Below are 72,089 nucleotides of genomic sequence, written 5' to 3'. Positions count from 1 at the left end.
ACCCTCAATGAGGCGATGCACCCTTTACAGGGGCCTTCGGGACGTGTTTAGCCTTGAACTGACACTTGCCGCCTATCCGATATACATTTACAGATTAAACGTTTTCGCCTCCCCCCCCTCCCTCCTAATAATAGTTTACTTGTTAATAGTTTTAAATATTGTTATACGTTTGGAAGAAATAGAATAAATCGCAAGTATTGTATCTTCAAACAAAGCTGCAGCAAACATCATGTAGTATGTGCTTTGTGGGGAGCTCATCCCCAAGCACACCTTTAACGAGGCGATGCACCCTTTACAGGGGCCTTCGTGATGAGTTTCGCCTTCAACTGGCACTTGCTGCCTACCCGATATACATTCATTTACATATTGAACGTTTTTCGCCTACCCCCCCCCCCCCACCCTCACACACACACACACACACACACACCTTATTCTCCTTATCTCTCACTTTTCCAAAAGACCGCAGTTGGGTTCGTTGGGAACTGATTTATTGAATCGATCAATTATCTCATCATTCGTTTGCTTCTGTATACATACCGTAACCCTACATGAGGTTATAGAAGAAAGATATATAAGTCCAGACACAAATGTTAATAGTCAGCAGCGCACGAGGTAGCATGAAAGCGTAATGAAGGTTGCATTACTATTATATCAGCACCACATTTCAGAATATTCTTTCGTTTTTCAGTGTCAGTGCACAAGCAAATGTAGGAGATGAGTTCCTATTTTATACAGTGCGCTGGAGGAATTGCAAGTCAGGGAGCGCGTTATTACCATATGTAACTGTAGAGTGATTTAGAAATCCACTACGAGCCTTCGAAAGCGCATTACTGTGCTATAGCCACATGTTCTTCTTGTTTCCTCGGTTGCCCTCCACTTCGCGTGCTTGTAAACACCCGGTTAACTCCCATGGCAAACAAACATCCTGTTACTCCGACTAGTACTGCTCTTATTACTGCTACCGCCGCACTTACGCGTGACCGAGAGCACCAGCTAGCAATGTAAAAAATACCGCAGCAAAGCCAGTTGTAAGCACAGGTTCAGTATCAGTAACCGGTCTTTTCTCAGATGCTCTCCCTCGCACGATAAAGCGTGGTGCGAGACAGCTAAGTTTTTTGCAGCCGGTCTCCTAATATCGGCGAACCGCTGAAGCAGTCCGTTACGACTCAGAGTCTGTGCCGCTGTAGGGGTTGCCGCACCAGTGGCCTCAGAGCCTGCCCTTTGCGCCTATGGGGTTAGCTTCGGGCTGGCAGTAGCGGTTCCGATATTTCGGGCAAGCTGTCGCCACTGAGGTGGACTTCCAACTTTTAGCCACCTAGAAGAAAGTAGACGAGATCAAACTCCTGAGATTTCGGTAGGGAGAATGTGCAGCATATGCGTTGGCCTTCTGAAAAGAATTAGGCGTTTTTGCAGTTAGACATGCACTAAACAACTAAGTTACTTTTCTCAATGGGTGGCTATACTCTCACCGCCGAAGGTTGGCGGCAAGGACCTGTCTGTTGATCAAGTTTTTGATATGAGTTGAATAAACAGGCCTTATTCCACACAAATTTGAATAAGGAAAAACTAAATTTTCTGCATGGAGTTCTCCTTAAATACACTAAATAGGACGCAGAGAAGCCCAGCATGTTTTTTTTTTATTTGGCGCGATTAAACTGCGAAATATCTTATTCATTCTAGCAGTAGACAAACTTCAAGTTGCCATCATAGGTGTGTTTTTGATTTCAATATACTGTTATAAGGTTCAAGTAAAGCTTTCAGTGAACACTTACTCTCCGCATGAATTGCATGATGGTTCCGGCGAGTCATTTGCGGCTGACATAATATTCTCGGTCATTTACTAACAAATAAAAGAGAAGTCAGAGATTCTTGCACCCTAAAATCACTTCCGCCTTTCCATTTTGCATAATGAGAAATCAAAGCTTTGTAATCGCTTCCAATTCGCCATTGAAGTGTCATGTGCCAGAGTAAGTAAATGAATAACGACTAAGAAAATAAACTATGAGTGCGGCAAAGTACACCTCAGAGAGGGGAAACTGTACGCTAATGAGGGTCCTCAATGGCGGTTCATAAACAGGTGCCATCAACCCTGTCTCGCTATGCCCTTAAAGATAGAGCATGTGGCTTAAGTGCAAACTTATGTGGGTGTCGACAAATACACTTTATTACATTTACATTACATTTTATTATTTTGTTTTATAATTTATACAGCTTGACAACCTGAGGTAAGTATAACATAACAATATTGAGTTTCAACGCGCCTTCCCACCTGCTGTGCGTATTTACGCGCTCGCAGGAAGCGATCCAATCTTTAATACCTGATCGGCGGTGCCGCTGTGGAGGGGGGATCACGTTGGCGCGTGGGCCCTGCGCAGATGATAAAAGGCACTGGGGTCGGTAGCATTTGACCCGACGTCGTCACTGTAGAGGTTCCTGGTGCTGGTAACTTGCGGGTGCGAAGTTCCAAGTTGATCTCGCGGCTATAGGGTCCGAACCTCCACCAGCTGTATGGAGGTTGAGAGGGGGGAGAGAGTAGTTCCAGTGGCTGATGGTCCGAGTGCGCAGCTCACTGTTGTTGTTGTTCTCCTCTAATTTGATGGTACATACCCACACAGGGGGATCGGTCAAGAATTGAGGTGCAGATATATTAAATTTTGAGTTGTATAATTACATCGCAAAAAAACAAAAAACAAATAATTGCTAGGGAATGGAGAAGAAAGTAAATCATGGAAAACCAAAATAAAAAGGATAAGTAATAACGCACGAATTGGAAGAATACTGAGATTTATATTTACAGATTAAAAAATTCAAACGTTTTGATTTTATTAAAAAGTTTTGAATGGCGTTAAACACAGACCTGTGTTGCCACCCAAGCATGGTGGCACCGAACGAGAATAAGATCTGGCTGCTCAAATTCAGACCCAGCTGTTGCAACGGCTTCTCCAAATACCGTTTTCTCATCATGGTAAAACAGCGGTAAAATAGCAAGAAAATAGAAGAAACTGTGTTAAACCCAACACACAATCTCGGCTTCTGCCTCCTCTTTCTTCTTGTCACACTAAGCTACCACTGCATAGTTTTCGTCACTGCATATGTAAAACTTGCGGCGTTCTTTTGTAAATTAAATTTAAGCTTATATTAGATGCAATTCAATTGCTCTTTTATGCCAATCAATTGCTTGCTTTATTTATCCCGAGAAATGCTCGCGCAGTCACCGTGCATATGAGGTCCCATTGGACTGCACAGGAAGAGAAAATATTTCGAGAATACGTGCTCAAATTACTTTCAGCCTGTTTATTATCGCTGTCGCTGAAGCGAAAATTGCATAAATTGTGTGAGTTTTGGAAGAAGCCCAACTGCGTAAGATGTACAATGCTGCACAAAAACGTTCATATGAACACAAATAGACACACAGAAAGCACGCACGTAAGCAATATTTAGGCCGCTTTGCTATAAATGTTTTCACTCCCGCCTTGCTGTATTTCCAGGAACAATGAGAAATAAAAAAAATCAAAAATATTACAATACAAATTAAAAAAAAAGATAAATATAAGCATTCTATGACTGAGAGTTTTCGCTCAGTTATAAAATACATATATTTATCTTTGGCAGTGGCGTAACACAGCTTAGCGAAGTTATACAAAGCGAAAGCAGTTGTAGCCATACATGTGATCGAATCATTTCTTTGTTCTGGTTTTCGTCACTTCGTAAGCCTCTCTTCTCGCTCTTCGGGAGTTTGTATCGCCCATTTAACTTTCTCAGCTCCACGCTTCGTACGTGCCGCTTCTTCACACCGAACGATGTCGGCAGGATGAGTAGATTATGCTTGTAAGTGAGCCTAGCAAGCGCTCTAACTAAGCGTCGTTGCCTTATCCATGGCATAGCACTACAGACTGAACGCAATTCTCAGAGTAAATATACGCCTTCTCAAGGGAGCGGCTGCTTCACGGCTTATATCCGCGCTGCTGCGCAATAGCTGAAGAGCGTCGTGCATGCGTAGTTAGGCGCATAGCTAAGATATGACGTCAAGCGCTGCGCTCCGCGGAGACTGGAGATATGTACCGGCACGAATGAAGTTTGCCAGGTGTGTGAAGAAGAATAAGCAGGAGTGCGATGTAGAAACATAAACGAAACAGAAGCAATAGTAGCTTCCTTACGGTAAGAAGCAGAAGAAGAATGGAGCAACGCCCGCTCCGTGCACCACACGTGCGGACAAGAAGAAGTGGGCAACGAGCATGCCTCGCGCCGCTAATCACGCTGCTAAATGTCGGCTGAAACTCAAACGCCGCGTACGTGATATGCGCCGCAGCTAGCCAAGTGAAGCTTTCGCTTCAAAATAATGTGATTCCAACAAAACAAATATGCAATTCAACAGATGGAAGAATAAATAAGGCACAAATAAGTCGCAAAAGTTAGTCACACAGATGGATCCCGATATACATTTTAGCCCTTTTATGGAAAATTAAATATGCAAGTCAGCATGCTATTGTTCGCGCTATAAGCCCAATCTTTTTTTAGCAAGTCAGGCGCGAGGATTTTTCATAAAGCTGTATATTTTTCTTTTCTGCATTCGCTTTGAAACGCTTCTCTTCTCCAACTTTTGCAGCATAATTTACGATTTTTATTTATTTCTCTTTGTTACCATGCCTGTCCCAGCCGCTTGAACTCGGCAGCTATTTTGGCGCATTGTTGTTCTGGAAGAAGGTGCCTCCGGCGTAAACACGAGCTCCAGGCGGAAAACACGACTTGCGATAAGTTGCCCGCAGCAAGAAGCTAAGTGAGTGCGGTCTTTCTTCAAGACTCCAAAATCGAGAGCACATTTTTTTGCGCAGCAAAAACGTGAAGTACGACGCGAACAAGGACACAGAAAAATACCCGTCATGGCTATGGATATGTTTTTTGACTAAACCTATGTCATTTGCAGATGTCATGTTAGGCGATGTTTAAGTCATACTCTTAGACAGGACAAAGGGGCCAACAAATACAGCAAATCAGGTGAAGCACAAAGAAATGATTCTGTTGAAGGACAACAAAATCAGCATCATTTGAAAGATATGTTTTGCTCATAAAGGTGCTCGGACCGAATAAAAAAAAAAACGTTTCTTTTTCTTCACGGCGTAGTTCATTCATTGCAACGGCGTTATATGATATGGTGCGGTATCGTACGCTGGTCCGTCCGTAATGGGTTATCCGGACCTGTGAAACTTACCTATGCATTAAATAGTAATCTGCGCTTTCTCCATATTTAATTATTTTAAATATGATCAAAAACCCACTCAGGGCTATGACTTTAGGAGTGAGAGAGAGAAAGAGAGAGAGGGGGGGTTTGATGGTGAGGATTTTTATACACCTAGGATTAAGATAAAATTCAGAATGAAAGACTCACAAAAGAGATAAATAGGCAGAAATTTTCAGGAAATAGTTAATTGATGTGAGTTAACACTACAGCTTATTCCACTGTTTAAAGCCGACGGGTCAGTTCCAGAAATTAGTCCTTCATAGGTATTTCAAAGAAGGATCATTTAGTTACGAAAGTCAGGCTAATTCGGGTGGAGAAACAGGTAAGTAAAAGTGCAAAACTAAATTTTGAAATATTGCAGTGAAAATGAAAAGGAATGATCTGACACCTAATCTTCTAGTTCGCGAAAGCCGTGAAATGCTTAAAATGTGTTGATGATTCGCGCTTCTGCATCTTTGGCCTTTGTGGGTTTTCCAGGGCTCCATTCTTGAATTCAATTTTGTTTCAGAATTGCACGGCTCGCTTAAAGCCTCAGAGCGTATTGGACCTTTATAACAATATCACATGAGCACATTTCGGAGAAATTTATCCGGTGAATGTCTTAAATAAACGTTCAAAATATTTAGAAGGATAAAGGAATATTACAGTTCAAGCCTAACAGGAGTTTCTGCATGCCTGAAGAAAATAGTGCAATACAGTCGTGTAGAGTGTTCTTTAAAATAGTTTCAACGGGTGCAGCAAACCCTGTCCAAACCATTGTAAAGGGTCGAGAACGCTTTCTCAGGTTGACGAAAAACGTAAACCAAGTAAATGTCAGTGATAAGCTTAAAATGTTGCCTTTTATCATATCTCCTTTGCTAAATGGCAAACTGATTATGAAATAAGTTGATTGCTGTGCTTTAAAGTGCCGAACGATATTAGTATGTTGACTGCGGTGAAGAATTTGGCATTTTTATTATTCAAAGAGAACAATTTTCACAACCTTTAAAAAAGGACAAGCACAAAGATAGACAAAGATAGAAAAGAAATTATCATCTCTTTTTCGCGCTGTGAAACTTTTCCTTTATTCAGGATGCATCAAATAACCCAACAGTTTGTTTTACTTGACATTAATGCAATGTGAATATAGTTGTAAAAAGCACTGCGATCACAGGATTACTAAGGGCGATTGATATGCGCTATCGCGATAGCAGTCAAATGCTCCGGTATTCTTTTCGCTGGATTTATAAACCAGTTTCTAAAAAGAAATACTAAAAAGTGCGGTGGGGAAACCTCCCATGTTATGATTTTATTATTTCTCGTGCTTTCATTATTATTCGCATTAAAATTCATAAAGATTTTGCATGGCACCTTACGACCGCAATCACGGCTGCGAATACTGGATCATTCTTATTAGAATCAGATATAGTGCTACTGACATGATAAAAGTAGCGAACGGCTCTGGGCAAGCATGTTAAGGTGAGTTGTTAGCACTGGTTTGAAAATACCAACCTCTATGTATCACAAAGAAATGTTCAAATCATTCTTGGTTATACAAGCAGCAAGATCAGTTCGCGCAGGCATCGCATCTTGGTCTTTCGAATAGTGCGCTTACTAGGAGCGAAACTTTCCCAACGCAACTAGACAGGCTTACACCCCAAAAGGCAGCCTATTCTGTTAATGCACATAGTTGAGAGTAAAAGAAAAGCAATCAGCCGGCAATCAGCTGTACCGAATATACTGTTTCGCTGATCAGGGCTCTTGTTTCTTCTATTCTGTGGTTTGTAAGAATGCAACAGGATGGGTCTTTTTCCTTGATCAACTTCAGGCGGAGGGCTGCCGTAGTTGTGACTTCCGTTTACAATCAAGATATGGTGTGCTCATTGCTTGTATAGAAAAGAATTAGTAACATTCCAGTCGATCATTCTCTGATTCACAATATGACTCAAGAATGTCACACTGCGCCTGAATAATATTATTCCGGTTTCAGTTCACATTCATGAGGTGTCAGCAGTCAGCATAGAGTTTTCGTTCAAACCTCCTTTGTTTCTTAGAATATCATCCCAGCACTAGAACCCTGAGCAATGGGGAGAAGGCTCATTGTGCTAATTTTTTTTTTCGCAGCTGATTTCAATGAAAAGAAAGCAGTAATAAAGACAACTTGAATCGAGTGGTCATGGGCAAGCCATGTTCAAATTGATTACGAATCAAATAATTAACAGTAGCCTTTCTGTCATGGGAATAAGGTCCTGCATTTGCAATCAAAATATATTTGATTCTTTAGGATATAGTCCGTTAGATTTCCGAAGCAGAGTTCTTGCTACGCGGAAAGTGCGAATAAAAAAAACTTTGTCTATCGACAACTGCTCAACACAAATGAACAAACCCGGAGACGAGGAACCACTGATTCGGACTTTGAACAGGTGAGCGATTTGATAAGCTTGTACTTAGCACCACTGTGTGTCTGGTCTTCGTCAGTTTGGCTTTCGTTGCTTCTAGTCCACACGAATAAACAACTAGGACAGTCGCTTACACTAGTAAAAACTATATGAACACAACACATGGAGATAACAAGATGTTTCAGCATTCCTTTTTTTGGTGCAGTATCTTTTGATATCGAGTCGCATGGTCATTACTGTATACTCAAGACTCCAGCATCGTATCTGACGTTTTTTAACTATAGTGCCCATCTGATGCACTGCCTATTATTTTATGTCGAAAACAGTGCTGTTAATAAGGTACATCGATGACACGGGCTGCGTTGTTACCCTGATTAAAGTAATCTTAAAAGAGCACTAAAAATATGGTACTGAAAAGCATGTATCGATATACAGAAGGTGACAGTTTTTGTCGTGATTACTTTCAAGTAAGGCTTAGCTTTGCGAGTTTCACAAAGCTTTTTGTGCGTGCTCCGAACATGGAAGAAAATCAGATAAAGAAAGGCTCTTAGTAACATCTCGAACCAATCTTTGATAACTCTGTAAGTATTGAAAGAACAGCTGGAGAGCATACTACCTTATTCTAGTTTGTCAGCGTGTCTCTTTAGGGCCTGCTGTGTCGTTCTAGTATGTCACTGAGCAAGTCGTGCTTATCAAGAAACGATGAAACACCATATCAACTAGGCAAACTTTATTGAAGAGGGTGAGAGTGCAACCTATGAAAGGCAATACTTGGAAACAATTAGTTTCATGATGTTGTAAAATGAACCGTGTATGAAACGTTTTCGCAGACTCTTCCGCTTTTGAAAATGCAATTAATGGCTCACTCGTCTAAATTCGGCAATTGTAGAAAAAAACAACGAAAAAATGGCTAAAACGTATTTTCCTACCATCACTTGGCGCTTCAGAACAGGCCATGACTAAGTAGCTACGCTAACCGTAGCTTTTTACCACTTCTTGATAACGGCTGAAAAGCTGGCGACAGATGGTATATATAGTGCTGTATTGATTTGCCCTTCGAAAGAGAGTGACCCACATTGTATCAAGGAGAAAGCTGAATCATCGCTGCTCTGTCAGCCGCCGGCTGCTGCCTTTCTGTCGTCAGCAGAAAAGCCTCATCATTTTCCCCTCAGCATACCCGGTAATTTGTTGTTGTCAACGGCCGTTATGTGCTTTCTGCCAAGGCGCCCCGATAATAATGACCGCAGAGGCACAAGGAATTTCACTCTTTGGTGGATGTATTCATATTTTTGTATGTAGGATTAAAGTAAAGGAATAGTTGACGAATGCTTTCTTACCTTTTATTGTGCATACAATGGCGAACGCTTCTAGTTGCGCAGTAAAAGCAGAGGGTACTAAGCAAAACAACAAAGGATTGTTTTTAGAGCTGAATAAGGTTTTTCGGCGGAGAGACATTGCACGCTAGCCTTTTTCAGGGCTTGACAGCTCCAATTGTGCACTGATAGTGATTAATTTCTGGCGACTCGGCTTGATAGATTGAACGTCACGGAGGACAAAGGGAGGTTTCTCACGCCTCGCAAGCCGCCTTTTCCCCCGGCTGTTTATGAACTAAATATAAATATTTCTTATGGTTTACCCTTTCAGAAAGTAAGCAAAATTACGCCACCAGTGTGCTTTGAATGAACAGTGTGCTAATGATTCTTCTTCCCAGCCACCCCGCCGGGGTGACGCAGTGGTGAAGGCGCTCAACTACTGTGCCCAAGGACGCGGGATCTAATCCCGGCCTCGGCGGCCGCTTTCATGGAGGCGAAAAGCAAGGCGCCCGTGTGCTGTGCGATGTCAGTGCACGTTAAAGAACAACAGGGGGTCAAAATTTCCGGAGTCCTCCACTACGGCGTCTCTCATAGCCTCAGTCGCTTTCGGACGTTAAACCCTACAAACCAAACCAAACCATCTTCTTCCCAGCCTCTCAATAGTTTTCTCGGGAGCACGTTTATGCGCTAGTGAAGTACAACGTAAATTATTTATAACAACTTCACTGCACATGATAGCTTTACGAAAAGCCGGCAAGAAAATCAGCAAGTGAGCATTTAAACATATCAGCATCAGTTAAAAGGTTTGGAGTTGGAGCCTCTGCACGAATGTCGCTCTTACATCGAAACGCTAGATCAATATACAGCATTGGTATGAAAAACGCAACTCGGGAAAGCGAATAATACTATCATTCTTTGAAATATCACGAATCTATGGCAATAGCATCCACAGATCTCACATGATCTCGTCAAAAAACGCGTACCACTGGAAGTCAGGCTTTTCAGTTGATTTTAGCTGGAAAACAAGTCTGATCGATGAGATGACTCGTGAAGCTGGCACATTCTATCGAAATAAATCGAACTTTAGGAAGCGGAAGGCCGCATGCGGACCACGGTCCGTGTATTTTTTTTTTTTTTTGACCACGGTGCAAGGTTACCTATTATTTGCGAAGCAATTTCATTTAATTCACGACTTACCTTGCTACAGCGCCAATTGCTCTCTGCAATATTGCTCGTTACGAAAAGGAAAAAAAAATAGGTGGACTTCTAGCTGAAATACTGCAGAAGCAGTTGCGTCCAGGCGAGCAAAATGGTTATTAGCGGAATGTAACGGATCTGATTATTTTCGCGAATGCTTTGTTTATATATTTTTTGGCACTTTCAAAGCTTGAAAAACAGGTGGTCTTGTGATTTTGAGTGACGAGAAAGAACACACAAAAATAACGCATGCCATTTCAACAAAACTATTTTTATTACACCTTACCCCGAAGTTTCACGCGCCTATCTCAACGTATTTCACATGAAATACGTGCCTATATATTGCTCCTGTATCGCTCCCAATTATTTTATGAGTCTTTGGTCACCTGTCACACTTCTGGATGTTGCATCTATAAAGGAAGCAGGCGTTCGACCCTTTTTATCAACATAACGACAATAAGATCTCCCTTGCTTCCAGTATAACAGCGTTTGCATCAATAATGAAAGCAATGCTTAATCCTTTACTAGCAGAAAACCCACTCCAGATTTCACAAAATTGTAGCTATTACCGTGTGAAAAGATTGAGTTGCAGATGGAGCAGTTTGAAACGCTTCGTTTTAGCGTATCAAGCTTTTTGACAAATGGCCCAGCGTCCTTAAATATTCTTCTCTATTAACTAAATCTAAAGTTGGGTAAGCACAGAATGAAGTTTACGACAGTGCAGAGGGGGGTAAATTCTTTATTTAATGGACGCGAAGCTTTAAAGGAACAATATGGGTCCCTGCAAGGGTTTGTTGTTTCATTCAGAATATGTTTGTTGAACAGTGAGCATTTCTGCGTGCATAGCGAGTCAACCTCACGTTTATGTATCACATGCTTTTAACGCCTAATCATGCACGGCCATCAATTATGCCAGTTTTATGTTGTTTTTTTTTTTGTTTTTTTTATTTAAACTGCTAATTCTAAGAGCAAGCAGCCATAAAGAAATTCTCGAAAGGTTATCGACCGAAATCCTGTCGTAATAAATAAAATTCCGTCGTTTTATAGTACTAATTTACACTATGTTGCTTAAAAAAAATAGCCATGATACAGTCACCAAGCGAGTATTCGTATTTTTGATCACCGGGCCGAAATGGCTTGAAGCGGCAACATAGGCACCAAATTTTTATTCCTAATAGCAGCGGCTCTTCTTTTCCACCGTAACGTGTCTGCAAATACGTTCGAGGTTTTGTATAGGCGAGCTCAGGCTCTCTGTTGCAGCGAAATGTCCGATGAAGTTATGATTCAAAGAAGATGAGGCTTTAAAATACATCCGTTCATAGAGAAACTCAACTGCTAACTTTTTTTCGGGTCCTACATTTACTCTGTTCGTATGGAGGCTACATGCTTCCATTGAATTTTTTGGAGCCTTCTCATAGGACTTTATACGCACGCTCTAAGCTGCTTTCGTTCTTATCTCAGGGTGCTTCCTCGCGTAGTGTGCAGGCGTGCGCACTGACTAGTTGGCCCTCGGCAAACTGTAACATTAATATTTTCATAAGGAACTGTTAATTACTTTATCCTCTCCTCGAGTTTCAAGTTTTATCATTGGGGCCAGCTTCCACTGGGCTAGCAAGATCTATTGCACGGTGTTATTTTTACGTAGCACCAAATTGTGATAAAAAACAAAGAACCGCCATGTTGACACACAGATCCGCGAAGGATGACCTAAAAAGGAATATAGGAGGACAGCTGCCAGAAGTAACCGGTGAAAGCTCCGGAAAGTGAGACGGAAATCTAAAAACTCGGAGGCCCACGCTATTTACCCGCATGATTTCCAGGAAGTGCAGGAAAAACACCAGGCCGGAAGCCTAAAAGTCGTGACCCGGAGGCACTTACAGTGTCTAGTGTCACTCATTATAGACAGAGCTTTCGAACGAAGCATGCTCTAAGGGCATGATGTGGTGTTATCAGTTTTCGTACATTCTGCTGAGATATATTTTCATGTGTCTAAAGTGACGAAATCGAGGACACATTATATAGCTTCGGCTACGTAAACAAGGTTAGGTTACCAGAGAGCCAGTAAGTATCTCCGCCTTCAATTTTTCTTCCTCTCCGTGAGCAAGCTAATCACACATCGTGTTTTGGAAATGGGGACCGCGTAGCAACGACAGAAAATTGGGCAAGTTATTGCTGATGGATGGAAAGCCGATATGCATAATGATTTCGCTATTTGCCATCCGAGAGCTGCGGCGGACGCTGTGTTATTAGGTCGTCCTCATTGTTTATGCTTGCCTGGACATTATTGTCTAAGCCTGCAGAGAAAACAATCCTGCCGCAGTGCGGTCAATAAATAAACCTCCTCCGCAGCCGGTAATATGAGGTCTCAGAAAAGCAGGTAAGATGTAAGAACAGAACGTACGGAGGCAATGGGCGTGCGCAGTATGTATGAATGCAAAATAAAAAAACGGGGTCATGTCGTTACTTAGAGCAGACTGCCTGGTTTTTCTTTGTTGTGATGAAACATTCCGAAAATATGCTCAGAGAGTACTGGTGTGATTCGTTATTTCGAAAGGAGGTTTGGTTTGGTTTGGTTCAGTGTGCTTAACACCCCAAAGCAACTCACTCTGTAAGGGACGCCGTTGCGGAAGGCTGACGAATTTTGACCGCCTCGGCCGCACTGATATCGCGCAATACGCGGACGCATTGCTTTATGATCAAAACTTTCACGAAGGCTATATAGTGCAGCATTGCCTTGACAATACGTAAGACATTCACGAAATTATAAATGAAATAAGAGACAAGAACACTCAAGCTAGACGCAACAGCTGACCGCTCCACTCCGCCGCTACGGCGGTATCATATATCAAGTAGAACACGCAATGCAACTTAAAAAAAATTACAAACAAGAGGTGAAACCGCCACTGAAGTAATAGGCCAAAGGGGGTTATTTAGCGAATTTGTTTTCATTGAAAACCCTGTTTTTACTTCCTGGGTCAGCATTTATTTTTCTTTCTTTAGCGTGATCAGAAGAACTAAAAATTTCATTTCCTTATCTCTGAGAATGATTGATGGAGTTTTTGCGTAATAAATGTTCCTGGAACTTCTAAAAAACATTTATAATGCATCCCGAGTGAGTCCATCTTCAGAGCGTACCCAGATGAAAGATCGATGACGCATTCGAAAGCATTGCTTGCATATTTGACAAAGAACGGCCATATTTCTCGATTCCGTTGTCAACTAGCACGTGTTTTGACGTTCCTATAGTCTTTCGCTGACGGACTTTATAATCCAACTTGGTGGGAAAGTGGGATATGATGTAAATCTCCACTCAAACGAATTATAAAAGAAAACTCGTGGGTAAATGGAACTGGACAATATCACCACAGGACGTTGCGCTGAAGACTGAGGTTCAGCCTCATGTCTTTTTGAATTTTGAATTAACGCACCTATACCTCCTTGCAACAGGGAAAACCTTTTAAACATGTTTCAACCGTTGATAAGGGTACAATCTCTTTCGAAGAACGCACCGTTGTCTGGTATAGAAAGCGCGACTATCAGCCGGTGTGTGGATAGTTGAGCAGATGAAGTAATGTTTCAGAGAAGCCGCTTGAAAAGTAATAACGAGGGCAGTTGTAACATAATAGTAAGAAGACGTGAACCATTGCGACATGATTTCTTCTGGCGCCGCTTTTCTTTGTACCCGTTGCATTCCTGCGATCTTGGGCAATGAAGTTCAAATTTCTCTAAAATGGTGCTCGCCTTCTCTTCCCGTTCTTTTGTTGGCTCGCGACCAAGCAAATGATATTAAGAGAAACTTTTGAAAACTCGGCATAAGAGAAGCGCAGCCAAGGCATGCGAATGGCAAGCTTAATAGACACCCTGTTGATGTGTTTTGTGCTGTATAGCACGGAATCTATGCAAGTTCGCCAGTTTCCGCACAGACCGACAGAATAAAATAGAAAGGCGTATTACCCGTCAACTGTCATCGCCAGCAGAATCATTCCGGCTACGAGAAAGGCAATTGTGGAGTTTATCTTTCTAACGGCCACTGTTAGCGTAAGCAAATAGTCCTCTTTGTAGGTAGGCAGTGAAAATGACATGCATAATCGGTCTCGCAAAGGAGTCGCTCATTTGCATGGCCGTGAATTGCCTCTGGATGCAAGAATGTTTCAGGAAGGACGCGAGGTAGAACGAGTTTTAGTCTTTCTGATATGCGCGTTTAGTGTTCAAGACTACGCTGTTTGCAGGCTCTTCAAGACAAATCCCACAAGATGTGCGCATTTCTGTTGGCAACACTAGAGCATTTTTTTGTAGAATAAAGTATAGATACTACGCAATAGAGCGCAGTTGCTTTGTAGAAAAAAAAAAGAAAGTAACGTATACGCCTGTGACACGTTCTCTTTGATTCAATTTTTTTTTAGTTTTCTACGACAGACGTATGCAGGAAAGGTGTAGTAACGCGCCCAGGTTTAATATTGGCGTGAACGCAACATTAATCTGTACAGGAAACAATAAAATGAAGCCCACCTAATTTGCAATAGGCGATAAAACCAGCACGTGCAAGCCCTTCATATTAAAGTTCAGTTTTGTTTTGGAGAAGGGAAACTCTGCTGATGGTTTTGCCATGAGGTCATAGTTCAAGTGGTGCCCTTCTGCGGAGTCTGCCGTTGTGATATCGAATGATGACTGTGGCGGCCGCATTTACGTGCGTGGGGACAAAATGAAAAAAAAAAAAAAAAATGAGCCTGGGGGTTGTGTATTGTTAGTAGCAGGTAAATAAACCAGGCTAGTAGAAATAATATGCTGTCCTTCAGTACAGCTTCTCTCAGGCAGCTTACACTTTCGGGGTTATTAATATTCGCTTAACAGGGCAGATGATGAGAAGGAGAGAACTGAGCCACTATTCATAACAGAATCACTTGACCATTGTCGAGGGATCTCAAAGAATTGAACAAAAATGAAAATAGTGGATCAAGGCTCTGACGCTGCGTTTTGAAACTTCCTGCCTGTTTTGTACTTGCGTTGTAAATAAGAAATAAAATACGCCATTCAATTAAAGCATATTTTACAACATTTCGTATCATCTAAAATATTTTCCCTTTATCTCTTAGGCTGCAAAATATTTAGTTTTGCTTGGTGACGACAAATTAATACAATTGTTTTTCCGCCTGCTGGAACCTTTGTGGCATCAATGGGGCGCAGAGTGTTTTTGTCACTAACTGAGACGCGAGTAAATTTGACAATAGTCGGATACAAGACAAGAAGGAAGAGGCAAATGGCGATCAGATGAAGCTCCATTCATGGTCGTCCACTGAGTGCCATGATGTCATGCCTGATCCGCCAATCCGCCCGGGTACACTAAAATCTGCCGGTTCTTTGCGACACGTCAAGCTTCCAAATTTAATAGGAATATGGTAATTGCTACATATGCAGTGCCGCAAAGCGGCATTGGCTGCAGTTTTCTCTTTGCGTGGCACCCGCCGCTTCAGTCTTGAGTTGTACCTGACTACAGAGCAGGAGACTGACATCCACGCGTAAGGCTATGAAATGGCTCGATGTGCGCATAACGGCGCAGGTAATAGAGCCATACCTTCACAAAACCATTGAACGACTGTATTATGCTTAGTGCCGAAAAACAGAAATGCTTATACGGCCACACTTTCTGTGGAATACGCCTTGTTTGTAGCGTTTTCTCAAAAAACGGAGTCCATGTCTTAATTTCACAACAGTAAACAATATATTTATCAAGAGTTAACAGTTCATTTGGTCATTGTGTGCTGATAAAAAGCGACAAAAAAAGCCTATTTTTGCGTGGCACTCATCAAAATCTTCCTTTGCTCGGCGGGTATTAAAGGTAATGCGAGACTGACCAACGCTTAGTTGTCATTGTTCTTAAAGCGGATTGCCCTCAATCATAACATGAGCAGTTTTTAATTTGAACGATCTTCTTGCGAATTTCTCAATCGTACTTTTCGCCTACCACATAACGCAGTACTCCGTTAACGTCGTTGTTTTCTGTTAAATTTTAAAACACGCCAGAAACTCACGCCACGTGATTGTGACGTATTCAGTTCAGTTAGTTATATTTACTGAACCAGATTCTTGACTGTCAAATGGGTTTGCTACACATCGCTGGCGTAATAAAAGGGCAGACTTTAATGAGCATAGAATAGCTAGGTAAATGGTAATGCTGCTTGGTCTGCAAGAACCCGCATAACAACAAATCTGGTTTATTTATTTCAATGATAAACGTTTAGGTTCATTCTTAGACATATTTTATTTATTTATTATTTTTTTTTTTCACAATTTGTGTTTCGTAATGTTATCATAGAACGCCGATTGTGGAAATAGAGCCTCTTTAAAGCTGTGATGTTATATAAAGTAGCATGCTTTTCGATCCGTTGCCTTATTGTCCCCAGGACCATTACTTGCCCCGCTTTATAGTACGCTGCGAGGGAAACTGCTTTTCGCCTCCTCGTTCTGCCACAAAATAAATATAAACGTTAACGCCTTTTCCTTCCCTTCTGAATATTTTAACTCTCTTTCTCTCTCTTATTTGAGAATCCGAGAAGAATCAGTTGCGATTGATTAAAAGTCTCTTTTGCATAGTCGGGCACACTTCTTGTCGATTAGCACATGACAGAAAATATTCGTTTTCTTTTTTTTTTTTTTTTGCCTACACAATCTTCTTCAAAATTTCAAAGGTGTCTGCTACATGATGCGATTAAAAACCATTAATACTCTCATATACAAAATTTCAAGTAACGTCCAGTGTCCCGCTCACTACGCTGAAGTGTGTCTATAGTGAAGACCCATTTTAAAGACTTTACTCCAAGCTGTTGAGAGTGAGAGGCCATTCGCCCTTTGAAGTGCGCACTATTTTGGGAGGCTGTAATGGTGGCGACAAGTGGCGTTAAACGTCTGAGACTAATGTGGAGAGTTGCTTTACCATATTTTCCTATTATAAACATGATGCCAGGAAGAAACTGCATTTTGATCTTTTGCGGTCATAGGTTTAGTGGGCAAGCGTGATAAGGAGTACGTAACTTTTTTACTGCGGATAAACACTTCCCGCCTATATGCTGTATAAAATGGCTTTTTCGATAAAATGACATCACACAGCTGAGATGCACACATTTCGAAACAGTCCATTCCTTATGTGGGATGTTTCTGCAGTTCAGGGTTTAGAACTCTGCTAGAAGGCGTAGAAATACCATTGTCGCATTACCAGCCACATACACAAAACGTTTCATAGGAGAGGCAGCTTTAATTGGCATTGGAAGTTGGCCAAATATCTTGTTTGAACGTGTTCTTTAGTCGAGGGTCGTCGGAGAGCCGCGCTGACGAAACACATCTAAAGTGTTCTCTGGTTTCAGTGGTTAATTTTGTTATCATAGCCTAACTTCGAAACAAAAACTTACGTATGTCGCCGAACTTTCTTAATCCTTGCTTAGCGTTATATTATGACACATATACATACCCCTAATCAAAGCCTTCAAACGATGCCAGAACCTTTGCTGGCAAGATGTCGTCGCATAATAATAAACAATGGCTGGTGATCAGTGCCTTAAACATAAATAACCTGTAATGTAGAATGCTGGGATTGTTTTGTCTGCGCATTTTACGTGTTTCGGGCCTCTATAGAAAGGAGTATATCCGAAAAGAATTGAAACACGAGCGAAAGAACCACGTTTCTTTCTGTGTAGGTAAACTGGGGCCGCCTGGTTTGCCTTTGGTTGCATTGTATTTAACGACCCAAAGTGATTCAAACTACGAGGAACGCCATAGCAGAGGCTTCCGGAAATTTTGGCCATCTTAGGTTCTTTAACTTTCACTGACATTGCACTGTGCAGTTGGGCGACACGGAAATAATATTTATTACTACTTAAGTCTTACTCTTCATAAATACCTTCTAAAAAATAAACTGCGACAATGATGGCATGGCGCTGAGTGAAAATACTACACCTCAAACCAGGGCTTTTCCGCAGTTCTCTTGGACCACAGCGCAAGGCACTCGTGTACTATGCGAAGCCCGTGCGCGTTAAAGAACCACAGGTCGTCGAAATTAACCGAAGCTTTCCATTACGGCTTCCGCATAGCCTGAGTCGTCTAGGGGCCTGATACCCCTCATAACCATAAATTATATTTGACCCTGACCACACCACTACAATCTTTGCCTTTTCATAGGTATTTCGTCATTTACCGTATATTAAAAGGACACCTTGAGTTCATTGTGTGTTTTTGCTTTAAAAGGACGAATGAGGCGGATGTAATGATGCATCCCTGCATTAGTGTTCTTGCGCCCGGCAAATTATTTGCACTTACTTACCACACTGAAAGGTTTGAAATATGCTAAAGACAAGTATATTCTTCCACTTAAAAAGGTATAGAGAGCTTTATAGGAAATTTTTGTTAGCTATTGAGGTCAACAAAACATGCAACGCTTAGCAAGACAGCGGTAATTGTCAAAATACTAGTTTCCCATTAAAGTAATATATAGACAAAACACACCAAGGTGGTCAGAACTTCATCTTTATTATCGGCTATATTCTTACACAGCGACCTTAGACGAGGTCAATACACAGACTGGCGTGTATTCCACTGCAGAGGAGTTTGAAAACGTTGAAAGCTACCTTCTCTCTTCCCGAAGAGAAGTGGAGGAGGCAGCACAGCCAACCAGCAGGCCATTTACTTTGCTCCTACCCAGTAATGAGCGGTCATTCAAGAACCCACTCAGTGAGTCTTGACGCGGAGGCGCCAGCTAACGCTCGACCAATACGAACTCGACGACCGCCATGACATCGACGTATCGAGCGACTTATCGATCTGGCGATAATGAATTGCGTGCATTTATTGCTAGAACTCCAGGATCAGACCACCAGAGCAATTGAGTGTCGCACAGTTCCAATCATCTAATCAGAACGGATGGCTCGGAGAAATGAGAGCCAGAAGCCACATCAAAACTCAACAGATTAGGTATTTTTTGTGTGTACTCTTTCGAACGTCTTACTTACAAACAAGAAAAATCTAATAAGAAGAGTAACCCCCCCTCCCCACCTTCCAGAATTTCACCCGGCTGTCTCCCTGAAGCATAACGAAGCGCTGCATGCCTTCGGAGGATTCCCTTCGTTTGCGACTTCTTTTTGAGTCTTCGTCAGCATTTCAAGAGCCTGAGCAATAACGAGTAATGATGTGCAAAGAAGCATGCAAAGAAAATGTGTGTGTGCGTAAGGAGTGGAGGGGGGGGATTTCTTTCAATAGGGCTGCCCGTGTGGCTACCGATTTTATCACCCGCGGAGATCGAACTTGACTGTAAGCAATGTTTCGTCGAGATCCCGAATAGGAGGACTAAAAGCGAGTTCAGGAGTACTTTATGCGCCATTGGACGTCTGGCGACTTAGTGAGCAGTGTTTCTACAATACTAAACGTGGCTACAGCGTAGCTAATACACACCGTTATGTTCATTTTTATTTTCAAAATTGCGCTCCTAGATTTTCGGCCCTGCATTATTCTCTTCTTTTTCTTCTAACCTGGCAGCTTGGCGAAATCAATTGCCTTGGATCTCCACTACGAAGGACGAAAACGGTCTTCTTTCGTTTTGCATTCTATTTGTTCTCTCTTCATTCTTTTTTTTTTTTGTGTTGGCTTGGATTGGGGCCAGTTCACTGAGGAACCAGATTAAGGAAAACCATTTCAAGCCAAACAAGGGCTTGTTCATATACAGCCACAACTGTAAGGGTCCTAAATAACACGACGACAAAGAGTGGGCTCCTATCAACCACTCTCATCATAGTCTGCTTTTATAGGCACCCTGCGCATCTAACTCCGGAGCGACATGCGCACCACTCGCGGCGGCGAGTGCATCCCTATCATGAAGGATAGAGCAGACGACGGCGCCAGCAGTGCTGTGCCGTGCTGTGCGCATCATCACAATTGAGCTTTGCGCCCCTTTCTCGATCACAAATGCCGCATTAAAACAGCCGGACATACTGCCGTGTTGTAGGCTGTGGCAATACTTACATGAATTCGCCTGCTCAAACAAAATTTTACGGGTTCCAATCGGGGCATTGGGAGGCGCAGCGACCGCACCGTTGGATTCGCTTGTTCGTCGCGAAAAGTAAGTTCAAGAGCCATTTTTATTATTTTTACAGGCGTCAGGCTGTAGAATTAGGTACTTACTGAAGTTTTAAAATGCGCAGAAAGGATGTTTCTTGGCATCTGTCGTGCATGCTGCGCGTAAATGCCGTTGGAGAAAGGCACCGTAGATCGTTCACTGCATGTGCGCAGCAGAGTATGCTGTCTATTTGTATATTTGTATGTTTACCTGTATTTGTATCTTTGTATGTATGTATGTTTACCTCTGCAGCGAAGATAGCATGGATTGGGTGCCTTCGGCGAAATCTAAGATATGCAGCTGCCTTTTTGTGGGAAATGCAAAATTGATCGAAGAAGGGCACCCGTCCTAGGACCGAAGTATTTTCCCCTCAGTCTAAAAAAATGCGAAATTCTCTCAAAGCACGGAGCAGTCTAAGGCGGGCGTAACACAAACGAGCAGAGACCGTAGCACGGCTGCCTTACACTGCGAGACATTCCAACTCAAGAATTGTTTGGAAAAAAAGAACATTGTGCTGGACACAGAGCCGCGCGGAGACAGGAGACTCTTGCTGGAATCATAGTAGGCGCAAAAAAAAAACAAACAAACAAGCCTGTACCCAGGATCCCTCCACAACCCAGCAATCACCTTAGGCCAAAGGCCGAAGGAATGCCGGAATAATGAAGCATAAGGCATTGTGGGGTACAATAGGTATGAGGTTTTGAGGGGTATTTGGAAAGGAATTATGGTGCCCGGACTTACTTTCGGAAATACGGTTTTGTGCCTAAAATCAGTGGTACAGTCGACATTAGAAATAAATCAGAGATCCGTTGGACGATTAGCACTAGGTGCCCACGGCAAAACTACAAATGAGGCGGTACAGGGAGATATGGGCTGGGCACCTTTCGAAGTACGGGAAGCTCGGAGTAAAATATATGAGGAACGCCTGAGGAAATTGGGCAGTAACAGATAGGCAGCTAAAGTATTTAAATACCTGTACTTAAAAAACATTGACTCACAATGGAGGAAAAGAACTAGGAAACTAACTAGTAAGTATGCTAGTCACAAGGACGGAGAAATAAAGAGCATCAAGCAACAGGCTAAAAGCACAGAAGGTAAAAATTGGATAAGTTTGATGGAAAAGAAACAGAGTGTGGAATTATACCGAAAGTGGAAAATGCAGATCAGGAAGGAAGATTTCTTTGATAACTCAAGAGGCAGTGCCCTACTTTTTGAAGCTAGATCAGGGTACCTTAGAACACGCAGCTACAAAAAGAAATTTAACAATGGAGATGACGCATGTGCTGTATGTGGTAACTCCGGTGAAACAATTGACCATATTATACTCGAATGTAATGGTATCCATCCCGAAGTTGATGCAGGCGCAATCACTGTTCCTGAAGCTCTGGGGTTTAGAGATACCAGTGGCCGGGTGATTAACCGGCGGTGGAAACTAGCAAAAAACGACTGGAAGATTGGTGGCTTGAAAGCAGAGAAGTGACATAATGTTAGTAATGTAGAAACAAATTTTTAAAAAAATTTAATAAATAGAATGATGGTTTAGGTAACTAATAATAAACCAATAATTAGGATATTGGGAGAAAAATGAGCATGATAGCTACTGCTACCACCCCGTTTCAAAGGGCACGCTCCTATATTCCATCCATCCATCCATGGTGGCAGCGCCTAGCGGGTGCAGGGTGCCTATACGGATGCCAGTTTTCAGTTTGCTGAGACTTGTCCAAAGGGTGAGGACTTGCATACAGCGCCAATACAATGATGCGAAGGAGAATCTTTTGGCACAAGATCAAAGACGAAAGCATGACGCTATTGAGAGATATGAAATACGTCTCAGGGAAGTGAGAGTGAGGGGAGAACTCAAGAGTGATAAAGCGTGCAGAGAACAGAAAGCGTTAACCTCAAGAATATCCTAAGAAAGCACGAGCAAGGTAGCAATGAAGAGTGTGCATGGCGCAACTCTGCGGTTATGCCATTTTAAATCTGGCTGTACTACAAAGTGGAAACTTGGCATCAAGGTCATAAGGCCCGGCTGGTATCGTCTCTCTTGGTGCTCACTTTAGCTATCCTTATTACTGTATCTTCGCGAGGCTCTGCTGTATAAACGGGAACTGGTTAAGACGCGTTTAAAAGAGGCTAAATATGATGTTAGTTTTTTTTATTATTAGTTTTCCCCTTGCATCTACGTCGTTGAAACGTTTTAAATGATCAAAGAGAACAATAACGTGTGGCGTAGACAGCTTGTCGTGCATGTAAAAACATGCACAGGGGAAAGAAATTCTTTTTTTTTCCTTCTCTTGAATCGCTTTTTTTTTTTTGCACTTAATCTTCTAGAAGCCTGCAGCAGCAGCTCGCCAGCTCGAGCTGTATAGAATGTTATAAAATTGTAGCGATGGCAAGAAAAATAGGCAAATTCATCAAGGGGCTGTATGACGTATACTTGACGCTGGACGTCTACGATGCATCACTGGGTACCTTCAGACTCATCCGTTACTGACGTCACCTCTCATCAGACAATGCAATACATATATTTCGTGTAAATATATGCACAGCAGGCGGACCTCAATATGACAAACGTTTTCCCGAGTTGCGAGTCAAAATCGTGAAGAAACCGTTCGTCGTAAAGTGTTCTGGTGTCGTAGGATCTCTCATTGCATATATCATGCACTTAGTAGGCAAGTTGGAGGCTATGGATTCCAGATGACAACGCATATACCGTGAAATAACTGTATGTTTTGAAGGTAGGGAATTTCTGTGGTAGTTGTTTCATAAAACATCCAGCGAGTCAATACAGCCGCAGGACAAGAATGATGACTGACACACACACACAACACACACATGCACAAGCGCGCACGCGCAAACACACACACGCACATAAGCACGCACACACACACACACACACTATAACACTCACTCACACTCACTCACACACACACACACACACACACACACTCACACACACACACACACTCACACTCACACTCACTCACACTCACACTCACACTCACACTCACGCACACGCACACGCACACGCACGCACACACACACACACACACACACACACACACACACACACACACACACACACACACACACACACACACACACACACACACACACACACACACACACACACACACACACACACACACACACACACACACACACACACACACACACACACACACACACACACACACACACACACACACACACACACACACACACACACACACACACACACACACACACACACACACACACACACACACACACACACACACACACACACACACACACACACACACACACACACACACACACACACACACACACACACACACACACACACACACACACACACACACACACACACACACACACACACACACACACACACACACACACACACACACACACACACACACACACACACACACACACACACACACACACACACACACACACACACACACACACACACACACACACACACACACACACACACACACACACACACACACACACACACACACACACACACACACACACACACACACACACACACACACACACACACACACACACACACACACACACACACACACACACACACACACACACACACACACACACACACACACACACACACACACACACACACACACACACACACACACACACACACACACACACACACACACACACACACACACACACACACACACACACACACACACACACACACACACACACACACACACACACACACACACACACACACACACACACACACACACACACACACACACACACACACACACACACACACACACACACACACACACACACACACACACACACACACACACACACACACACACACACACACACACACACACACACACACACACACACACACACACACACACACACACACACACACACACACACACACACACACACACACACACACACACACACACACACACACACACACACACACACACACACACACACACACACACACACACACACACACACACACACACACACACACACACACACACACACACACACACACACACACACACACACACACACACACACACACACACACACACACACACACACACACACACACACACACACACACACACACACACACACACACACACACACACACACACACACACACACACACACACACACACACACACACACACACACACACACACACACACACACACACACACACACACACACACACACACACACACACACACACACACACACACACACACACACACACACACACACACACACACACACACACACACACACACACACACACACACACACACACACACACACACACACACACACACACACACACACACACACACACACACACACACACACACACACACACACACACACACACACACACACACACACACACAAGAGGCGTCAGCGAGATTCCGCGAGATATGTCCGCAAGGCATCGTAATGGGTTCTGACGTCAACATAATTTCCTCCGCAAGGACATCGCGATAGGTCCTGACGTCGAATCCAACGAAAATAATGAAATTATGACGAGTACACAAACGCGAAAGGTAGAGGAAGAGAAGGGGTAGACAGTAGAAGAACAGAAGTAGAAAAGACTTTCGCCATTAAGCGCTTAAGCGAAACTAAGTGCAATCCTGAATTTTTTTACGTTTCAATTCCGTATAGATCTTTCGTTTCAGTTTAATTAAATACACGGTGATCAGTTTGTCATGATCAATCTAGTGTAATCATACAGCTATGGTCAGCTGGCACTGAACAGTTATACTGCGATCAGCATAGTGCGGAGATTTACATGTCAGAGTCCATCTTTCAGTTTAACGTTTTCAAATTGGCATACACATGTCTTAAAGAATGCGTCGAAAGCTTCCACAACCATTGCAGAGCCGGAAAAGTTATTCCAAGCAGTTTTCTCGTCAGAAATGAAAGATAAATTATGTCTTTAAATTGCACCATCTGATTGGTTTCGTTTATTTATGGGTTTTAACATCCGAAAGCGACTCGGACTATGAGAGACGCCGCCGTTGAGGAATCTGGAAATTTCGGTTACCTGAGGTTGTTTAATGTGCACTGACATAGCATGGCAAAGGCCCAAAATGTGCTGGGTGTACCGCAATATGCTATCCCAATGATAGAATGAGCTTCAAAAACAGGAGGAGGTAGCCGAATTGCCGACATTATATTGTGAACGTCAAACAATTAACCAGAACAATCAAAGTACCTTTCCCACAAGGTAAGTTTAATATCGCACTAGGATGAAGACAATGCAGCCGGGAGTACGAGATAGAAAGACAAAGAACTACCGGGGTCACTAGTAAAGCTAAGGCCAGCTAAAACGTCCGGTAATGCAGTCCGGCCGCATGACGGGGCCACGAGACTGATTAGGAATGCGACAATGTAATTTCTCTTTATATGAACACGGAAATTCACACTGACAGGTCAATAAACAATAATTTTTTCTTGTTCACGTAAGGCCTCTATTAAAAGTTATTACGAAAGTTACATTGCACTCCACAACGACTAAAGTTTTCCCAACTTGGAATCACAACCGTCCTAACTATACCATTCATGCCACAAATCCAACTCTTTCGTTGCTTCTGCCGGCTTGTTACGGAGGTTACCGCGGGGTCGTTTTCTTGTAGGCGGAGAAATAAAGGGGAGAAAAGAAAGGGGGAAGAGGGTTGTGAAGACTCAAGGCGGGTCCTCAATCTAGTCGATTTGGATTGGAAAACATTTATTTTGTCAAAATGCAGATGCCAGTATCTATCATGATTTTGCTGTATTTGTTGACTTTTTATCTTACATAGACGTTCTGATATTTTTAAAGCCAGGATGCATGCGTTTGGTCACAGATTACAATGCTAAAGCGAAGAAGTCCTTTTTTGTCAACTGTCACAGTGGTCTCGCCAATTTGGCGGCTACTTTATATATATGGTGCTATGGTTGGTACCATACCCCCTTTGCGGTGCACTGCAAATACTAAGACGCGAGAAACAAACAAATGCCCAGATGAGCATCATAGCGTTGGAGTTTTGAAAAGAAGATAAGTACAAGTCGACGCGAGAAATTTTAGAACCCTGGGTGATCAAAGTTTCTGGTAAACAATGTGTTAATACGCCTTCTGTGTACTTATTGAAGAAAGAAATGAAATTCCTGCGCTTACTGGCAGGACAGTGAAGGAAGTTGGCTGTAGTTAGATGAAACGAAGACAAAAGTTCACGGCTGCAAAAACGATTCAGTTGTCAGTGCAGCATCGTACTGTCTGTGCATGTTTGATCTGTTTACCTGCGTTTGTGATTATGGTCCGTGGCTATTAGTTTTTTTGTTTGTTTTTTTTTGCGTGCAAAAAGTGTGCGTCTCTTCCACTCTTTTAACGTTGAGTGAATGCATGCATATGGTTTTCAGAGTAACACTTCCGTTATGAAGCTCGTTCGCCTTGGAATTCACCGTTTCTAGAACTGACATTAGGTTTTCAATTAAGGCGTTGTGGGTCTTTTCATTTATTTTGTTCAATCGTATACACCAAACTCTCTGCCAGAACACGTACTTCGGAAACTGGAACCAATTTAAGCGGTATCTACTTCTCTGGTATCCTTCAATTTTATGAAACCCATATTAAATCTTTGTTCATAGCTGCTTTGGAGCTTGAGGAACGTTACAGAGAACTCTGAAGGAGAACGTTCAGCTCTAGCAACTGAGACAAAATGAGCATAGAAGGTTGATATCACAGCAATTTATACATGTCTCCCACAACTCTCACCTACGTAGTGCAGCATCGTCTTAAAAAGTGTGATCAGCAGTGGTGGCGCAGGGGTTAGGGCACTCAACTGCTGTACCGAAGGATGCGGTATCGAACCCCGACCGCGGAGGTGGCTTTTCGATGGAGGCGAAAAGCAATGCGATTTTGTACTGTGTGATATCAGTGCGCGTCAAAGAACCCCGGGTGGCCGAAATTTCCGGAGCCCCCCACAACGTCGCCTCTCATAGCTGAATCGCATTGGGATGTAAAACCTAATTATACGATACCAAACCAAACTGAAAAAGTGTCACATTGACGCTTCATATCAAGATGCCACCCCTTATCATCACTGCATCTAATGTCATTGTATTAGCTGGGTCTCTTTTTATTTGAGAGCCATGCATGTTTTTGCCGTGCACAAGTCCTAGCAACCATAATGTTGCTCCGAGATATTGAGCAGCATCTTTCGCGGCAGTAAGGAGTGACATATTCGTGCTACCTCAAATGTTTGTGCTCTAAGCGGTCCTTGAATTATTAATCCATCTGTGACTCTGATCTAATAATGCGGCTTTCAAGGGGTCTACGATAGTTATACGCATTCATCACTCATGAAGGGAATCTCGCTGCGTTGTGAAACTACTTGAACAGCATGCTTGCAGTCGGTTAAAATCATATAAAAGAAAAACAAGGATAATATTTATTGTCTACCAAGCATGTAATCGAAAAACGGGAGGGTTGATATATAAGGGTATAAGGAAACAATGAAACAAAAAAAAATGGAAACTGCGATATTCGTCAACGAAGGAGGATATAACGTTCACGAAAGTAGTATAAAAAGAAAGAAAAAAGCAGAAAGCGGAAAGGAAAAAAAAAGAGAAGAGAGCACCTTGTCAGATTGTGTTGATACTAATAGATCTCGCATGCATGATAAGAAAAATAGCAGAACTTATACCCTCGATAGGACCAATTACAGACAACAATTTTTGACATGTTTCCCCTCTCAGCGGCAACGCTGTGACAGATTGCTATTTTTGATCAGGCCTTGAGAGGTGGAATGTTTGCCGCATATATCACAAAAAAGCATACATAATTTTGAAGGCTGTCTCTTGAATATCTTGTTGCTTATTTACCAGATAGCAGCCTTAAGATGATCGCATCGCGTTACGATCGCATCACGTTTGAAGGCCTAGTTGAGACTTTGCTAAGAAGCGATAAGAGTTGCCTGCATTCTGTCCAGCCTTAGGAGTTCAATTACTGGAGTGATGGATTAGCCGTTCACTGCACACACACTTATCTGATTTTTTTTTTTTTTGCCCTTCCGAAGGAAACCGCGCAAAAGATGAAGTTTAGTCTGGCAGGCCTTCAGAATATCTCTTGAAATTTTTATTACTTTGAGCATTTTATCAGTTTCATTTTCGTGCTTATCCCTGCGAAACACAGTAGCTAAACAACTCACTACAAAATGATTTTCGAGACGCGCGCTAGTCATTTTAACTAAAACTTAGCTTTGTGCAAAAATTGCACCCAGATGTTTATCGGCGCGATGACACTTTGCTTCGAAGCCGCTAACGAAAAAGTTAGATATTAATTATTCTTCAAAGGTAATACCGTTTTGGGAAAAAAAAAAGCATACTAGTCCACACGACTGCCAGCACCTCCAAGTTTGTGTCACTGGGCTCGGAGGTACACATTAGTAAATCCGTTCTTAGATTATATTCAGCACCCAGTATATTCTACACTGATGAAATGAGGAATCCCCTGTTATAATACCTATTATCAGGAGAATGGATTCAGAATGCTTCGAGATCCAAGTTCAGTGGGGAGAGCTTTGGATAGTGATTGTGTCTATTTCTGCTAAATAAATGAATGCTGCAATTTCTGCAACTTTAAAGAATCTTCTACCACATAGTGTTACTGATTATAAATATATAAAAAAAACTGTAACGAAGGCGATTGTTTTTTTCGATTTTTTCAGATTGCAGGTAGAATATTATAGCCGACGTCACTGTCGGTTATGCGTAGTGCGTGAGCATGGCATGTTTCAGCAAGTAGTCGGAACTGCTTAAATGTTTCGTCGTGCGTTCTCTTGCGTGGTTCATTGATCGCACGACATACTTACTACGCTCCGCTTTTTCCGAAGCCATAGAAGTATGCGTTTCTTCGCCCGTCTTGCTCGCAACAAGGGTCGTTGGTTTGAATCTCCCCCATTTTAAATTCTCATTTACGCGAAATGAACTGTATTACGAAGTTAAATTGCTTAAAGCATGCGGGGGTTCTTAACTCTCCTCAATTTGAATTGCATTTAGGTTTCAATCAAAATATTACGTCGTCTTGAACAAAGGTGTTGGGGGGGTACTTGCAAGTTCCCGCGAGCAGTCATGTGGCTGTGGCCTAACCGGATTTCTCAAGGCCATTTTTAATGCGAATGAAATACTTCACTAGTTAAATAAAAAACCAGGAGGTATGCGGTTCATCAGTGGTTCATCAGTGGCGTGAAGCCACACAAATTTGTATACACACCGTCGAAAATTATTGCAGGCCTTGCAAATATGTAGCTATAATATTGGCGATTTCCTTTATTTTAACACGAAAAGAAAAGTGGCAGGAATTACAATTTTAACACCCTGCAGCACCAGATGCCCTAAACGAGCATTGTGGAGTCACCGACACCAGAAGGCAGGGCTCGTCAATAACCGGACTTCAAAGACGGAATAGTCCGCCGTATGAAGTATGAATAGGAGTGGCAAACAAGCAAAAAACTGAAAGCAGCAGCCGGAAACTTTTATCCTCCTTAGCCTCATCATTGGGGCCTTTGTGCTCATGGAGAGGAAACGTAATTTTCTTGTGTAGTCGATTCCGCGTTGTGCTGTTGAATTCATGGGCCTCTACTTTTTATTTTTGTTTTAGGAGAAATAACACCCAAGATAACACGAATACAAATAGAGCACTTTTAGTGGGCCTCTTAAGATGGTTACATTGTTTTTATGACGGAAACTATTTGTTTTTTTTCTGTTTTACAAAGAAAAAGATAAGGATAAACCGGAAAACTGGACTATTGCTTACCTTCAAGGACCCTGTTTCCGGAACTACGATATGAAAGTTAACGAAGTGTTCGGACTGATGCTGCAGCTGCTGCCACTTGCGAAGAATAAAACAAAAATACTTACCGCGACACTTTATTCTGGCAGAATCCTCAATCACGTCGAAAATGATAGTGCTATCGGAAGCTTCCTTTAAATCAAAATAATATGCTGTGGAAGTGTCAACGACCTATACGCCGCTGAAGCATAGCAAAAAAGAATTCGAATTAGACTGCCCTGTGATAGTTTCACGAAACCTTGTTCACAACCATCTGCAATTACATCAATGGCATTCGCAATGCCAGAACATCAGAATAAAAATACACGCAGCCAGTGAAAGAAGAGTGCACGTGTTCGGGCACATAGAATTGAACAATGTTCACGAACTGTTACCGACGAGCCCTGTACAAATCTAGAAAGCTGTGCCATCCCCAACTATCACAAGTATTGCCTTGAAAGTAGAAGCGGCGATGAAAGAGCGTGAGTTCTGAGGACAAAGAAGCGTTAGCCGACGAAAGCGGACAAGAACAATCTACCAAAACAAGCCAATAAGGTATGATCACTGTAAAAAAGAGCTGCGAAGAAAGAGGGTAGATGGAAAGTTAATCAAGACCATTCGTGTCCCACGCGGCGCCAACACTTTTCCCATTGTTTCAATTCCCGTTTGGATTCCTGGGAAAACGGTGCCTGGATCGAGCGCTTCATCAGTTCTTGATTTTCGTGTTCTCTCGGAACACTGCACTTTCTCTGGAACTGTTTTTTCTCAATTAGACATTTACTTTTCCTTTACTGGTCGCAGTTCTACTCCTCGCCGTGTCAACAGTCATTTCATAGCATGTGGAAACAAAATCAACCAGTCGACACGGACAGATCGGCTATAAAAAGAAAATGAAGATGAAGCTGAAGCTGACTACGAAGTTGAATGCTCCGAAGAACTCTCTCGTCGCTCCGTATCTTGAATTGTTTGTAATGAGAAGGCGACAGGAAAGCGGCTGAATAAAGCCAGCCTCTACTTGAATGAGCTGTACTATTCGTGGGTTACCGGAAAGTATGGATTAATAGCGCACGGCACGGAACGACATATTATGGTATGGTATTGTAAGGTCAATGTATTGTATGGTATGGTAGGGAAGAATAAAGCATGGCACTGTAAGGTATTATATATTAGCTTCAACGTTTCAAAGCAGCATTGGTTATGTGGAGCGGCTAAAGCTAGCTGCGGATTGATTCCGACCAGATTGGGTTTTTTAGGGAGCTCTGACATCAGTCTCTAATGGGGTGTCATGTGTTCCTTCGTGTGTCGTATATGAAGATTCAATTTTCAAAGTAGCATTATGGAGTATGATATAGCCACAGTGGTGATATCTTGATTTGTTGGTGATATGAGCATTTCTTAAATATTCGCTTTCATCTCGATCTACTAGCAGGTTTCAGAACAATTTTTTTCGAAAATGTAGAACACGGAATGGACATGCGAAACATAATTCATCTCACATGCCAGGTCGTATACGATGAAATGTAACTATAGAAAAACACGCTTAGCAAGCTGTTTCCTCATTAAATCCGCAAATGATAATTATCGCAATGAAGATGACGACGCAGCGCACCAGGCAAGCATTGCAACCAAATATTATAATACGGTAGCGACCCCGCCGCCGTGAGTGACACGCGCCTCCTCCTATTTGTGCAAGAAGTTAGCTTCCTTTTCACAGCACGCAGACATTTTTTTTTTTTTAGGGCGAAACGGAAACAAACAGGTGAAGTTGAATTTGTTTTCGCTTCTTTTTGGGTCACCTAAATAAGTAGCTGCGCAATACTTTTGAGGGAGTGCGTCAGTATGGTTCACTAAAAAAAGCACGAGCAAGAAATATCGCCTACACATCCTACAGCGCTCACGTCATGCAGGATGTGCCATAGAATAATAAAATGCGGAGCAGGAAGGTTGAAAAGCTCCTGTGCGTTACTGAGTTGATATACAAGAACGAGCGAAGCAAGCTAAAACAGTGTACTTACTGGTAGCAGCGTGCTAGCTTGGTCAGCCCTACAAAACTACCTACTTCTTACCTTTTTTCAGCACTGCAAGTTTATTTAAATGTAGTACGTCACTTTGCTTTAGAGCGGATATTTGTGATTCGGTTTCTAAAACAAGAGCTCGTTTGCATAGCGGGGTGCTGCAGGACGGCGCATTGATTCGTGTTTGCGAACGACTAGTGAAGATGCGGTGGTAAGCCAGGATGGTTGGTGCGTATTCGAGTGCAAGAAGTGCAACTTTGTGGAGCGCGATGCACTCGATGCCCTGCCGTTCAATTCTCCTGTTGGAAGGAGAAATGATGGGAGAATCAAGAGCTCTCATTTCACTGAATACATTTTAGAACCATGGATATTGTTACGGACGAGCAATGAAGAATAGGCGGGCAGTGGCGCGGGCAGAACCGCTCGCGCTAGGCCCGCTAACATTTTCATTAAACGTCAGCTCACGGTTATCGAACATCTTCCCTCTGTCCTCTGTTCTGTTTTCATCGGCTTGCCACCCCGTAACATTTGGTTAAAGTTGCGAGGTACTTCATCACCCCCTCATTCTGGTCCGGAGCTTCGGCGCCCTGCGTCCTCTAGTGTCGTCGGCGAAAGGTTAGGAGGCATCATATGGCTGGTCCCCAGCCTGCTGGACCCAACAAGGCCTTCCCGTTCCTCCACCCCGGCCCCGAGCACAAGACAGGATGAAAGAGAGACTGACCCGAGACCCACACAAGACCACAAGATACAAGAAGAGACCCGAACTACCATATGTGACCCCACTGACCAAATGTGCCGACCAAAGACCCCACCACCTAAGACAAAGCTACACTTGAAAACATCCTCCCCTGCCTATGCCATGAGGTGCGTGCCTTGGCCTCCTCCATCGAGTCGTGGCAACGTGTGGCCCGAGAGTGTCCTGGACCAAGGTTCATCGGGAATCATTGTGCCGGCAAGCCGTTCTATTCTTCTTCTTTTTCTTCAAGCCTTCAGACACGTCCATCATCATGCCATGGAATCATCAACATCGGTAAACTTCCTTGTCCACGATGGGGACGATCGCTCGGTGGCCCCGGATCACGTTACGGATGAGCAAGAAAGAAGAGGCGAGCAGTAGCGCGGGCAGGAGCGCTCGCGCTAGGCCCTCTAACATTTTCATTAAACGTCATCTCACGGTCATCGAACAACTTCTCTCTGTCCTCTGTTCTGTTTTCATTGGCGTGCCGCCCTGTAACAATATTATTCCATGTGCGCAAAACTGGCACCCAACACAGAGACCAAGCAATACAACAGCGTCCTCAGGCGCAAACAGTTATGCGATTTCTCTAAAGTAAGTGAGGTTTAGAGGTCAAGAACAGAGGTATCATTTGGCAATTGGTAAATGAATGAATGTAAGAATGCAGCGGCAAATGTTGGCGAGAGTTATCACATACCTACTGCATGATGCCACTAGCTTAAGTGTTCTATATTAAGCCAGAGTGCTTCCCTGTTTTATCAATATTTTTTTAGGTCCGGAGCCATTATACTGAGCACATACCAGTAGTCGCATGGCTAAAATTCGTTCAAGGCGAACAATCGACTTTTCTGGGAAAGAAAGATAGTAAAACACAAAGATAAGAAAAACGTGGACTGCGACAAGAAAAAGAAGGCAAACAGTTTGGGGTGGTAAATTCTGAGATGCTATTACCGACAAAAAAATCAGAAATAAGAGAATGAATTCATAGATTATAAATGAGATTCATGCGCCATATACGTGAGAGCGCTACTTATCTACACGATGCCACGTAATAGCGCTATCACCTGTGTTATCCACCTAGTCAGTACCTAGCCACGTCACTTGCCATTCTACCGCCTGCCATAAGTGTGATAATGATATCCCGAGACAACAAACGGAATTGAACCGGTCCCGGTCGGTTCGACTCCGGTCTTCAAATTTTCATATGAAAGAAGCTGGTTGATTTGACTGCTTGATTTGGCAGCCACTCCCAACTCGGATATGCCTTCTGCTCTCGAGCCATTACACAACCGGTCGTTCACTCAGCGCCCATTCATGTTCCCTTCCAACTGTAACCTTCCATAACTATCTCGTTATTTTTCGACGCTATGGAACTTCCGTCGGTCGATGTCGCCAGACAATTGCTCTCTTGGCACAGCTGGGGATATAATACTCTCGTTGGAAAAGCCTGCCAAAGGTATATGCTGGGTGATTTTTCAATGCATCTAGGCTTTTCTGACAGCTACGCTGCCGGCGGGCAACGTTTTATAGACATCGAGATTGTAACAAACTCGCGATGAAACAAAACAAAACATTACGCCTTATTGCTGTCGTCCCAGTTCCGGCACTAAGCAGCTTCGGGCTTCCGAATCATGTTATTGCTAACATAAGTGTCGTCTTACATGTAATCCTCCATGTCCTGGCTATCCAGGTCCTATCTTTTGTATTCTAGTTTTTTTTATCCCCCTAGCGAGCGATTGCAGCTCGGAAGCGAAGGTGTTCGATGAGAGGATTCGAAGATGTGAGCGGTCGGAGTAGCGAAACAAAAAAAAAAAGAAAAAGAAAGTGACAAATGTTGTGACTCCGGCAACCAATATTGTACCCTGCGGAAGCGTCCAATTTTCGACTGTTCATGTACAGTTAAAGATTTCCCGACAATTTTTGGTGTGGGCACGACAAGTCGCTTTTGAACGTAGGTCAATTCAATTTTTAAATTTCAATTTTCTAATCGCGCAAAACTAATTTTTGGTGGGCCAACGTCATTAACCTATCCGTCTCTGACCTTTATGCACCGTAAGGACGTACTGCGATAATGGTTTGCCTAATTCCATTGTGCAAGGAGGAAGTTGATGAAGATGACTACATGTCATTCACGGAGCCAGAGATTACAGTAAAACAAGTGGGGTGATTGGTAGCGGGTATCGCCAGAACTTTGCTAATTTGCTTCAAAAAAGAAAAAAAAATGCCTGTGTTCGAATTGGCTGTGTTCCGGCAGGTTGTTTTTCCCCCTGAGCGCGGTGGAAGTTCAGGAATCGCACATGATTCGTGGCTAGGTTTCACCCAGCGTGGATGATGCTGCAGCTAACGTTTCGGTGAGGCAAGGGCGATGATGGATGGGCTCGTCGCCCTTGGAAAGCTCGAAGTCAGTGTAGTTAAGCTAAATTTGATTTCGACGCTGAGAGACAGGGCGACAAAGGTGCGGTATCCAACGAAAGCCTCCCAGCAGTGATAACGGCGCCGGCGACAATGCACAGTGGGCGGACGTTCCGCTTTCATAACTGCTGCCTCGGACGAAGTTCGTGCTAGGAAGCCGATGCTTCAACGAGACCATTTGAAACGTAGGAAGAATCAGCGCGAAGCAGCCTCTACTGACCAGGTACCAGCTCAGGGCGTTTGTATAATTTCGTTTTTGCATAGTGTATGTTTTTTTTTTGTTGTTGTTGGGAATGTTTATAATTAAGAAAGAATATCGCGGGCTTTGCATTCAGAAAAAAAATCTCATTTCAATAACTCGACGAACTTATTCGATCAAGTATGAGTCAAGGCAGCTTCAAAGTGCACAAAATTGAGTGATCGCAGATTCAGTTTTTTTTTTTTTTTTGTATTGGGTCAAGGACGTCTTTGTTTAATGCTTGCTGTCAATTTTATAGAGGTGAAATGCTTGAGCAGACATGCTGCCTGTCGGCTCGTTTCTGGGAGCTTCCATAATGTGTTGATGGAGAGTGGACGTAATCCTAAAAGCAAGGCTACTGCAAAGATACAACAGCACCTTTGAGAAACATTAAAGTAAACGAATGGGGAAGAGAAACTAGACACCGATTTTCGTACTGTGCTAGCTTCTCTGCAGCGCTTTCTTTCTTTTTTCAAGAATGTGTCTTAGCAACGTGTGCCGTTTTGGAGAAAAAGCTTAAAAGAAAAGAATTAGGCAAGCACTACCGGGCTTCCAATCTGGTAAAGACACAGTGTGTAAAACGAGCACGTAGAGAGAAGATAGGTAACAATGACAAAAATAAAAATGAAGGCATGCTGGAAGCACAGCCTTCATGTTCAAATTCCTAATGCAGCTAAATTCCACTTTCCAAGTTGCCGGTTTCCTTGGACGCACCTATATGCAGTGTCTGCGACACAAGCACTCTTTCCGAGTCCAAGAAGTTTGAGAAGTGTGCAATAATGTAATTAAGGATGTATGTTCAAGACAAGAAACTAAGTCGAGCGCTACCTCAAGGGTGTGCGAATATGGCGCCGTTACATTTGTCCGTAATGGAAAAAAGCGGTTATTTCCGCTGTCCGATTTATTCTTCGCATTTAGCCAGTCAGAGCCACAAAAGGCAATTAGTGGACACATGCAGATAGAAATAAAACATGGAAAGGAAGTATGGCGACTTCTCATTACTACGTTGTGAAAAGAAGTGGCTGGCAAGGAACACAGGGGAAATTGCATGCGTACCGCAGGTGCCTTAATTTGCGAGTTAGACAGCGTCGAAAATATGGCAAGACAGATGCGTTACACGTGCCGTTCTAACGGCACACTAAACGAAGCGCGGATGTCCTCATTAACATAACGCACCTGTGTAGTTAACAAAGCAGCCACTTTATTTGCGAGGACAGTTCCCGTGACGATGGGACGGAACGCTGGAATTCTCTTGAGGTTTCAGCCCCCCCCCCATGAAGGGCACTCTAAAAATAAAAGCACTGTAGTCGCGCTTATACCCTCCTTGTCTGCAATTGTTTTTTAGTGCACTTTCATTGCGGACACATTGTTGACAATTTTCAGACAAGCATTACTCGAAGGAGCAGGCCCCAATTTCAGTGGCAGCAATAGAATCGCTCCTTATGAATTAAAAAAAAAAAAGAGAGAGAAATCGACTGTTATTTTTTTTTATTCTTTGCCTTAGTTTTGCCACATTTTAGGCCTAATTTATATCCATTTTTGTTCTATAATGTTCATTTTAAGCGACGTTGTATAAATACAAATTCCGAAATTTCGCGTTTTCTGCTCATTGCACATTGGAGCGTTTGTTCATTATTTAAGGGAGTAATGACTGATCAGACTCAGTCCCAAGCCATAAAACTGGGCTAAAAAGAAAGGTACGGGGCTGTCACGGAATTTTTGTGCTCGAAGAAAATTGTTTATTGTGCTATATCTTTAGCTTAAATTATGGTATGGAGCCCGCAGCTCGCACGTTTTATAAATTTAATGTCTTAGTTTTGCGAAATGTGCATCGTTGCAGTAGGCAAAGAATTCAGTTTTTTTGGCGCCACTATTCATTGCATGAAGCTCCCAAAGTTTATTGGGTGTTAATAAAGCATTGGCTGCGGACTGTGTAATGGGTGTGAAATATTTACTATAAGATATATATATGACCACAAAAGGTCAGTCCTGTCGAGAATCAACCGAGTGCGGAATATATGCCTAAAATTACAGCTCTTCTCTTTAGCCTTTAAATACACCCTAGGAAATAAGAAAATACCATTCAATGTCATGTTTAAAACGCAACCGCATTACAGTTTGGCACATCTTGAAATATTGATGGTACTCTGAACCATATTTCTATCAGCGCATCATTTACAACATTTCTAAGGTACAAATAGGCATCTGCGTATCCTGCTCACTCGGTATGTAATTCATGAAGTGCCTCAAGGAATTCCACCACTAATTTTAGAACATAAGTTTTTCTGAGGTATCAAGGAGGCTTCTGTGGCACAACTAGTGGGCAGTACCCATTTTGTCTCAATTACGGTTGCGTGTACACGGTGGTGAACTCATTAGTGCGGACATGCGAGCAGGTGATCGCTCTATTTATAGCAGCACAGCGTCCGACACGTTCTCACACTGAAGCAAGTGACAATCCATAGAAAACCCGTATCGAGGTCCGCTGCCTTTCCCACTTTGCTTCGATATTGCACCTGAAATTAAGCGACACGCTTCGAGAGGCAACATAGCAACGAATACATAAAGCAAGGACATATGACAACCTGCTAGATTACGTGCGACAAGAACAAAGAGATATAGCCAGACAGTGTGAATTTGTAGGCACAATGTGATATATTTTAATTCCTTTAAAACGGAAGCATACGTTTAATCGTTTAGAATATATGTTATAGAAATATCACGAAGGAGAAAGCTGCTTTATAACAGTGCTACCATAAGCCACTCAAAAGGGCGTGTTGTCGGGCTAGTTTGTTCTGCATGATATAGCGCGAAAATCTCGAACACGCATACGACTAAATACAAGCGCTTGATATCGTCGCATTCATCGTCTTAGGCCACGTTTATGCGCTAACGTCCTTTATATCATGGGCTGATCTTTGTTACGCTTATTAAAGGTAATTATCCCGAGTATTAATATTAACGCGACCAGTACCTTGAGTACCAAATACAGTATGAAACGAGCCCAGTTATTACACAAAATAAGTCACTTGTTATCATAGCTTACAAATGAAACCTTTTACGGCCGTTTTAAAATTGTCAATGCTGGTCAAGCTAGTATACAACGCAGGTAAGTTGTTCCAGTGTTTGGTTGTCTTGAGAAGAAATGAATATGAATTACGATGCCGGTATGAGAAATATTAACCTTTTGGCGGAGGAGCGATAATGTATGGTGGCAGTTGAACCCAAAGAGAACGCAAGTTTGGTTTGGCTTTGTGGAGTTTAACGTCCCAAAGTGACTCAGGCTATGAGAGAAGCCGTAGTGGGGGACTCCGGAAATTTCGACCACCTGGGATTTTTTAACGTGCACTGACATCGCACCGATGAAACACCGTATACTCTATGGAAAAGACATCGGCGAGGTATTTTTCCCTGGATGGAAAACGGTCACAGATGAATCGGGATCAGCAATTTTGTATTGCTTCAAGAGATTGTTTGAGATTGACATTCATGCATGGCGTCCCAAACTGATAATCCATGTACAAGCTGTGAACGAATGTAAGTTTTGTATAATAGCAGTCTTAGTGATTGGCAGTTTTCTTTCAGCTCATATCCTCTAACCATCAGTTTGCAAGACACCCTTCGATTTATTTTGGTGCTAGTGCAACGCACGTGGCGAAATACAGTTATATCGAATTACGTCACTATGGAATTGCACAAGGAGGTTGTGCATGTAGCGCAAGCTGAGTTCTGATTATGAACGGTAGAGGCTTCTCTTCTAGGATCATATTGCGCATGACGAGATCCCAGAAGCCTTTGCCACGCCGAGGTAGCATTGATACCAATTCTAGTTGGTTGTGCAACTCGTAAACCAGCCGGGCAAGCATTTTGTGCATTTTTCTTTTCTGCTGCCTGGCCTAATTTATAGATTGCTATATGTTGCCCAGTCTGCGCTCATTCATCTTTCTACCCAACTCCGGGCATTGGTGTTATTCTTCACCCTAATAATGCTCACGTGTTACCTGCTGTGCAAAAGCAACGACCATCAAAGCGTTTAAATTATTATGTTACCACGGCAAACGAATTTCATGCATCCTAATCTCACTGGAGCGATTATGGTACACTCACGCCATACAAAAGCCCTACCTGTAAAAAAAAGCGCTGACACTAATAGCCTGTACTGCTACACTTGAAAAATGATTGCGAAGGATGAGCCGTCACTTATTTATTTATTTGATCTTAACCTTGACCGCTATGGTAGCACGGACAACGTTCTAACGGATATCTGTGAAACAATTCTTTATATTACGCCTAGATATGAGACGAGTCTATGGTACATGTACTTTCACTTCCTTTGTGAGATAAGATACTACGAAGATACAATCAATGTGCTGTAGCTGTGAGGTCGTTCGGGAAAACTACTTGTGCAAGGAAAGCAGTCTCATCGAAGAAAGGTATTGTCTAACTTCGATTTCCTTATGTCGTTCTTTGGCGGAATCGCTAAACGTTACTAAGTGCAAGCAACTTGTATGACCCTTAAAGGTTCTATATCCCGGGCTTAGACACTAGACGATGTCTTATTCACGTGCTCACTCAGAGTTGTACTGTACTATGATCCGGAATGACGGCGAGCCATAAGCTATAACGAAGGCGCACTTTACGTCTGCCCTAATGTTTCCCCTTTCCTTGAAGAGTCAGATCATGAGTATAACATGAAATATCAATTGTGAAATCTGACCTTGCGCAGAACCAAACTTCTTTGCCCGCGAACTCTTTCGTGTCATAACATAGCGAAAGTTCGAAGCTGACTTCAGTTCATGCCAACATTATCCGTCTGGCATCCGAAACGGCAAATTAATTCGTCTACTATAACCCCTGCCCTTTAGGGTGACTTCGGGCTCCCTGGACGCCTACGAGCGGTACCGGAACTCCGGTGTTACACTTTCCAGACAATAAATGTTTTCATCGTCACCACCTACTCTTCGCGTGTCAAGCATGGTTTAGATGTCGGCTATACAGCCATCAGCAGCTGGGAAAAACGAAAACAATGCATATTTCTAAAAATACGTCCTCATTTTTAAATTCACAAAAATGCTCGTTTCCGCCTTGCTTCCTGGCTTTTTTTGCTGCGTTTTTTTTTTTTTTTTGCAGTACAACTTTACTTTTTATAGTCTATTTTACAAGTTCAAAAATGGATGGAAATTAGGCTCTCTAGGAGATACAACACCTGCTTGCGCCTTTGCAGGTGGCGAGGACAGGTGTCCTTTCAAAGAGAGAACTCGTAATGAAGCATTTAATCAAGAACGGAGCCTGCGTTATTGTTTTTATTTATGTGTACACGAACAACTAACAAGAAACAAATATTGCCACGATTTTCTGGTATTTGTTACATGGCGACCGTATTTAATTTTTCGCTTACCATGGTTTATACTTTTGTTGTATATTCGAGCTTCTTCTAATGAACCGCTATGCGAAGGAGCAAGCTTTTATTACTCAGCGTATTAAGCTTTTTTTTTTTTTTTTCCGGGGAAATGAAGTCACTGGATTTTTATATTCGTCTTTTTTTTTTTTTTTTTTTTTTTTGCTTTCGTTGACATGAACACACCCGGATATGGCGGTTTGTGATACTGCTTTCGGCTGCGCTAAGTCACACGATGAAATAAAAGTGTCCAACAACTGATTTAATAAATGCGAAAATATATGTATTGTATAAAATTTGTTATTAAACAGCCTCTTTAGATTTTCTATTTCCAAATAGGCTTTCATTCTAATTATAGCTTTCTTTTTACAATCGGAAGTTGCCTTCACTGTCCTGACCCATTATGAGTTTGCCCAGTTAAATGACCCGTTTCTTTTCTTCCGGTTTCCAGTTTGAGGAAGCGGTGAAGGTTGCAAGAACGTTATAAGCCGGAAACCCGATTAAGAACGCCTTGATTATGCTCCGTTCTGAAAACATTTACTATGTGCTTGATGTACTTTTTTACTGTGCTGTGCTATTTGAGCAGGCAGATCGTGCTGACTCAACGAGAAGACAGCGCATCCACAATCGCATTATAATAGCTTCAAAATGTTCAGGTACACCCTTTTGGGTGTACATGACAAAAAATCAAACAAATGAAATATTGATGCTTATACGATACATTCAATGACGGAGAAAGGAGCTCTAAACAACCTGAATTACATAAACCAACTCCCTTCATCTTGGTCGAGTGCGTTTTTTTTTTTAGAGAATAAGTGTTCAGTGGCTACACCCTCTGGATAAGAATCTTCGTCCTAGCTCACATATTACTGTGTGTTGACCACAACATCTAGAGCAGATTTTTTTTGTTTTGTACTGTACTGTGGTGCCTACTGCTACTGCTTTTTCCACCTAGTTCTCGGGGAGGTGGTAAAAGAAACGGCTGTCAGTGCGTAAGAAAGAAGCGCACCACTGCAGAAAAACTGTCCCACAAAGGGGCTAAAAATTACCCATATGAGACAGAGTAAAGTCTTTAGCTTGCGCACTCACGTATTTCATCTGAAATGCAGAAGGGGGCATGCGGAGACTATACGCATTTGACTCTGCTGCCATTCTTAGATTGTGCGGAACATCTGGAGCAGCGGATTCCAAGGAGGCCATTCGTTGATGTAACTCATGAAGCCGGCGTGGCCGGCATACTGTTTCGCTCACTAAGTCTGACCTGTTTCGTGCTCTTTACGAAATCTGGCGCTCTATCAGCTCTCTAGCTCTCTCTACGATTCATTCTAGCCAAGCAGCCAGGAGCTTAGAGAGTACGAACTAGCGTCGTTTATGACAAAGTTCTGCTGCATTTTCTTACGCTGCAAATTTTCGCTGTAGATTCACTTGCTTCATTTGGATGCCACTTATTGTCCGCATATTGCAGAACCAAGCAATATATATGGACGCGGTTTGAAATAGAGGTCCTTTCGTAAATTTTACGTTGGCAGTTATGTAAAGGTTTTTTCTAAAGTATCAGAAGCGCACGTACAGCCCTTACCTCGTGCAAAGAGATTACTGCTCTTGAACAGCCTTTTTTAAATGATGCCTCCAATACAACATTGCGCAGTTCTGTTGAACTCAGAAACTTTCAACACAACGCCCTTTAGATGGCACTATGTGTAGCAACTGGGATCGTTCTGATTTGGTCCCTAATACGTGCAACAGGTATTCAGGGGAGCAATGTCCAGCTAGCTATAATGCTGTCCCTAGCAGCAGGGTGCATAGTGCAATGCACCTTTTTTTCCTTCGATAGTTCTAGTTTGTGTTCGCAAATTTTGTTGCGCTCCTAAAACTTGTGGCTGCAAGCCGTGATATTAACGCCTTCCCGAAAGAGTTCGGTAGCTCATAGCCAAAGAAAGGAGAACTAATTTATATTAACGTCGACCAGTTTTCGATTCCCAACTGTGGTCCTTTTCTTCCCAATGTCGAATCTTCCAAGCTATGTATTTTTCAGCGATTGTCCGCCAAAATACGAAGCAAGCGCTATGGCTGCCGCAATGGCTTAGTGGATACATGGTTAGGTTGCTAATCTGAAGATTTCGGGTTCGAGCCAAGCGGCGGCAGAAGTACTTCAAAAGAGGTGAAGCGCAACAATGCCCTTGGGCTGCACGATATCTTTGCACACTGAATAATTCACACGCTCAAAATTAATTCCCTGTATTAAATACAGAGTGCTTCATCCTCTCATTTGCCACTTCCGGGTGTTATTTCGCAAAGTTTACAATGTAAGAAAGTTTCTTCACCTTTGAATGCATCACTTAAAACTTATCTCAACAGATTGCTTGCGCCCTTTCTTCCTACTTCATAAACACGAAAGGAGAACCTGGAATAAATTTCATGACATTGACGAAGAGGCCCGCAAAACTTTTTCCTGGCCATGACACTTGCATTGAAGAAACCTTCAAAGCACTCTTTGGAATGTTTAGGGTTGCTTCGAATGTGTGCAGGCTGTCCATCACTTCACTCTTCTGAGAGGGTGGTTCCTTTCGAAGCAGGTATCTTTTGGAGATCGGAAGCTTGGACGTAATCCGTTGCATACGTGAACAAAAATACATTAAAAAAATCTTGTACAAAATGATGTCAGCTGCCCCATATTTGCCCCTTTGTGTATTTTCGTCTGTGTGTGCTGCAAAAATAATATACACAAACTATGAGGAATGGCCGCATTGAGAAAACCTAAATAAGACCCAGTTGTATAAACAAGGAACAACCATACAGATATTTTCTATTTCCTATCACGAATGAAAAGCATTCAACAAAGCGGGTGGGTTTCCCAGCTATAGGCATCGTGCACATCCCCGTATTCGTGCGGGTATTACATTGATGACAACCGCCATCATACGCATCGGGAGTCTTCTACTTCGTTTTCATTGCTTATTCCAGGAATGGCGGAAGGAAGGGGGGGGGGGGGGGGGATGATTAAGTAAAGTGGTGTGCGTTACATTTCGCGTAGGTTTGTATAACGATGACTACATAAAGTATACATTTTTGGTTCTTCCAAATTTCGTACGTTCTGGAAAAAACGTTTATCCTAGAAGCCACCTTTTCTGCTATTCTTCATGAACTTGAATGGTTTTTTGGTTCAGGCAAAGTAGAACTAAAACTTCTTGACAGAGCTTTACTGCTGAACGCGGGCGCACCTAGAATGGCCAAACGTTGATCCTAATTTGCGCTGACAAAGCTTTTGTTTTGCCGACCAGCTTTTTCTTTCTATCAAAAAGTAAATCAAGCACCCATTCCCGTGTCATCAAGCGATGTGTACGCAGTGAGCGCAACGAGAGATACGTCGCTTTCGGCTGACTTTCCGCATGAAAAAAAGGTACTGGAGGCTACTTAAGATGTCATACCGAGAGAACGAGTGATTTGTCCATGTAACGGCTGCCACCATGCGGAGCCTGAAGAAGCCCAATTCCTCTTCATAAAAACATAATTCTGTCCACCTGATGGATGACGTTCGGCTGACCTGCGACGAGCTCCACCGTGTAGCTTTTGTTCTAGCTGTATGGTCGTTTTGCTTTCCTTTTGGACGTCCGAGTGTTTGCTTTAGCGTCTAGCGGGCAACGATATTAGCCTCTTGACGAGTGTTTGGCAAGAAAAAGGAGTCGGATGTAGGAAGGGTTGTGAAAGCAAGAACTGACAGCCAAGTAGAAGCATTATTCCTCATTTGTGGCTCTCAGACTAGGGACTAAAAGGTACCGCAAGGAGGCTGTATGTGCCTAATGAACAGAAAGCGTTTGAGCATTTTATTCTCTTTCACCTCGCTCAGTTTGACGAACCTAGCGGGGACCTCCAAACAGTGTCGGTTGGGAAGGGATAAAAAGTTTTTGCGGCTTTTAAGTGTATCTAGGTGATAGCTAGACATGGTCTAATGGATGGGTGGGATAGGAATGGAACCAATGACTTAATGAGTGTTTTCGTCAGTGATTAGGCTTGCTTCAGTTCCTATATGTACTATCGTTTTTTTTTTTTCAATGCCAGACTAAAACACATGTGCATGTATAATACCAGAGCTGTACTTGATTCGCCATACTGCCAGGTGAATAGCTTAGCGCGCACTCCAGCACAAGCGAGCCGAATTGCACCCGAAACTAACTGACCCATCAAGCAAAGGAGTATTGAGTTTTTAAATTAGGTTGAGTCAATTTCTCCTCGTAGGTAAACGCCATATAAAATCCAATTCACTGCAACAAATTCACCTAGGCCATTTCAGTGCACAGCTTTAAGGAGGTCTGTAATGAGGTGCGGGCAGAATGGGAGCATCCGCGAGAGATCTACGTGTCTCCGGCAGGCATAAGTGTCTCTTGTTGACATCGGCGTTTTTTTTCCAAATAAATGTCATAACGTGCTTTATGAGAGGTATGCAGTTCCGAAAGCTTGTTTTCGGGCTATGTCATATTTCGTTGGATGAGCAACGGAATGAATCGGCTTATGATACAGCATATAAAACTTACATTTGCTTCCCTGCACTTAGTTTGGCTACACCCGGTTTGAGTCCTCCTCAAAGATGAATAATGAAACGATGTTAGCTCTTTATTGTTGAAAAGGACATCAGCCCGCAATGCGTCATCTTCATGCTTTAAAGCCCGGTAGCAGCAGTCTAACAGATGCATGCTGCAGTCGAAAGTGAGAGCCGTCTAACTAACTTCATTATACATTGCTAAAGATAATGATATAATATTATGCCCTTTCTTATTCCAGGATCTGTTACTTTAATCTAGTCTAAGGAACTACGACAGTCGGTAGTTACAAAAAGTTAATTATACTACAAAAGAAAGCACTGAGATCCATTCAGGGATATCACGGCCGACCACAAAATTACCATCTCCGCCTCTGTTCATTGAATATAGCATCCTTAAGGCAAACCAGACATATTTGTTTCGACTGTTTTAAGAGATTTATAAAAACCAACTATATTTCTCCATAGCCGACAATTCTTCCTCAACGTACGAAAATTAGTTCCGAAAATCCGGTTTAATTATAGTGAACATACAATACGATATCAAGTTCCTTCTAGCTCTTAATATACACTTACCTCATACGTTCAATTATTCAATAAATCGTTTCAATGAGAACGCCAAGCAATACATGATAAGTATTATTCTTGAATTTGTATAAAATTCTACAAGAGATTTTGATAGTTTCCGAGTGTGTTCTGTGAATTTTGCTTCTTTGTCACACGAGTGCTTTGATTACTTTTTGACTTTATTTTATCTTCAGTGAACTGTGACGACAAGCGATTTCTTTTGTTGCTTTTGGTTCATCCTTCTGTTATAAATTAAATATGCGTTATTTTTATTTTTTATCCTTTCTGAACTGATATGTGCAATTCCAATTTTTTTCTCTTGCTACTGTCCTGCCAACATATGGATGCTGAGGCCTTTGTCAGGTAAGCAATCCTTTTGCCTCTGCTTCCCCTTTCCATGAAAGAAAATAAGTATTGGACTGAATTTAAATTAGCAAACGCAGTGTCTGATCACGTGAACAGAAAGAGTGGCACTTTTCGAGCAGGGTTGAATGCAGAGTAAGGATATTCGCATCTCGACAGAATGATGTTTAGCTCTTCGATCTTGAAAATTTCTATGAAGTCTCTAAATTTGATGCCGCGACTGGTTTCTCCGCATTCGTAATTTGGATGCTCTATTGCGGGGAATCCTTCTTGATTATCGATTTAAGCAAGCGAAACATCTTGCCTGTCCACATGAGCCTATCAACCGCTAGCAACATAAACACCTGATATATTCTATTAAATGAACCAGCTTTAACATACCAGCATAGGGGCAAAAAATATAAATCCCTTAGTGAATGATCAAACTGAAGACGAACTCGAAATGGCATCATTAGTTTCGTATTCTTGCCTCTTACACACTCGGCGCATGGCATACATAACGCAAGCATTGTCCGATAAATATGCTTTTGGAAAAGTGACCTTTATAGTTATTCCTGAAATTGCAATACATGGGCTATTCTCAGATATCTACAGGCAGAGCTCGAGTAAAGAGACAATCGCCTCTAGACCACTGCATTCTGCCACTTTATGAGATGAAAGCTCTAAAACAACGCTAAAAGACAGCGTCTTTAGGCGCCTTTTTTGTTACGTGCGCAGCAACCAGCCGGCTACCATCTTGTACTTTTATGCCAATAAACTAGGCTGAATGTGTTGGCAGACTTTTTTTTGTCTATGAAAAACCGGAAGGTTGAAGTGATGCCTGTGGAAATCAGTGAAACATCAGAAATACGGTAAAGGGGGCAGGGAAAGAGTCACAGTATGTTGCTGGCGATAAAACACCTAAGGAGTTGGTAGGCAATATGTACGCTGGAGGCGAGAAAAAAAAGAAAGAAAACGAGGCAACAGTTCGAAGTCGGCTTACTTTCTTTAATAGAACAAAAAAAAAAAAACATGCCTCCAAGGGAAGGTTCAACTTGAAAACAGGCTATGGAAAATATTATTTAACACTGCTGGAGGTTCCAGGCAATGAACGTAGGACGAAGGAGCTTAGCGTTACAGGTATTCTATTTCTAGAAATGTAAGGAAAGTAACATAACACATGTTGAACTTCATTTTTCCTTTGAGGCGGTAAAGGAAAGTTGGGGTTATTTCTTGCATCTTCAGCATAGTTGTTGTGTCTGAGACATCCGGATTAAACAACAGAGTCCTTTTAAATTGAAAAATTGAAATAGAAACAAAAGCAAGGTACAAAAGACCTGCTAAAGGTCATATTACACTCGAGCCTTGCAGGGAAGCCTAAACTCAGATACCTGCATAAAGGAGAGCAAAGCCTGTCTTTGAAAGACTAGTACAAGAAATTGAAAACAAATTATTTTCCACATTCTGTGCGGATGAGCCCGAGGAAAGGTATATCAGTATAAATACAGAAAAAAAAAATATTATTGAAAGCCATCCGACCAAAATGTATTTTCTGCAGCCCGAAAAACAGCTCGCGGCCTTCTAACATATAAATCTGACGCTAATTATAATTTTTTTTTTTTTTTCTGAATTGAGTGAAAGCAGCTCCGCATCATTGAAGGAGGAACTGGCTGGTCTACCCGAGAATTATCGAAAGAAAGTCAATTTCTTTAAAACTCGCCGTAGAAGAATTGAAGCTGCTTGCTTCAGCTAACAAGAAACGATGAAGAATGGCAGCGGCTCCGACTCAAGGTCAAGAACTCAAAGAAGACTTATGACTATGCAATGAAGAAACGCCGCACAGTTTCTTAAAGTCAGATTCCGCGTCCACGATCTCCTGTCAAATACAGGGTACAGGCGTCTCCTGCAAGGTGCAGATGTTCGAGACATCCGCGAGCATTACCGCTAGCTCATCAATGCGGCATCACAACCATGTGCAGTAATCACTGCATCTCTGGCATCGTGATCAGAAGCAGCACTGCGCCAGACTAGTAGGAAAACTACGCGGAGAAGAAACATTGTGATGCGGCAGGTTTTTGCGTTGCTGTGTGCGTGGGGGGACCAGCGGCCATTAACACGCTTAAGAAATCTCCATAGCTCATCCTCCTACGCAACTGTTTTACTTACAGTCATTACTTGATTTATCCTCAGATCCTTCACCTAGGATTACGGTATACCTTTCGTACAGATTAACTTTATGGTTGGCGAATCGCATTAAAGAATGATGCATACTAATCGCGCTATTTATTCCGAATTTCGTTCAGTTGCTCCGCGTTTGTTCACACAGTCGCCAGAAATATTTGAGCAAAATTGAGCCACTGCCACCGCTTTGCACTTCTTTGTATGATCAAAAGTCGCCATTGTAACTCAGAGAGCTGATAATCCTTAATTACCTGAAACTAAGGAGACAGAGAATATGCTACACCTCAGCCAAATACAGAGGCATGCCTATACAGTTAAGAACCTATTTAGCTACATTAACGATTTTAAGGAGTCAAATCACTGGTGGAATAGGTCACCTCGCAAGTGGAGGATATCGCCTTTCTCGCCTGTCTGCCTCGCGCAGATATATAAGTCAGGAAACTGTTGGCGCGCCCTACCACTTTTTGCACAAAACTAAAAAGGGATAAACATGCCAGTTTCTCTACCCATCCTTAATGTAGGTCTAAACTCCGAGATGGACCTTGATTGAGCCCAGAGGCCCAATTCCCGGCTCTAGCTGAATAGAACTTGAGTGACCATAGCTTCGGTTCAAGGCGAGGGGCACAGGCTATCAACAAAATAATTAGCTCCGTTAATAAATACCTAAACGTCTCTATTGATTGATTAAAGCGTAAAGAAAATTAATAAATTTATGGTCATCGTAAAAACATAGTCACAAAATGTATTTCAGCAGTAAGGGTTAATTAGAGGCTATATTCTTAACCTGTGTTTTTCTCGAAAACAAACGTTGTAGGCAAACTGTTGTAGACAAATTGTTTAAATCGGAGAAGGCACTATATTAGTTCCTAGTTTCGTAATGGGCGGAAAAGCCACAGGGAAAACACTGATGGAACCGTACAGTGATGAGATCTGCGCCATTCGGGGACAGCTGGAATGAATGTTAAGTCAACTGTTGGCCATTTGAATGGGAATCCACAAGTTTTTATAAACCATGTGTGTTTTATTTTGTCATAGTTTTTGTCCTTCCACCCGAATTTCCTAAACCAAAACACGGCCTTGTTTTCGGCGCTATTGAGAAAAAAAAAATCAAGGTTGAGCTTTACCCCGCCATACCTGCTAAGCTAAAGTGTCGTTTTCTTTTGTTTTGCTTTGGTAAGAATTAGATTTAAACATGGACACACATATTTCGATTGAACTGATGAGGCAATGGAGTCGAGGATGCCATCAGCAACGAGAGAAGACACGTGATACTGCATTTGATGTTAAAGGTCAAAGGTTAAAACTTAAAGATGAAAGGTAAAGGGCAACGGTAAGGTGGCAGACATAACATTCTAGCTGTATCGCTTTGCACAGATTGGCATCGTTAAAAGAATGAAATACTACTTCACAGACTCCTGAACTTATGAACATCGTTAAGCGAATGAAATACTTTATTGGCTCTTGAATCGATGCTTGCTCTGCGTAATATGTTTGCTGTGTCCAGCTTCTAGAAAATACCAGTTCTTAAAGCCGTACTTGCTTGACAAGAACAGAGGATTTTCTTGGGGACTCAATAAGAATTGTTAATAATTAAAGTCTACTAATGTTACAAAGCTCGTATACGCAAATGATGATCACGCGAAAAGGACGTTAGCTTTCTCGCAAGGCGAAACTTGAGAAATTCAACTCTTCTGCACCTGCTAGTGTGATCTGCAAGGCTCTGAAAGGTCGGAAAACATAATCAACGTAAACTTCACTGAATGTAATGTCCGTTGTGCGATGCCTTCTATATGAACAAGGTTAATTGTACTAAGCTCAGTGCTACTTTAGTTTTCAGCACACATCCATTTTTATTTGCATGCTCTTTAAGAAACAGGTTTTTTTTTTTTTTCTTTTTCTCTTCTGTTCTCACATGGAGCATTGTCCAGGAGAGAAAGGCGATGAGTGTTCGCGCGCGTAACCGTTGCGTTTGTCGGCTGCTCTTACAGACGGATGTATTTTATATTTTAAACACGAAGGAGACCGGACGCATTATGCTAACTGCCCCCCGGGGAAGCTTGAATGAAATTTTTGCACAGAGGATGTGCACGTCAGCACTAGAGGCTGGCGCTGATTCGATGTTACGACGGTGTGGGCATGGGCGTAATGCTGGTGGTGCAGTATATTCGACGCCGCTGTTAGCGACATTTCAAATCCTGAAAAGCGTCGCTTCACAACCGGATGATTCGTGGGAGTCTAGAAAAAGGGAAAGCGGGAACGACGTCTGTCCGGCACAAAACTGGAATTGAGAATCCTCAGTGCTGATGACACGGCCCGTACCCAGGCGACGTGCACAAAATATTGTGGCCGTCGTGCCGGTTTGCCGAGCGAACTTACTTTTTTTTTTTCGCCGCATTGCAGTAAATCCACTCTCTGTCGCTCTCATCGACGTTCTTTATGTTGTGGGCAAAACTTGTTGCATTGTTCATTTTTTGCTATCTTTGATCCCGGTTTTTACCACCATCATTCAATGCGAATTCGTTCTCGTTCTTTTGCCCTTTCATTTTCTAGCCTTATTTTGACATATGAGGGGACAGCTGTTGTCTTTAAAGTCTAAAATAATGTGATTCGTACGTGACCAGAGTTTTCCTATGGCTTCGTGGCCGAACGACACGAGCGGCGCCGATAGCCTTGTTGCCGCTTTCGCTTGAGCGCATGTCCATTTTTGCCCTCTAGCCTTGGGACATCCCGACAAACTGTCCGTCAAAAGATGCTCAGGCACGCTGGTCCATTCTTATTAGGTTCAACAATTGTCATAACTAATGAAGCACACCACTTTGTAGCGTGACTTTTTTTTTATGTGTGTGTGTGTGTATCTGAAGGCGCTGGAAGGCGAATTTTGAGCATTGACGTGCATTGCAGGCGTATTTAGGCGAATGTCAATGTTGCTCAAATATAAATGCCGCTTAGGTGTTGCAGACAATCTTTGCGATTTTCGTTCAGCATATCGGAGCTATATATAGTCTTGTTCAAAAGTCTTCAGACGTTCGTAAATGCGGCGGGAGCGGCTGTGCTTTGTTGTCGCAGAGCTCCCACATCGGCGCGCGCTGCCGCTCGCTTGCGCTTAAAGTGAATGTATGAATAAAGCCTTTATTTGAAGAGAAGGGATGGCTCTCGGTCGCTGTTTGGGCGAAGGGATGAAGATAAAAACAGCGAAGGAAACATAACCTTTCCTTTGGGGCGTCTCTTCAAAACTTCTAGCAGACATGGAATTGAACTGTGCCGTTCGTTCCACCTTTTTTTCTTTCCGGTAGAATAGATGCTTCGTGAGGCCGCTTAGTCGCTGAAAATGTGCAATGGCTTAGAAGGCGTGTAGCGTCAGAGAGCAAGCTTCTTCTTTAGAAACGTCCTAAAGCTTCAAAATCTGCATCACCATACTTATATGTGACGCACTTTTAAGGGTCAGCTCTTCGTATTGGCTTAGAGGATATGCAGAGCACGGCAATGGTTGATAAGATTATGATTACCAGAGTGTTTGCTTGTAGCGAATACCCAATAACAATCTTTCGATAATTTATTCTCTGCGTTGCTCTCTCCAGTGCCATATTGCACTGCAATTGTTGTGTTCTTCCCACTTTCCCACAACGTAGTCGCCCTGTGGGGTCGTCGACGTGTCTAACTCTCAAAATGGCCAGCGGAGAGTCGACACAATGCCTTTTTAAATAGCCAGGATAGAGCGCTAATCCCCAGGCTACCACACAGTTATCGTCACAGCTTCACAGGCACATCAGGATAGGCAGAGAGTGAAGGCTGTATTTCAAACTAATGTTATTTAATTGTTATGTGCTACAGATTCGTTTTAGTGTACGAAATGCGTTTACGTCCTTTTGGACAGTCTTCTTATGCTTTGGGTTAGGTTCTTTAGACTAGCTTTATATATTTATAAATTATATCAACCTGAGGAACCTTTTAAATGAATAAATAAAAGTCAAAGTTCTGAGAGAATCGCCTAATTACGGAAATTTCACAATGAGGCGACAGCTCTCGAGCTCGCGGGCACAGGCTTTCATTCTTGATGACTTCTACGTCAAGACTATGCAGTTTGTTTTCCCATATTAAAAAAACTCTGCGAGGTACCGTTACCTCCTGGAAGAGTTTTATTCGATTAAAAATACGCATATGAAATCACTAATAAAGTTTTCACATTTTAGCGGATCTGCCCACGTCAGCGAGCTCCCGTCGACCACTTCGGTGTTTTGTTCAATGTGTGTCTGATGAGAAGGCAATTCACATGATCGTTATTTGAATCTACTCTTTACTGAAGCTAGTACAGTAAATTAAACAAGAACTGAGTGAGTGAAAAGCGAACACAAAAAATAACTGTCAAAAAGACAGGCCGTTCTGTGGTTTGCAGTATGCTACAAAAAGTTTTGTATTTGCGCTGAAATTATTTCAGCCTCTTGCAGCTTCGCTGCGCACAAGCTCGGCGGACGCGAGTTGCAGCAACAGATGTATAAAGCAGCGCCGCGACAGCGGACTGTAAATGCTTCTGCCGTATTCCTGCCGACCTGAATACTTTTGACCCAGGCTGTATTTTTATGCCCCTGCAAGTGGGGGCTGACATCCCGGTGAATGGCCACTCCAAAGGAGCGCACGTTATTAAATAGGTAGCTTGGAGGATACCGCTCAAAGGAAAATGTGCCGTAGGCGTTGTCAAAGTTTCAGAAAAATTCTGACTGATCGAAAAGGCGTGGTTTCGTGAAGCTGCAGTATTTGGGCGTCCGCTTTAAAGTCTGGCGTCAAGTTTTCCAACCTTCACTGGGCAGACATCACCCTTCTCTCCTCATCTGAAATTTACTATTTTCGTGGTTTATTGAACTGCTTTGTTATTCACCTAGCACATATCCCTGGTGTCTGTTTGCGCAGAATGGAAAGGATTTGTGTAATAATCGCACGACACAGTGAACGAAGAGAAATTTCCGAAATATGAAAAGCTTTGAAAACCGTAATTAATGTAATAGGAACCACATTTTATGGCCTGAACCGCACCCGCAGCAAGTCCAGAATATGAGCCAGGATCTACCCCTATAAGTAAGAAGTTGCAAGAAGCTTCAAGACCATATCATGCCATGTGCGGAAACACTGCGACAACATACAAGCTAGGGCACATGTCGACGTGCACATTCAGGACTGAAAGAATACAAACATTTTATCATTCATATTCCGCGTTGGTGCAGGTCGGATATAATGAAGCTATTTTAACCTACGAGGCAAAACGCTCTTTTAGTGTCTCACCCTAGCTAATTAAACTGATAATGAATAAGCGGAGGCTTTTTCTATACATTAGCGTATAGTTCCCGAGGAGATGGCGCAGGTCATTCTTTGTCGTTTTCTCGTTTTCTAACTGCTCACTATCTTTAACTTAATTTAGGAAGTCAAGCTTCAAGTGTTTCACTTATTTATCGCTTAAGAAGATAAGCTTTTTCTCTAGCGAGCTGCTTCTCGCAAGAGTGGTAACGAGCGAAGGAGGACGCACAGCGTCCTTATGGAACTGACACGCTCGTGACACCTCGACAGTGTTACCACCGCTAAGCCTCTGCTTAAAATTTTCAACAAACCTTTTCAGCGAGACTAAATTTCTCTGAACTTCGTACCGTCGTTACCACAGCGGAGCTGTTTTATTTGCCTCAGCTTGTAGAATACCTCGAGCTGCAAGTTATATATTACATAAGCTATAGCAAAATGCCGGAAGAAAGGTGGAGCCTGTATAAGCCTATCTGGAAGAATTAGCCTGCTTTCTTACATTTTTTGGGCCGCTATCGAAGACATGTACACTGTACGAAACAAATAATGGGCCGCGGATGAGAATTTCATGGCTGTTATATCGCTATAAGAAATTGAAGATTTTAAAGGAATATAGACACCATGCGCTTTGCGCTTTATATGCGCTTTATCCTTTGTAATGATGCCTAAGACATTACATGGATCACCACGTCACATTCACCTACGACTGCCAAATTATTTATAATTGAATTTATTTTCTCACCTACTTCAGTTTCGCCACCAACAGCCGAGGAATTGCTGCGACATCACAATCTAGTCTAGGCCACGCGAGGTATGAAACTACAGCGCTATAATCATTGCTGTGTCATTTTAATTCACTAAATGATAAAGCCAGCCTGCATCAAGAATGGGAATCACTACAAGTAAATAATGAGCGATTATATCTCTGTTTTTTCACGCCGCGCATCAATACATGGTTGTAAAGTCACAGCCATCTCTTGGCTCTCGAAACGAGAACTTGTTAGAAAGCAAAATTCAATTGTAAATTATTTAGCGGTCGTAGGCGAAAACTGCGTGCGGATTGATACACAGGAATGACTTACTCATTGTTATCAAGAAGAAAAATGCCACTAATATATGAGGTTTATAGTCCTTTATATGTGAATGGAGCTTTCAGCGACCAGCTTTTCTGTGCAGAATATCTGTAGAAGCAAGGATCGGGAATTCTGCCGTCTTGTTTTAAATGAAAAAAGGTATCACTTGCAGTTTAAGCTAGCATGTCCGTTTTTGCAATTCGTCGTTAGAGCTTCCATCACAGGTTTTCCAAGCATGCCATGTGAGTATCAATGCAATTGCATTGATCGCTTCAGTAACTAGGCCACATTATGCAGGAGGCTTAAGAATGAAGACATCAATGCAATCAATTGGTTAGGACGCCACTAATTGACAACCTCACGGAGCCTAACATCCCATTATTTTTGGAGAGGAAAGATTGAGTGCAATGGCTGAGTAGCAGTAACAATATACGAATAAGGGAATTCTGGTAATAAATGGTATAGAACAGAAAATGAACTGTTATGAAAAGATTGGTGGCGAGCGTGTAAACCAATTTCTATTTTTTTAAAACCTTTCCTACTGCCGAAAAAATGTAAGGTTATGGGATAGTTTAAGAAGGCGAAATGAAAATCACGAATAAGGATAAATAGCGGAGGGAAGGAAACAGAGTGGAGGTACATGCGTAGAGAGGCAAAGCCACAAACAATATTACAAGATTCAAATCATTATGTTGTTTCTTATTTAAATACCCGCCGTTTTTCCGCGTGAACAAATAACAAACAGCCAGTACGAAAGGAAGTCGCAATATGTGCTTCCAGGCTATTCTCTTTGATGGAAGGTAATCTACTTGGCTTATATGCGCAAAGAGAAACTGGCGGCGCCCACCCATTGTTCTGCGCCTCTTCGATATATCTATAACGTCCTCCGTGACTTCGCCACCAACGGGGTTCCGGGACATATCCGCGCCCAGCCAAACACCTGCCTTCGCAATTTATACCTCTGTCACACGGTCTCTTTCGATCCTCATTGAACTCGATCTGTATTGAGATTTTCAAGAAGGCTTGAAGCATCTCATGCTACACGGGCGTTTTTAATAAGCATTGAGAAATTTTCCTCATGTGCGATACGAGGGTGTCGATGGCCGCTTTCGAGTGAGCTTGAAATCTCAAAATCGATTGAGGAAGCAGCTTGAAATCAAACAGGCTGGAGCTCGATTGCTCTTGAAAGTTGCCATGTGGCAACCTCGATCTGCATTGAGTTGAATGCAGATCGAGTTCAATGAGGATCGAAACTGTCCGTTTGACAGGGGTATAACATCCAAACATACACGTCCTTCTGGAATGTGTGTCCTATCATCAAGGAATAGAAGGCAACGATCCTAGCAACCCTTCCCTATGACCGGATGATCACAACTGCAAGAACAACCTGTCTTTGTACCGAAAATACCTAATGTTGTTAAGACACAAAAATACGACACACCCGCCAACTTCTTTACGCCCCTTTCCGCATCTTAATACGCGCAAATCTACTCTGATCAGACAATTACAAATTCTCTACAATGTGACTTATGCTACCGCCACATACGCAAACGATCTGGCCATCCCCGCTGTCCGGTATGTGGCGGCTACCATGAATGCGCGCGCACACACACACACACACACACACACACACACACACACACACACACACACACACACACACACACACACACACACACACACACACACACACACACACACACACACACACACACACACACACACACACACACACACACACACACACACACACACACACACACACACACGCACGCACGCACGCGCACGCGCACGCGCACGCGCACGCGCACGCGCACGCGCACGCACACGCACACGCACACGCACACGCACACGCGCACACACACACACACACACACACACACACACACACACACACACACACACACACACACACACACACACACACACACACACACACACACACACACACACACACACACACACACACTTGGACCCGCTCCCGTTCCACACAGACACCACACTACCTGCGATCCTCCCAACGTAACCCGGACCTCTAGCGAAACCACATACCCTAATCTTGGGAGAGCCGAACCTCTCGTCGTGCTGCTCTCCGTTGATTACTGTCACCATAGGTTGTTGCCGGTATCGCCCCGGTGTTGTGCCATAGAGACCTCAACCCAACAGTTTTGGGCTACAACTCACACCAGTGTTCATCAGTAAATATTTCTCTCTTTCTCGCTCTTTCTCTATGATTTTTATTGCAGCTTTCTGTGAAGGCTCCTCCAGTAGCTCCCGTCTCGGCGCCTTCCGTAAGAATTTGTGTCAAAACAAATGCTGCAGAAGGCGACAAGTAGCTGTCTGGTAAAAGCAAATAATCTGGAAGCCTGACATTGGTTGCAAAGAGAAGCCAACAGGTGGATCTCTTTGAACTGGAAAAGGGCGGAAAACATTACGCTGAGCAGCAAGTCGCGTGACGAGAAGACATCTCAGGGAGAGAAACCGAAGGGAAGGATAGCTGCTATATCGGTACGCGCGGTTCTGACGGCGCGTTTGACGGCTTTATGTTGTCGCTCTGTGTTTTGTACGCTTGTGCCTGCATTGCAAAACTACAAGTAAGCATTCGTAACAGCTTTGTGGATCGGTGCTCGCTCGAAAACAACATGACGAAAAGCGGCATACTATAAGCCATTTCAGTATAGCCCTTCTGATTGCTTCTAAAAAGTTGGTATCACGTTGAGTACAAGAAATGGTGCTAGGAATAGTCAGAGAGAATATTTAAGGTTAGTGTTTGGCGCCAAAGTCGGAGAGAGTGACTTGGTTTAGGAGAACTTGATGGAACAGCCTGTTTTTGTCATGTGTAGGGTGCCTCAGGCACTACTTTGTCTTAGCTGTATGTTGTTTGAGTTTGATCCGGGCTTTGGAATTTAAAGTGTATGCAGTATCTAAAGAGCTAGTCCAGCGCGTTCTTACAAAGTGCTGCGGGTCATCGACCTGTCAGAGAACTTCAGGATCAACAAGATCGATCTGCATCAACCTCTAAAAAAAAAGAGGACACCATTTCTAACTTCCTTCTTCCCGTGTTTGAGCAATACACTTTTCGGGTTAGCGTGCAGCCTGCGATTCAGTTTATAAAATAAAAGAAACTAAGAGAATAAAATAAAAACAATATATTCAAAGAGATTAAAATTTATCACTGCCCGCGTATCTCAATACATGTCGTGAAAACTCAAATTGTTCAATATTTGGAATGCGCTACTAACACATTCTACTTAGGGATGTTATCAGCTGTTTTCCCCACCAAATGCGCCCTTCCACCGCTTTTATCGGCTTTAGAGTCTTATAATCTTAGTTCAGAGATATAAAACGCTCCTGAGAGGTAACAGTTTTGTTTTTCAAAATCTTTTCCGTCGTGGTAGTTTGAAGACGTAGGCATCTTGCAGAGGTCGGAAATGCAAGACAGAAAATTTGGTTTTTAGAGATTCTAAATGTTCATTGGTTTGGAAGCTGGGAAGCCCACATGAACACAGCAATCGGCTTAGCTAAGACGTAAAGCCCGGAAAAGAATTTACTTCATGTGCGAAAGTAAGCCGATGCGGTGACTTTCAAAAGGATGTGTGAGGCATTCAGCGAACTCGTTTTGAACAGATTCAAATGTAAGCGCTTATGTAAGGCTGTCCGCAGTAACATGAATACCTAGAATAGCCCGAAATGTGGCTGCTTTCTTTTGCAGAGGAAACGATGGTGCATACCAGAGTTGGCCCGGCGCTCTCTCTTTCACAGGAAGATCCATTCTATGCAACACAGTCTTGTAGATTATAGGGAAATCAATGCCTCCAAGAAGCTGACAGGAGCCAGCCACCGCTCCTTCCTGTTTTTTGGTTTTGTTAGAGGAGTTCAACAATAACTCAGGCAATACAAAATACCGCCGGTGGTTAACCCGTCTGTGTAACGTGACATTCTGTGACAGAAGTTAAAAGGGATAAATGTATCCTAATTTATATCTATTCTCTTTTATTTTCGTTTTGTTGTGATCGCCGTAGTCGTACCTTTATTGTGGTGTGTTGTCTTCAATGTGAACTCTATTGTTTCGTATACTTCATTAAGTGGCAGCTAATGCATATGTTTTGCGGGACCAGGCATGAGCACTCAAGTGTCACCACGTGCGGACGGCGCAAGCAATATCTTGCGCCGGTGCTAACAAAGGACGCGACTGATCCAAGTGGAGTTCATAGTCCGGCGTCCAGGCTGCAGTATAGCTTACTTTTTCTTTATTTCCCTCCTAACCAACGGCACCCCTCGAACTATCAGGCTTTCGGCTACTGTGCAAGAGGGCTTGGGTTCAATCCGGCCGCGAATGCTGCGATTCAATGGAGGCGGAACTCAAAAGGCGCTCGTGTATTCTGCAACGTGAGTGCACTTTAAAGATCCCCGCGTAGTTGAAATTATTCACGAATACTTCACTATGATGCGTTTTATTTATTATATTTCTCTAGAGCAAAAGCTGCACTCAGTCCAAAAGTCGAGAACCAGCACAGTGGGCCTGTATTAGTTTCAGGTCATCCGCAATATCAAACCGAGTCAAGCCATAGCAACACAAGTGCACCACATGTTGATATAATAGTAATACAAATGCAATAGTTTTGTATAGCTTTTGTCGAGCATAATTGACTTTAGTTTATTAATCACAGTTAGTTTACTCCGATTAAAATTTAACTCCACCTGCAGCAGCATCGTATCTCGACAGGTAGTTTATGTAGAGTTTATTTACAGTAAACTAATCGTATGTTTTAGTCAATTACCTCTAACTGAACGTTTTGCTACAGTATCAACTCACCTAACATTTGAGAGTTTATGTCGAGTATAATGTCACTGAAATAGTTGTAGGTCTAATTTACAGTTAGATGTTTAATTGTAAGAAAAACTGAACTTTACAGGATCAAGTCAAATACCTTTTGGTAGCGTAAATATATCAAGTACGATCGCACTGCACGTACATCACATTATTATATTACCGTTAATGAGTTCATTTTGAATAAAACTGAACTTTACAAATCGAAATTATATAAGATTGAAAAGGTCTCGATGAGTAAGTCTGAAAACAAGCACTAATTCATTGAAAATCGTGAAGAGTCGGGCTATTGCTCGTCTAACTAGGTAACTAGGGTTAAGCAGTCTAAAACTGATGCAATTTTATTTTTTATTATATTCTCATCGCTACCTTGAATGTGCTGCATTATGTACTCGATAAGTGATACTGTTACTCTTGTTTCATTTTCTATGAAAGGTTATTCTTTCCGCAATTTCCAGCTTTGCGCAGGCCTCCCAATATTATTTCGCCACTTCGGAATATGCTAGCACCCGACAGCCGTCAAGCGAGACAAATCATGATTCTTGTGTACTCGTGAGACAAGAGATTATTTTCCGCTTCCCCCCCCCCCCCCCCCCCACACCCTTCCCTTCATACTACACATACGGATATTATTTGCCCGGCCGTCAGCTTTTGTTGGGTCATTGTGCGCGCTTGATTGTAGCCGGGCTTTTGTTTTTGTAACGAAAAAACACTCTCGATAGCAAAAACAGAAATAGTTTGGAACAAGGCCCCCTTTTTCTCTCGTTGAACAGTTTCCTCGCTACATTTCACACCCGCTCCGATCTCACAGCAATGACAACCGTGTTGTTAATGAATGTTTCAGTAAAATTAACTCAAGCTCACTGCGTCTGGATCAATGGTAGCTACTGTAAAGGCTCGGCTCCATAGCAAGACAAACGAAGTATAGTCAAGAAAGTCTATTTGGTTAATGAGCTAAATCTATTTTACCAAATCCGATTAGATGAGGTAGTTGTGGCAAGTGCTCCAGTGATTTCAGTTTAATTACAACAGTTTGCGGCCTTTGTAAAGATACTCGATATACTTGTCTTGAATTAAGTTGTGGTTTTTAAAACATGTAGATTTATGCCTGTTTTATGTAAGCTTGAAACCTCCAGTGAAGTTAAGCATTAGAGTTTCGTTCAAGCTTTCTGGAAAGATGGTAGATTGTCCTGTCTTCATTCTCTGCATTCATTCACCTGCAGCGAAGTTAGACCGAATTAGAACCAATTTAGACTTGCTGGGAAGATGGTCATATCTACATCTCTGCATTATTGAGTGATTGATTGATTAATTTTATTGTCTTTTCGCCACTGATCGGTCGGGTATTTAGGGATGACTGTCGAAATGGCACACTAAGAACTGTCACTAGCGCCACATTTGCGACACTTACATTTGTCGTTTGACAGGTACAACGTCCAAGTTATTGCACTTAGCTCCTTTCAAACAATTGCGTAATACGGGCTTAGACAAGAAGACATGTGGTGGCAAACCGCGCTAAAAAAAAAAAAAAAAGTGTACTAGCGAGTAAGGACTTGCGATGTCTCTCTCTTGCTGTCGCTGATTGACCTGCTCCCTTTGACGCCATGAGAGTTTGTTTCGGTGCAAAACAAAATATAGATGTACAAGTTTGAACCAAGTTTCACGAGCGTAAGCTATTAGTCCCAACCGCGGTCGGTGCTGTCGCTTCGATCTTGGCTCGCTTCTGCGCTTGGTAAACTTGTCGCAATAGGCTGGCTTCTCGTTTTTCGATGGGCTCGGTAGCCTATCTGCCACGGCTACGATCTCTGTCTTAGCGAAGTGACTTATGTTAAGGAGAAAACTTTTCTAGGCTCATTGAAAGAAATCGGGTGCGCGACAGTTGTACGCGCGATCTGTGCTCGAGATCTGCGGCGTTGGATCTGCGCACGAGATTGTGCGACATGTGTTCTCCTTGTCCAGCGTTCCTGTAATCTGCATACCCACACTTTAATGTGCGCCAAGAAACGCCAAGCGACAGAAGCAATAGTGTACCATCCAAACTCGCACTTGCAGCAGAAACTGTGACAGATAACGCGCTTTTTCTTTCCTGTAAACCAATTATAATTATATGTAGCATTGAAATGAACGCCGATAACAGGCAAACGATGAGAGGCAAATCATAGGAGAGGAAGCGTAAGCTTTTGCCATTCTTCTCTTAGGTGGCATCTAAGATACGTTCAAATGTTTTATAGGTTATTTACCTAGAAGCGACGCAGATGGAACATCATGTAGGCGACGTTGTTCACTGTACACCACGAAAGCGTGTTGCAGTTTTACATGATACGTGATTAGCTGCGGCGAGCTCTGATTTCTAAAACAGTGTAAAAATATTAAAGGCATCACTTTGTTGAAAAGTCTGCAGGCAAACTGGTTCTCCTCTCAAGCGTGATCGGAGCATTAAGGTGTCTGTATAAATTAGAAGTTTCTTAGAAGTAAGCAGTGTTCTCGTTTTTTTTTTTTGTTATTATTTAATAAACTTGGAGATTTATATAAAAATATTAAAGATTTGCTACATGACTAAAATGAAGGGGCAGTGGCTTGAACACTTTACATTGAGCCTGCAGAAACTTGTGATATTTTGAATATTTTCTTCACTCAATAATTTCATCCGTCTGTTATGTCCGTTTGTATACAAACCAGCTTAAGGTCGCCATGTCATTTACTGGGTTACTTTTCGGCCTTAGTCAGCTGTTTTTTGTTTTTTTTTCATAAAAAATAGTTACGTTCGCAGATGCGTTGACCAAAGATATGAAATGTTTGACATGCGTCGTTTACATTCTTTTAGGAACAAAGAAAAACTGAATATTTCATGCCTCGGTGAGCAATAGTTACCTTATTTAAAATTTATTCTCTTCAAGACTCTTTTCCAGCGAGTTTGTTCTCCGAAACGTTTTGCTCTGGAAAAACTTGGAATTATAAATTTCTGTTGGAGTACCTAGCCGTATGAAGCGTAACCTAGTCTACACTTCTGAAAATGGCTGCGATAACATAACTACTGCTGTCATCAATCAAACCACACAACAAGAAGCAAATTTAAAAGAAAAAATATTTATACGAAGCGCTTTCAAGCAAGTTTGGAATACGTAACCTTACCCGTGAGCAGAGATCTGGTCGATTAATCTACCCTGAATACTTTTGCAGTTACACGTGACAGAAAACTGGCATTAAAGCATCATCAGCATTCTTACTTTAAAATTGAAAAACACATAAAATTCATTGCGACAGCCTTTAACCGCAACAACAGAAGCCTTGCCACAGCGGGATGCAAAGCTCCTGCCTACTCCTATCTGATAACCCTCCAAAAACATCCAAAGTCTCGGTGGCTCTTGAAACTTTCATGAGTTTCGAGCGCCTTGAACCTGTATCTATATCAATTGGCCAAGAATCCGAGGTCCACAAATAAAGATTAGGGTTTTGTCTTTTCTTACGGATCATTATCTTACATTATTTCCGAAAAAGAAAGCCGGCGTAAAGAAAGCTCGTCAAAAGTGCTAAAAACAAAGGGGGAAAAGCGTCTCATTCTAAACCTCCAAAACAGAAAGGAAAGCGAGCAAGCCCAGATGACACCGCCTCTCTGCGGGACGTCGTTCGCCAAACAGTCGGGATTATCCGGTTATGAAGAGGAATTGGCTGCGTCTTCCCATTTCCGCCAGCGGCTCTCGCAGCCGCGAGAAATCACATCGGCGTTCTCTGGTGGGGCTGCTGCCTCCCCGTTACCATCTCGTGTTGCCCTGTGCAATGGACGACGCCTGTTACGCAAATTAGTCTTTAGATGTCTAGCGTACGTGCGGTGACGAAGTCTGTTTGCTTAATCTGTGTGAGTGAAAACTGAAGCGATGCAGGGCAAACAGCAAGCATACGGCCCCAGGAAATGAGATCTTTACTCGCACGCATCGTGTTCGTTTTGTGTCCCCTGTTCATAGCCCGCTTAAGCTATTAATACAAGGTAATCTACCTAGATTGCGAAACTCTTTTTGATAATATGTTTGATATAGCATTGTATAAATATTTGTTATCTCTCTGAAGTTGCCGAACTTTTTAAAGAAAAACGCACTCGTTTGCCTTTTATGATTTGTGCTTAGTACTTCTTATAACTCCCTCTGCATTGCGATATATTGTTTAATATGTTTATAAATTTGTATAATTACCACTGTTTTCCTGTACTTGCGATTGTGATTTTGTTTTTTACCCACTTTGCTGATATCTTTGTATTTGTCGCCCCTTGCACAATGCCTCTCTGGAGGCCTGTAAGGTATATGTAAATAAATAAATGAATAAATATATAAAAGTGGAAAAAGGAAGAAAGGAATTGAGATTGACAAGAGGAGCTTTCACTTTGAGATCTGAAGCATAAAAATGGACCATGTGGGCAATAGTGAAAAATGACAACCAGGAGCGAACACGCTAGCCCATTCCTTCTCATGTTGAAAACGCAGGGCGCCGTCAAATATTCAATGTTAGTGTTTACCGCTTCTCACTGGAGAGCAGGAAGGTTAGCTTCGGTGATCATTTGAAAAGAATTTCCCTGGAATGCGTGGCGAAGTCAGTGAAGACCTTCGTAGTAGAGGTAGGGATTCATAAAGAGAGTGTGGACCTGCATGGTGGAAATTCCTTTTTTTTTTTTTAAGTTTGACGGTATTCAGAAATTTAAATCTATGAAGCCTTTCTGCATATTTTTTTTTGTTTTTTGAATTGTGACGTAATCGCCAATTAATTTCTGTGAACATGGAAGCGCAGTATCGGTGATTGGTATGGTGTATGGGTGTGACGGCCAAAAGCGGCTCAGGCAATGAGAGACGCCGTAGGGGAGAGGTTCAGAAATTTTGAACACCTAGGTTTTTTTAACGTGTACTGAGTAAGCAGATTCTGGGCACACTTGCGCCCGGATTTTAGCCTTCATCGAAAAGCACAGTAGTCCACCGCCGTTAGTACCGTACCACAGCGGCAGGTCCATCTTATTAATGAGGAGAGAGGTGATGACTTCATGGCTCATCAGAGTTCAGGTGTCTGTTGAGCCGCTTCATGCAAAAAAAAAAAATACCATAACATCAGCTTCAATGGCGTTGGTATCTTTCCTTCGACCAAACGTTTCTTCGTTCAGATGTGCCACCGCTGTCCCTGATCTATCATAGAGCCGAGGATCTGGTGATTTCCACAGTGAAAATGCCTTAACTATGCCGATGCCTTTTTAGACGAGCATCGCACCATTTCAGAAACTACAACTTTAACACATTACAAGGCTTTGGACTCGTAACCTCTTTAGCTATCCTTCGAGCTCATTTGATGATATTTCAGCAAACTATGCATTTGTGCACTTACATGAGTAGCCATGGCATGGCAGCCAAATGACTATTTTATGATTGTAACTCCTGAGACTTGGGAACTATAATGTTACGAATTACAACCGACTACTAAACATGTATCTTTGACGACGTATATTTTGAAGCTGCTGATTATTGTCGGTCTCTGTGAATATTATCATTTCGCTCTCTATTTCTCCTTCGTTCTGACAATAACAAGCCAACCTTATACAAAAATAAAGTTCTGTTAGAAAACGTGGCAGGGGCTAAATACAACGCTCGGTTTTTCTGAACGAAGCTAGATAGTCGTCTTGCCTCAGCGGTTTCATACGAAACGGGGTTTTACGTTTATCTTCTTACCCAAAGCAATAGAAATTTAATACAAACTGTGCATAGACATTGCCTTGAGAAAGCAGGTGCTTTAGTTAAAAAGCTCCTTTTTAGTAATAATTTTTGCTCACAGCAGTAGAGAAGCGGGCTGGGCTGTTTTGTGCCTTAATTAGGTCGATTTCTTCAACGTTGATATATTTGTTTCTTGGCATGGTTATTTTTAAAGTGATTCAAGACAGGCATGCGTTATTTCACTGGCTAATGATAATCCAAATGAAAAAAAAACACACACACAGACGTCAGAACACAATTTCGTTTTTAATTTGAAAGTACAACACAAGCTATGTATACTCTATAGATTCCCTAGATACATAGAAGCGACTGACAAGAAAATAATTAGACATGCGACCTTTATGCCACTGCAGCAGTCATTGCACATACCAAGCTGAAGAAAGAAGCCAATAGAGCAATGTGCTTTGAAATTGTTATATATTTCCCTCACTGACGTGAATATAGATAGCTTCATTCTTAAAACCTGCATTTAAAAAGTAAGCTACTGTGTCCGCCCTTGGAGCATTTTACCAATGTTTCGTCCCACCTGTCCTCGTTGTAGTAATATAATGTTATTCTGGGCTAGCAGTTGAAAATACACAGCGTCTCCTTCTTCGAGGTGTGAGGAGCTTCGCCCGCCTAGTCGCCGACTGTGCCTGATGATGCAATAGCATGCACTGATTCTCGTTATGGGCGATAAATGGAGACCTTCCTGCTTTCTTACGCGCAAGTTTTCTTTGAGCCATCACTAGTTAACCAATGTAGAATTATTCTGCTATATTGACGCTGTTAGTTTCTCCGACAAGAAGGCAGATCATTATTGGGGCTTCATGTTGACAGTAGCAAGAGAAGCTGTACTGCTCTGATAAGCCTTTTATGTAAGTTTGATGAGACAATATGTACTTAAGGTCATAAAATGGCATATGTAATTACCTTGAACAGATGACAAAGGGCGCGTGTGCGTGTCAGAGTGCGTCACCCAAGATCGTCGCAAGTTGTAACACTAAAAAAAAAGAAGACAAAATCGCCTTCCCTAAGCTCACCTGAAAAAAAAAATAATTTTGGTGTTTTTATTAGAAATTTGTTTTACATCAAAAATTTTTTTATCCATTGTTTGTGATTGAAGCATTTGGATCAGTTAGTTGCCGATCTGGATGGGACGCCCAGCACAACTCGATATTCGAAAATGCGGCTTCTATTCTAAGAGCTGCTTTGCGGTCTTTGAACTTATTCCGCTGTCCAGAGAAAAGATGAAATTATTGCACTATTAACGTGAAATCCTATAGATTTGCGCTTGCAGTTTGTACAGTATTAAAACATTGCCTGCGCCGCTTCCGCTTTAGGGACAGCGTAATGATGTAGTCTACCCGCGATTCCAGGAGCTGACTTATTAAATTTATTGCAAGGCATGATTAACCACTCACAGGAAACGGCGTTGTTGAGAGGATATCGAGTGCGGACGGTGCCTCATTGTCTGAGGCTGTCGCTCAGTCGTTCGTCGTGTAGCTCGCTCATGAGAGCGACAGAAGACAAGACAGTTTCCAATGAAGAGATGTAATGTCAAGGTAAGCTACTACAGCTTCATAAAGCTATATCGACCGAACAAAAAAAAAAGTCCCAAACTGAAATGATCTCGCGTCGATGTTCGCTGTCTAAACTACTACAATGAATTCGTGTCTTTCTACTACAGACTTAAGAGAAGCGTTCTCGTTAACTTAGCTCGCTAATGGGGTGTGCATTCCACCTGACATAAAGTAGAGTAAGCTTGTGATCTCTATGCGAGAAAGGAGTGCTGCTAGTCATAAACGGCACTGCAGAATGCCACTCATAATTATGAGTGGCATTCCGCAGTGCCTTTTGCACTCTTGATATTCAGTACATGTTTCACTTGGTCACATTGTACCATTATTAAGGTTAATCGTTGTTGCTGCTAGGTTAGAAGAAACAAAACCAAATACTCGTCTTTTGTGCACTGTAGGCGTGCCCCCAAGTTTGGTTTAGCATAGTATGATTAAAGACCGAAATTTTGATTTAATGAACTTGAAAGAGCTATAGGCTATTACATTGTAGGAAGGAGATAGTGGAAATTAAAATTTGAATTTAACGAATTTGAAAGAGAATGGAATGTCGCGTGGTAAGAAGATGATTAATTTTTTTTCCTGATTGGTTTCTCAGATTTTGAAACACAGACATAGTTACAATGTATAACTAGCAAGGCCCGAAGTCGGAATAGCTAGCATTGTAGATGATTTACACGTTTATTACATCACCACTTTAAATGCCAACACAAACAGAAATCTTTCCATGCTTTGCTTGGAAGCGCCATGTGTTGGATTCCCAAAATAAAAAGAAAAAAAGACGCTTCAGATCCCTCTGAACTCAAATGTAGCTTGCATTCTTTGGCTACCTATGAGTGAACCTCATTTTAAAGCTTTCCTTGGGGAACACGAAATAACAGGAGGGAAAAAATGCGCTTGTGTTGTATGTCCTTATATCGTCCCGTGTTTCCCATGTTTCCCATGTAGAGCATTTGAAAACGAGGCTCAGACAACTGGCCCCCGTGTTAACACTCTTAGTTGTACATAAAACCACAGCACGCATATTCTAGAGCCGTAGTAAATTCGAATTATAAGTAGTGTTTTATATTTCGCTCTCAAGTTCCAGGGTACCGTGAAGGGTTATTTGCATTCAACATTTTCGTTTTATCGGTTTATCGCCTGAGTTACGCGGCCTTACCACATTGTTTGCTGGGTGAGATTCGAATAAAGCGCTGCGAAAAACTCCAGATCACGCGCCGCTCTGCCGAGGACACCCGGATATTCGAGAATATCCGGGTGTCCGGTAGCGAAAGAGGCATCCAGTTCAAAGCGTTTGACGAGTGCAACTGGTGCCATCGCTTCTGCCGGTTTTTATGCCTGTCATCTTAAGACGGCCCAAGTAGCAACTCTTTTGAGAATTGCTCTGCTGGCTCTCCTTTCGGGCCCAGTTGTCAACACCATTATGCGACAAAGTAGAACATTTATTATGCAAAAGCTTCAGCGCTACACACTGCATATTTTGTGAAGCGTCTAATCTAAAGATGACATGTATGCTGCTACTTGACGCAAAATTTTATTTATTTTCTTTTCCTCTCCCTTTGCTCCCTTCCCCACATGTGCAGTATTGCCAGGTCGTCATTGCTTGGTTAGATTCTGTGCCCTTCTTTTCTTCACCTCCACTCTTTCAGACAAGGACATGGTTACAGGAGGCTTATTAACGCGGTAAGTTTGAAGGCCCAGTTCGCCGAAATTCCGGCGCAGCGGCCATGCGCTAGCGCCGGCATTCACATTGTAAACGAATAATTAGGAGTATGGCGCTATCAAGCGGTACTTGGCAGCTCGTAGGGCCGCGCACTGACTGGTCGTGGGGTTTCCCGACATCGCGTTGGGCAAGAGCTACCAACTCGAGGCTCTGCTTTCACATGGGAGGGTTATATCAGAATTAACCAGCAAGGACCCTTTGCATTCGCGTTACCCCTATGACACGCAGGCACGTTCATACGACCTGGTTAAAGTGGGGCTTTATATGGGGGCTGGTAGCCAACACGGCTATTGCGTCATATTTTTAAAAGACGGAGCTTAAATGTGTCTTTTATTTTCTTTTTTTTTTTAATATGACTACTAAGCAATGCGTGAGTGCTTTTTCTCTTTCGAAGCTGAGTCGTTCCAATTTTCCCTGAAAATAAATAAATTCGTTGTAATAAAGGCATTCATGTTTGCTCTGTAGTTGTAGTGCCAAAAGGTGTCGATGGTTTACGGGTTACAGCGCTGTTTATATTAAGCTTCGTATGTGTTCCGAACGATGAATACATCTGTATGTGTGCATATGTCATATAGTATAGCGACACTGCTGTTAAAAAGCATTCGCCTTAAATTCAGTGGAAAACAAATAATTAGACGTTGCAATATATTTTGATACATTTCATAATTCTTAATGCACTCCATGTTTTGTGACTTGAAGAAACAAAACGAAGAATCATTTGAAGGTTATTGATTTATCGTAAATGAAGTGATGATACTTAAATATGTGGAATGACTAACAATTTTCTTCAACTTTTACGTCTATGCTCAGTATGGGCATAGTCGGCATTGAAGACGCTGATTGTGCTTATGACCAAATCTCTTATTTTGTTCTGAAAGTTCATTGAGCATAGCAGAATATGTAACAAGACGCATGCACAACGCAATGAAATATTTTGAAACATTGTAAAAACCCAGGTCTCTTCCCGATCACGTTTCTTTTACTCGAAGGATTTCAGGTACGCAGAGGTAATCTTACATCCATTGAGAATAATGGACGGCAGAGAATCGGCAGAGAGACGGCAGAGAAACGTTTCAACTCATTTATTAAATTGTGTCTTCTATACTCTTGATAAAAGGAGTTTGATCTTGCAACCGTTATTATTTTCGCATCGTGTTCATACTGCCAGCATCTTGTGGGGGTTTCTAACGGGGCTGATGCTCTGCTCTCAGAGCCAAACGCCACACCGCTATCTCTAGCCGTATCCGCGACCATAAAGAACGACACACCGAGCCACAGCATGCAGGCCATGCTGTTTATTGAGAGCGGTCAATGTTCTTTCTCGGCTTCGTAGCAGCATCTGCACGTTCCGGCGTCGTGGCGTCTTCCCTCCCTGTTCGCCGAGATGAGAGGGGAGGGGGGAGGAGGGGCCGCCCGGCGCTCTACGCCAGTTCTCTCCCCCCTCCCCCTTCCATCTCCACAACAGCTCCGGGGGGAAGAAGACAAGGAGGGGAAAGATTAGAGCTCCCAGTGAAAGAGATAGAGAGAGAGAGGGTGTTCGCCGGGACGTACGGATGAAGGGAATCTTGAATCCCTCAATATATCTGCATTCTTTCCCCGGGACGTGCGGATGAGGGGAATCTTGAATCCCCCAGTCTCTTTGCATTCTTGTGAATACAGCGTGATTTATCTGCTGCAGGAAGGTAAATATTTTGGACACATACACACGCATGTGCATGTGTGAGGGCTGGCGTGTATGAGTGCGAGCGCGTCTTCAATATCGTGGTGTTGGCTGAAACTTACTCCCTCTAGTCGACGAGCGTTAGACGAAATCTCCTCTTTTCAAAATCTTAAGTGGGCACATCGCGAAGACATTAGGCTTTATCGCAATACATATAGCAAAGCGAAACACTATCACTAAAGAATAAATGCCATGAATTTCATACTTCTGCTAAGAGGACAAAATCCAAATTAAGCGTTTCATTTATATCCTTTTTTGTTTTGTTTTTTAGAGGGGGCACGGAAAGCTAGCTGCCCTCTTTGGCGGCACAACGGCCTGGAAGGCACTCATTGCGATTATGAATAAAGTGCTGCAAGGATTCTTGTTTCTGACGAAACGTAGAAAAATGATCCCCTCTGCTGTACGTAACCAAAATGTAAACAAAATTATGTGCAAACAAAATTACAGGAACGGACTGCCGCTACGTAAGGAAGTTACTGGCTTTCTCGGGCTTTTATTGTATAACGTGCAAAACACCGAGAAAGTTAGATATATCACGCTCTCTTGGTAGCACTAAGACATTACTAGATTACAGTTGAATCCCGCTATAACGAAATTCACGGTGCACGAAAAAAAAATTCGTTCTCGCGGAACTTCGTTATCGCAAAAATTTGACGTGAAACGCAGAAAGAATTGCCCAAGCAGCAGCAAAGGCGTTTAATGCCAAAAATCTGTAAGCTTGGTTTGCTTACGCTTCACGGCGAGCAACGCCGTCACGCGATTTTCGCACTCGGTCAGCAAACCCATTGCAACATCGTCGTCTCGGACAGCAACGAAATTCCTGATGACATCAAAAGCGTCCATCACCTGTACGGCGGTTGCCGCAGCCGGCGCTTCCTGTACGTCGTCGTCTTCTTCATCGGAAGAGTCCTTATCATTCCGGGCAGCTTTTATGATCTGCTCATCACTCACATCTTCGTGAACAACAACACAAGCGTCAGCGCCGATGTATTCGTCGAGCTCGAGATTAGGCGGCACGGTTCCTATTTCTCCCAGCGTTTTCCAGGCGGCCGCGATCCCCGGAGCCGGTGACGCCTCTTCGTCGTCGTCTGTAACGCCTGGTGTTAGGCCAGCAGAGTGTACGGGTCGACCTTCGGCAAATCCGGCGTGCCTGAAACAGTTCACAATTACTGAGCGCCCCAGTGTGCTCCAGGCAGCAGACATAATCTGCAGTGCCACGTACAAGTCCACCTTCGTGTCTCGGCCGGTTTCAGTGTTAAAAAGCAGCCGCTGAATTAACCTCCCGCGGTAAGCGCGCTTCAGGCTAAGAATCACGCCCTGATCGAGAGGCTGTAAGACAGACGTGCAATTGGGAGGGAAAAACCTCAGCTCCGTGTTAGTGAGCTTGACTTCGTCGGAGTGATGCGCTGAACAATTGTCCAAAAGCAAGCAAACTTTACGGCCCTGCCGCTTCATGTCGCGGTCGAATGCCATCATCCACTCGGTGAAAATAGCGCGGGTCATCCATGACTTGTTGTTCGCCTTGTACTGCACAGGTAGGCTACGAGTTCCCTTAAAACAGCGCGGCTTGGCACTTTTGCCTATGACTAACGGCGGACGCTTGTCCGAGCCATCCATGTTTGTGCAAAGCAGC

The sequence above is a fragment of the Amblyomma maculatum genome, chromosome 4 (genome assembly GCF_055883805.1).
Source record: "Amblyomma maculatum isolate TAMU_Amacu chromosome 4, ASM5588380v1, whole genome shotgun sequence".
Classification (NCBI taxonomy): Eukaryota; Metazoa; Arthropoda; class Arachnida; order Ixodida; family Ixodidae; genus Amblyomma; species Amblyomma maculatum.
The sequence above is the reverse complement of the archived record's forward strand: the minus strand, read 5'-3'. Positions refer to the sequence as shown.